General features: G+C 34.6%; 1 protein-coding gene across 4 annotated transcripts; it reads left to right on the top strand.

The window, feature by feature from the left end:
• The first annotated feature begins 20,687 nt into the window (after positions 1-20,687).
• Positions 20,688-64,455, top strand: TMEM168 (transmembrane protein 168). 4 transcript variants are annotated; one of them, XM_031938834.1, is made up of 6 exons: positions 21,158-21,600; positions 25,130-25,282; positions 29,575-30,825; positions 52,439-52,581; positions 57,166-57,440; positions 62,608-64,455. In XM_031938834.1, the coding sequence occupies exons 3-6, from the start codon at positions 29,698-29,700 to the stop codon at positions 63,153-63,155; spliced, it is 2,094 nt and encodes a 697-aa protein (XP_031794694.1). In that variant the 5' UTR covers positions 21,158-21,600; positions 25,130-25,282; positions 29,575-29,697; the 3' UTR covers positions 63,156-64,455. The 4 variants fall into 4 exon arrangements, with proteins under 4 accessions (XP_003771565.1, XP_031794694.1, XP_031794695.1 ...); XM_031938835.1 differs by lacking the exon at positions 25,130-25,282 and adding an exon at positions 23,638-23,750; XM_003771517.4 differs by lacking the exons at positions 21,158-21,600; positions 25,130-25,282 and adding an exon at positions 20,688-21,092.
• The last annotated feature ends 2,630 nt before the right edge of the window (positions 64,456-67,085 follow it).

Raw genomic sequence — 67,085 nt, 5'->3', positions numbered from 1 at the left:
TTTTCCGTTCAATTTTGGCTGATGAACCAGTATTGCCTGTGCTTTATGGATATTAGTAATAATACTCATTGTGGTTTCTTTTCTTCTGCTGTTCATAAAAAGTTTAACTAGAATTTGGTAAGGATGAGGAATGTGTGGCATAGTATCACATCCATGCAAGAGTGTCATACATTGTGTCCTTTTATAGATTTTGATAATTATTTTTTACTCCAAAGTTTAACGTTTGGGGGAGAAACTTTGTAAATGAATTCCATTAACCTAATTACGCAGTTAGTATTTTCATACATCTCATATTGATTTGTACATAAATATTCTAGTAATTACTTGTGGGTGACTCTTAGTTTACTATATACAGAATTTTTAAATTAGGCAGCAATATGCTGCTCCCCACTGACCCAAAGCAACTATGTTAACATTTGAACTTGTTTAAAAAAAAAAAAAAAAAAAAAGCTGTGATTTATGAATCATCTTTGTTATGGTCTTCACCTTTTTGTTTAAGTGGTAAAATTCAGTTCTGGGGTTTTAAAGAAAAATATAAAATACTCCATCTGATAATATCACAAAAATTGTTTTTGATAGTCTAGTGTTCTTATTTGTCTGTATTCTAAAAGAGGAGCTTATTGTCTTGGACTTAGATGGCAGTATACTTAAACCTTCTCTTAAAATCCTTTCCCTTCTCCCATCCTTTCCTTCCCCCCCCAAAAAAATAGATGAAGGGAAAAAATTATCTAGGTGAAGACAAGCTAGTTTTAACAACTGGAATATTTAGGCCATCTTATCTTATTTTCATCAGCCAGAAACTGTCTCATAACCTATCATTTTTAAGAGTGCCACTGTGTGGATTTTTTTTCAAGTGGTTATTACATTTTAAAAATACCTCATACTGAGGTTTTGCACTGAAATATCAAAATTTCAGATTTCATGGTTGCTTTAAAGAAAAAGACTGCATTTTCTATAAATTCATCCTAAGATTCATAAACTGCACTTCTATATACTCTGATATGAATTGTTTTGTGCTTATTGTGACTTGCTGTAGTTAAGGTTGAATGTCAAATTTTATTTAGAAATACAAATATCCTTTTAAGAGGTAAGCAGTTGATTGTTTACACCTATTATTTCAAATTAGATTTTACTTGCTAAATTACTGAAAATTAGATTTTTTTAAAAAAAACTTAAAATGTTATTTCTCTAAAATGTATGTTGTTGAAATTGGTAGAATATCATTTGGAATAATTCACTTTTTCTAGGTAACATAATATTACTCAAATTAAGACTGACTTTTCTTTCTAGTGAAGCTCTGCAGTCATCTCTTGTAACCAAAAGGAGTGCTGAATTTAGGATAATTGCAAAACTACATTGTGGTCAGAGTGCCTACACTGCCATACTCATTTTCTTTGATTTCACTCAGTTCAGTTACAAGAGCAAAGAAAACAAAATAACATGTTTTAAAGCGCTTTGAAAGTAAACAAAATATCTTAGGAGAAAGGAATGTTATGTTAGCATGGCTTTAGAGTCAGCAGTTATGTTACAGCTAAAATGTTGGTGCTATACATTCTTGAAATTGTTTACATATGTTGCTGATTTTGCTTATGCTCCAAAGTGTGCATGGTGTATTTTAATTAGTACTTTCAAGTTGTCTACAACCTTATTACCATCTAGTGTAAATGTGTTTGAATTCATGAATATCATTTGTTACTCTGAATTTACCATTTATTCAGAGATGGCACAGAATTCAAACTAATACGTGTTCCACAAAAGCCATTTAAGTGTTTTAAGTGTTGAAATTAATCCATTCCTATGGCTTGGTGGTCAGGATATATGTAATGTTATATAGGAGCCTTTGAAAAAATGTAATAGTTTTATTATATAGGTACTTTCAGAATGACTTCATGTGGGTATGAAAATTCAGAGGGATAGTCATGCCTTCTAGGCATTGTTGAATACAGGATTGTCCGAGTATTTGAGTTTTAAAAGCAACTGATGATCTTTTTGTTAAATTCTTCAGGATCATGACTAGATCAGGTGTTATTATATCATGGTTGCCAAGGAGTGGGAGAGTAGCACACCAGATAATGTATGTCTGAGTTGATGTTGTCCTTTTTTTCACTTTTTTGTGAACAAAAGCACATTTATTAAAAAAAAAAAATTAATATTCCCAGCTCCCTGTCTGTTACTTATAAACTGATAGCTTTGCAGACTTTTACTTAAGATGTTTCAGTAAATAATATCATGGTCAGCTGGTGATTGTGGTGTAATTTGGTACTTAAATACCACCTAAAGGTATAACTAGTAGAAAATTCAGTGTTTTCAACTGTAAGAAGTGGTAGTATCTTCTTCATCCCTTTCATTTTACATATGAAGATTCAGTGGACCGCAGAATTTAAATGATTTTTCTCTTTTTCCCCTCCCCCCATGTTAATTATAATTATGGCAAGAATCTGATTTCACTGTGTGAGTATTCCTTGGAATAAAGTTTAATAGGAAAATTGAGTGTTGGAGATGTACATCTCTATAAATGGACCTTTATAAATTATCTAGGATGAAAAATTCATCACATACTAGCCAATCTATTCAGAAGTTAAATCCAAATTTAGATTAGTCCATAGACAAAACTCATAGAAGCATTATAGACCAAGCATCTAATCCATCATGTCATAAAAAGATTAGTTAAAGAAACTGATGGTAATTAGTTCATGGGAACATGATCATTGACTTAACTACTGAAAGGTACTATATGGAAGAATGATTAGATTTAATCCAAGTAGAACCAGGTCTAACACAGACAGATTTGAGCTGAATAGAAGAAAATACTTTAATAATATTAAGGATCTCCAAAAATGGATCTAACTGCTTCAAGAGGTCAAAATTGAGACTAGATTAACTTCCTTTTGGAAAGGACAAACCTGATTCTGATGTTTAGTTATTTGCTTCAGAGCCATTCTTGCTTACTTCAAAGCTTGGACTAGAACAAGTTTCTTTTTTCTTTCTTAATAGCTTTTTATTTTATGCAAAGATAGTTTTCAACATTCATCTTTACAAAACCTTCTTGGAACAGATTTCTTAACCTTTTTTGTGCCATAGATATCTTTTATAAATTGGTAGATAGATGTAATGGGCTGAGGTTTGAGTTGATGCACTGAGGTCCCAAGTACGTGAGGCTAAATAGTAATTGGGCTATACTCTATTAATATACATGATTGGATAAAGAATAGGCCCCGCCCACGCTCTGTGCAAGTCCTGATGTGTTGTATAGGAAATGACCATTTGGGTGGGTGGAGGCAGAGAGAGACAGGAAGAGAAGCTGGGAGAGATTAGCCTGGGTTCCATACTCCTAGTGACTGGTCATGTGGCTGCTGGTCTAGCTAGCTTCTTGACTCGGCTACACACATTGCTATTGCCCATTCTCTTCCACCTCCGATCCTTCTTCACTGAGAATAAAAACTGACGATTTTCCCCTAACCTGAATTCCTGACTCGGGCTGATTTTAAAATACGCGATCTTCACAGATAGATCTTTGATAAGTTGGTAGAACTAATTTCTTTTCAGAAAATGTTATTTAATAATTCAGGGAAATGTTAAATTTCAGCAAAGAAGTTTGAGAAAATAATGTAAATTTTTCCCATTCTAGTCAGTGAGCCCCCTGAAATCTAAACACATACCTTTTGAGGGTTTTATGTATTCCAGTAAGAACCCCTGGACTAGAATTCTAGGATGTCATGTCTTCAATCCATTGTTCTTTCTCTATATACTGATTGTGTGCATTTGTTTTGTTTTGTTTTGTTTTGGCTTTTTTTTTCCCCCTTCCCTTAGGCAATTAGGGTTAAATGACTTAAAAGAACTAGGAAATGTGAAGTATCTGAAACCAGATTTGAACTCAAGTCATCCTGACTTCAGGGCTGGTGCTCTATCCACTGAGTCACCTAGCTGCCCCTCTGCATTTGTTTTTAATTTGTGGGGTACTAAATAGATATTACAATAAGTAATGCTGTCCCAATCCGAAGTCCCTGATACTTACTATTTGTGACCTTGGGCAAATAATCTAAAGGGCTCTGTTTCCTTTATAAAATGAGGTTTAGCTAGGATGTTCATCTCTTTGATCCTTCTAGCTCTAAAGTCATGATCCCTATGGATTACTCATTTAATTTATATATTTCTGTAACTTTGTAATTATTTTAAAACATTCACATACAATTTTTATTGTAAATGTGAAGAGTAATTAGCTAATTCCCCTGACAGTTTAATACGGTGTAAGAATAAGTCTCCTGAAAAAGAGGGACCAAAAAGCCCTTTGAGAATTCATAGTTCATTTGATACATAGAATATCATAGACAACAGATAAGTTTAAGTGACATTTAATTTAAAGTTCTTAACTCTCTTTGCACTGAAGTTCAGAGTATCAGGTTTACTCCTATCTGTGGTTTATTCTTCACTATGAAGGGATGTATATCTCTGCAATGCATTTTCCTATCAGTCTTCAACAGGTTCTTGTCTCAATAAACTTCAAAGCGGTTTGGTTTAATTTCATTAAGTTTAGAGCATAAAATGAATTAACAAACACTAACTTTTAAAATTCTTGTCTAAAAAAAATAGCTGATGCATATACTAGGTTTCCATTGCTTAAATACTTACCATTACCACAAACATTGTTTGACTTCCTTATTTTCACTTCAGTCTATTTTAATTTCTCTTTTGTCATTGCAGATATGAGTTACAAAGTCTTTTTCTTATGTTTTTTGTTAATTTTATTAATGATAGCACTATTTATAGTGATTTAGTTTTTAAAATTTTATATACTTTAGTATATAAAATACTCCTGATGCTCATTTATATTCATTACAGCTCAGTAAAATATGTAGTACAATCATTATAGATGGGGAAACTGAAACTGATTTCCTGATTATTCATTTGTCTGTCTCCTCCCCCTCTAAGAGTTTTCTAGATCTAATGAATGATTTAAATTGGAAAAGAACAAAATTGGACTTCTACAATACTGAATCCTGTAGGGAAAATCCAGGAACAATGGAAAATTCATAGACAAAATCTAATAAAAGAAGCAGTGAAATCTATGGTTTAAATGTCTATTCACATATATACAAAGTATAAATAACAAGATAGTCTTAAAAGATTATAACAAAAAAATGTGATCTCATAGCTTACTAAGTCTTGATTGGAATGGAATTTATGTCATGTATAAGAGACTAGGAGTTGCTTTATAGTAGATTAAGAGGTAAACTAATTGAGGAAGTCATGAAACAATGGGAACGCAAGGTAGAGTGCTTTTTGGTCTGGTATAAATGGAAGAAAAGACTTTTTTTTTTATTTTTTGGCTAAAGCACTTGGGGTTAAGTGACTTGCCCAAGGTCACACAGCTAGGTAATATTAAGTGTCTGAGGCTGGATTTGAACTCAGGTCTTCCTGACTTCAGGGCTGGCACTTTATCCATTGTACCATCTAGCTACCCCCCCCCCCCCGACTCTACTATTGACCACATGAAAATTAAAAAAAAAAAATTTATTTGGGCGAATGGAACAAAAGCCCGTCCTAGAGTATAGGAATAGTAAGGAACTTAAAACAAGTTAAAATAAACATCAGACTACATTCCCCACTACCTAAGCATAGATGAATTCAGAAAACCTTTCCATCTGGCATGGAGAAATGACAAGAATTTTATGAAAGACATAGACAACTTTCAGAGATTATGCCAAATTCAGAATAGCTAATTCCTTTTGAATTCTTCATTTAAAGGCATATTAGGGAAAGTAGAGTCACAGCATAATAACTGATAATTATCACCTTAAAATTGGCAACACCTACCATATCTTTCTTGATAAATACTACTTGGATTTCATGTACAATATCTCACTTTCTAGTTAAATGATCTTGGGTGAATGGGATAATGCTGATGATGGATGGGAAAGAGACATAACTGCTTGATTCCTGTTTTTTTTTTTTTTTTTTTTTTTTTTTTTTCCTGTCAGGTTACTTGACCTGGACTATAAAGGATGAAAATGTCTAATAAAGAATTGGGACCCAAGAATTGTTAGCTGCCCGGTTGCTGAAAGACCTATCAGGTCATTGAAGATCTTTGCGAGATAGTAGAGTGGGAGAGACTGTAGATAGTAGAGTGGGAGAGTAGGAGAGAATAAAGGACAAATTCCCCAATTTTCACCTAAAGAATTAATATTACAAAATAAGCTTATGAGATTGTCAAATTAATAAATATATGGTTAGTGAATAGATGGAAAAGTAAGAAATTATTACATTACAAACTGTATATCATCATCACAGATGGTCCCAAACTGATGAGACAAATGTAGATGTAGTTAATTTAGACTTTTAGCAAAACATTGACCTTCTCAAATGAAGAAATGTGAGCTAAATTGTATAAATAAAGTGAATTCAGAGCTGCTTGAATTGCTGCACACCAAAAGTAATCAACTGTGATTCAGTGTCTGTTCAGAAAGTCTGTACTGGTATAGGCTATGGACCAGTTCAAAGCTTTGTACTGTTCACTATTTCTATGAGTGACTATTATGAAAAGAGAACATATACTTTAGCGTGTGGGCTTCCATGGAATCGGGAAGACCCAGTTTCAAGTTTTCCTTTCCCTTATACTTGGCTGTTCTTTTGAATAAGTCATAGCTCTCAATGTTACAGGCAAAATTCTCTTGAGACTAAATTGCAGAGATTGCTGATCTACAATAGTAGAAGATCTTTGGAGGCTACCCACATTGATGAAATCACAGATCCTTTCAACAAATGTTTTTTTAAATGACTTAATAATCCTGCTTACTAAATTTGTAGATGACATGGCATTAAGAAAGCTAACACGCTAGATGACAGGACTTAAAGAGATAAAAACTATGAGGATGCCAATGTTTAATTTTTAAAATGGGGGTAAATATTGAAGTCATCCTTTGGTGAAAAAAGTCTTCCCAAATAGAAAATTAAGACAACATGGCTAGATAGCAATTCATATAATTGAAATCTAGGGGTTTAGAAGTTTTGCAAATTCAGTGAGTCCAATGTGATAAAGCCTGTCAAGAAGACTGGATATAAGACCAGAAAATTAACTGCAATTTTGGGCTAAGGTGAAGAGAAACAGTTTCCAAGTTTAAGGATTTGATGACCTTTTATTTTTCCCTAGTCAGACTGCATCTATTTTTTTTTTCTTTCTGGGCCCATTTTAGGGAAGAAATTGATAAGCTAGAAGAGTGCTGCGAGAAAGACGATTAGGGTGATGTAGGACCTCAAGATCATAACATATTTGGATATACTAAAGGGATTGGGGTGTAGAAAAGTATGCATTAGGAGGATTATTGTGCTAGAAGGATCAGTCTTGTGCTTGGCCTTAGAAGACAGAACTGGGTGGATTTTGCAGAGGGAGACAGTTCGCACAGAACTATATCTAAAAGTGAAATAGATTGCCTAAGGAATATTCTTTCACAAAGGTCTTCAAGAGAAAGCTGGATGACTTGTTTTATTAAAGTATGAGTTTGACTGAGGAGCCTCTGAAGTTTTTTTGAACTTAAATTCTGTGATACCAAGTTCAAAAAGGTTCTATATAATAATCAAAAATAAAAATGTCTACTAAATTTTCCTATTATAATCAGAATTTTCAAGTTAGTCCAATATTGAATGCTATGCAGTGTCTACAGATTTTCATATTTTTTTAGATTAAAAGAAAAAAATAACTTGGAAGTTCTAAACATGGGTATTGATCAATCTCCATGCATAGTTTTTAATGGCTAAGCAGCTGCAAGGCTGGCATTGATCTGTCATAATACTATGTACCATAAAAATGATTTGGGGAATCATTGCCTAGCAGGCAAAACACAGCCAAGTAGCTGCCTGCTTTCTGAGATTGCACATAAATTTTCCTTCCCAGGGAGAAAAATGGCTTTGAATGTTGGGGAGGAAGGGACACAATGTGCATGCATGTGGTTTTCCACCACATGCAATAGAACACTGGACTCAATATATGAACTTGGATTTGGGGCTGTTTTTGAATTGGGGCAAGTCATTTAACCTCTGTGAGCTTGTGTCCTCAACTTTAAAATGAACGTGATATACTACCATTACACAAATATTTCGTAAGAAAAAAAAATCAATATATGTAAGAAGTTATCTCACTTCTTTCCCCTTTCCTTCATATTTTTGCACATTGCAACCCCCTAATCAAAATAAATTCAGTGGTATCCTAAAGGCATACACCATAGGGTGTAAGAATTTCATTCTCTACAGTTCTGTTACCAGCCTACTCATAAGCAAGTCTCTGCCTCTCGGCCTCAGTTGCTTCATTATATAAAATGAGGGTGGTGGGACTCAACTAGTAAGCTTTTCTATTTTTATATTTCATATGGTCCTATGTCTCAACCTAGAGTATGAAGTCATATAATTGGAAGCTGGGAGAATGTTTTGTGGATATGCTATGAGTCAGTTATCCTATATGGGACTGCTGTCCTGAATGCAAATGAATAAAGGGAATGTGAGTACATCAGTCTTGAGTCTATAGATGCACAAGCCCTTTATATTCAAACCAGTGTCACCCTTTAGCAATTTCCACCAGTTGCTACTAAGCAAAAAGAATAAAAACATGCAACTATAGCTAGGTTCCTCAAGGTTTCCCATAAATTGCTAAGTTTCAAAATAGATTTGGTTACATCCAAAGTGTCAGAGGAAGGAAAATTCAGAGATGTGTTTTAAACATCTGAAGACTTTCAGCTCTTCCAAGAAAAACTTTTAAATTGTCTTAACTTTGTTCCATGGTTTGCTCATAAAACCTATGATTCCATTAAAAGTAAAAAATTCCTCTTGTGAAGTCTTCAGGAGTTTCTCTTATTGAGTCACTAGGAATACTTGAACTAAAATGTTATGTAAGTCCATCATAGTTGAAATTGTTACCATTAGTCTTGCCTTTGTGTTAAGATATCATAACTTTTAAATGGTACTAATAACATTAGTAAGGTTATCATTTTAGTTTTATAGTCTTTGCAAAGATCTTATGACTATGGATGGATAATGATGCTTTTAGAAACAAAATTGGTCTTCCATAAGAAGGTGTGAAATTCAAATATGAACAAATACAATAATAAATGTTGGGGTTGCATTATGTATACTGCTCGTACCACTTTGGTAGTTTTGTTTTTAATAATTTTTAAAAATCCTTCCTGGAATTATCAATTTTCTTTTGTGACCAATGGCAAATATTGGGGGGGGGGGGGGGGGACAAAGTTAGCCTCATCACTCACACCTTTTAACTGAATTGAATATCCAGTATACTGGATGTGTAGGATACTAAGCTGGGAGTTGGATCTCTATAAAGAAATGTGAATTAAGATAGTCTCTGCACTCGAGGAAATTGAAATCTTGAGGAGAAGACATAATTTAAACATTACGAATGAAATACAAGGTCCAACGTCCATAAATTTGTCCTTATAAAAAGTTATGTACTTATATAATGAAAAGAATTCTAAACTTGGAATTCAAGTCCTGGCTTTGCCACTTAAGCACCAACAAGTGCTTTTGGCTTCATAATGAAAGGAAGATGTTTCCCCATCTACCTTGTAGGTTTGTAATGAAGATCAAATGAAATAATATATGGGAAGTCACTTTGTAAATTGAAGTCACAAGTATGGGGCAGAATTATCATTCTTTTTTAAAATTTTTTTTATTTAATAACTTTTTATTGACAGAGAATTATCATTCTTAATAGGAAATTTGGAAACTTCCACTTTACAACCAAAGTGTCATAGGATTTTATCTGGCAGTTGCTTCAATAAACATTGATTACCCAATAGGAAGGAATAAAGGATATATCATTTTTATTCCTCTGTCTTTTTTCAATATCTGCTAAGCATTGTCCTAGGTGCTAGGAATACAAAGATAAAAATGAAATAATCCCTGCTCTCAAGAAGCTTACTTACATTCTTAGTTAAATCATCTTTTTATAACCTCTTCTCTATCATGTCTCAGTCTTAATTCCCAGAATTCAGAAAACAATCTTATCTCCTTTTATTCAAAGTTTCAAACATCAATTTCTAAGATTTTATTCTGGGACTATTCAGATGCTTTATCCTCTTGTTTGACTCATCCTTAGATCAAGAGTTCTTATCATGGGGTCCAGGGATGCCCAAAAGGTCTGTAAATTTCAAGGGGATTTCAGGGGGAGAAGGACTGTGAACTTGTGTTGAAAAGAAATTACAATCTCACATGAATTTTAAAACATTCGGTAAAAAAATCAATCTACAGGCTTCACCAGTTTGCCAAAGTAATCCAACTCAATACACTGCCTTAGATTCTCCTTTCCACAAATACTTTCCCAATTCCCCCTCTCTTGTGGTACTAAACCCTAGTAAATGTGTATAATAAAGGCACTCTTCCCCCATCGACACATACAAGTCATCTAACTACAGTATTTCAAAATTTTTCTATTTTCTCTCTTTAATGTTCCATTCCTATAACAACCTCTGTTCGTTCTTTTTGGCTGTGTTGTCCCTCCAACCATATTTCTACCTTTGATGGAGCTATACAAATATTGAACACAGTAGTAATCAACATGAATTACTAGTATCAATATTTTTTCACATGTGATTGATTCAGTGCATTAGGAATGGGAAGAGAAGATGGGTTATTAACTTCTCTTTCCTAGTCTTGAAAGACTAAGTTTAATATTGCCTCAGTCACGTTAGAAGTCATACGAACACTCTCATTAAGATTTGTCTTGCTGCCACCAAATAAATGATAAATTTTTATGGTGTAATAGGTATTTGTTGGTTACAACTACTCTAGAAGATTGTGTCTTCTAAAGGAAGTAACATAAAGAAGATGATCCTCATTCAGCTGAGGATAAATTCTCTGCTAAATATCATCACAAAATTAGAGATCACATCCTTATTTAGTAAACTTGAATGATCATATCCAATTTGGCTTTTTCCAATGTGGTATATTTCTGAATTCAATACCATTAGAAAGGCTAAAGTTTAATACCACTATCTTCCTAGAATTATCATCACCTTTTTCCATTATAGTATTCTTAATACACTCTTACATGTCCACATAGTTTAGAAAGAATTTTGCTTTATAATTTATGCCATTTTCCTCATTTCCATTTCCCCTCATTTCTTGGTTTAGATGGTTTCAGTCTGTTCAATTTCTAAGGAGGGTCTCTTAGCTTGCTTTTATTTTTAATGATTAATATTGTTTCAATACATTATGCTACTCTCAGTTGAATTCCAGATGATATACCTGAAAATATTTAAGCAAATACACTCATACAGAAGAATGATTATGACTGATAGTACATACAAATTTGTTCCTTAGAAGCTTTCCATTTTTTAAAAAACAGACAGCCATAATGCTTTATGTGTTAATAACAAAGTTGCCCAATAATTTTGATACAGGATTTGTTTCTGGTTAAAGTTGTCTTTGTTTACAAAGATTAGTAATTTTATTTTTCTGGAGTTTTTTTTTTTCTCTTTGGTTCTGCTTTGTTCATTCAATATCACTTAATACAAGCCTGTTATATTCATATACCATAATTTGTTTAGTTCTTCCCCAATTGTGGGGCAGCACTATTTAATTATATGTGATGTTTTTGCTATTGTAAATATTGATGATATTTTTATATAGGTAAGTCTTTTCTCATTTAATTCAACAAACATTTTTAAGTACCTGTTGTAGGCAAGGCACTATAGTAGATGCTAGGGTTAAACAGAATTTCTGCCTTCAAGGAGTTTGTCTTTTAATAGGAGATTATAAAATGTTATAGTAACACAGTAACATGTAGCATAATGCAGTAACATAATTTCAAGTGAGACAACACTAATCACTGGAGAAATTAAAAAAAAAAAAAAAAAACCAAACCCAACATCAACTTTGAGCAGGAGGTGACACTTTTGCTGAACCTTGAATAAAACTAGGGATTTTTCTACCAGGCAGAAGCAGTACATTCCAGGTGGTAGCCTGTATCATCAAAGCAAATTGTCTAGGTCAGATATCAGCTAGTGTGGCAGTTTGAAAGAAATATAGAACATGTGACTAGAACTTAATAAAAAAATGTCTGGAAACTTAGGATCTAGATTGTGCATAGGTTTAAATGCCAGAACAAGGAGCTTAGATAGTCCTAAAGGCAATAGGGAGTCTTTTAAGATTTTTTTTTAACAGGGACAAGTAGGTGGCACAGTGGATAGAGTACCAGCCTTGAAGTCAAGAGGACCTGAGTTTAAATCCGGCCTCAGACATTTAACACTTCCTAGCTGTGTGACTCTGGGCAAGTCACTTGATCCCAATTGCCTCAGCAAAGAAAAAAAAAATGATTTTTGAACAAAGGTATGATGATGTGAGACCAAAAATTTAGGAATATTAATTTGACAAACATACAGAATAGATTGGAAAGGGGAGAGATTTGGAGCAGGGAGTTGTAAAAAAAGCTGTTGCATAATCAAAGGAAGAGATAATAAGGGCTGAAATCAAGTCATACTTCAGTCTTATATTAATATGTGCTGAACTTGGTTTTAAGATAGAGAAGTTTGCTCACAAAGGTCATGTTATTAAAAGTAAAGGATAACCAATGAACAATGCACTTTTTTGGTTTCCACACAATATCAAAAGATCCAGATTATTTGAATGAAGATCCCCATTATGTTTAGTGAACTTCTTGTGGTAGATATGTGGAAAACCATGGGCAAAAGTCTCACAAAATGAAATGGCATAATTGGGATGCCAATGGCAATACTGAAGGAAGTAGTAACATCAAGATCACAAACTTATCAAATCATTAAAGTAAATTTCCACTTTGGTCCCATGTCCTACACATACACATGCATCCATACATAAATACTAGGTGCAATCCTAACATTTATGGGATGTGGATTTTAAAGATTCTCTCATGTGGGAATATTGTAAGGTTGTCTTACCAATTTTCCCCAAACCATAAAGTGTTTACCAGAGAAGTGAAATAATTGGGCTTTAAAACTTCAAATTTGGGAGGCGTTTTGAAGGAAGCAATAAGTAGCAGTTAAAAGCTTTCTTCTTGACATAGAAACTGAAAAAAGGAATTGGCCTTGCAACATTACCTTCATGGTCTGGTTCCTCTATCCTGTAAACTTTATTGATCAGTATTGAATTTCCTAGTTTCATTCAGATCTACTTATATATTCATGTGTGTTCCTACACTTATCCTTTTCTACTAGTGTGTATTCTTTTTTTCTCTCTCAATAAGCAATCATTTTCTCTCAACACCTAGGGATACATTCACATCAATTTCTACATTATATTGGTCCTGCCATGTTCATGTCCAGACGCGACTTGACTGCCATAGGAGTTCCTGTCATAGGCTGGGTGATAGAGGTCATGCTTACAGATCACTCTTCGGTGAGACATTTTTGTTGGTCTGGATGCAAAAACTGGAATGAGACTTGTATCTTGTGGCATGCTCCTCTGAGCTTTTGAATTTTACAAGATTAGAGGCTCCAATCAGTTCACCTAACCCAAAAAACACACATATAGACCAAGAGCTGAGGCCTACACAGGGCTACAAGGTCTCAAAGGGGAGAAGGCCCCAGGGATAACATGATAGGCAAATGAGTCTCCAAAAATATAGCTTAAAGAAATTGAAGCAAAGAGAACTTTAGATGTCCTCTTTGAAGTGATCAACATGAATAAAGAGAAAAATACCTGCATCACACACCCATAATAAGCTATCAGATTAAGAAGATCTGATGAAAATTGTTTTGTTGTGGGTCCTTTCCTTCTTTCCCTTCTTCTGCCCATGCCTCGTCGGTAGTGCAGGGGAATTGGGGGTAAAGACAAGTTTCCTTTCTGCCATTTTGTGGCTTTCTTGATTGGGGGACTAAAAAAGGCTGCTCCAGAAGTCCAGAGAAATTTCTATGGAGGTCTTGAGCTGAGCACTAAGAATAAATAACTGACTTGGAATAGATAAGAGGGATACAACAAAAGAATAGAAAAGAGAAGGAATTTTCTTTTTAAAGGATCTTTGTTTTCCCTGTTATCTTACTTGCCCTTTAATCCAGTTTTTTATGTGTCACAAAAACTCTTTGTCAGTCTGGTGAAGTTTATATGGATCTCTTGACAGAATGATGTTTTAGATACATAAAATATATAGGACTAAAAGGAAGTCAATTATATTAGGGTAGTTGGGAAAATATTTCTTAAAAAATAATTTGACAGACCTTAGAACTCTTATATTCCTCTGGTTTATGTTACTCCTAGAGACATCTGTATCTATTTCTATAATAGCATTATCTGGAATTCACTTGCATTGATGCTTCAGAGTTTCTCTTCTTGATTTTATTAGCATGATTATACATTTTCAACAGGTGTTCCTGGGCTGAAATATCTCCTGTGGGTGAAATAACCCTGTGTGGAGTTACAGCTTATGTCGAGTGTGCAGGTCTTGCCTGCATGGAAGCAGGTGGAAAAGAATGGATGTTCTGGTTATTATGATCATTATACTGTCATTAATAACCACAGGCTGAAATCTCCTGTCACTGCAATGGTCCCCTGGTGACTGTCCTATATCCAGCTGCTCAGGTAGACTTGCCAGATGTCAGGAATTTGCCCTGACAGTTCTAATTTCAGTAAAGGCAGCTTTAGGCAGAAGCCACATAGGCAGCTGCATCTAAACCCTCTGCCTATGGATAAAGGAGGAAAGGAACTAGCATTAAGTATCTATTGTGCCAAGCACTGTGCTAAGGAGTTTTTATAAATATTTCATTTGAATAAGGAGGAATGATTTAGGATCTTTTTTACTATTTCCCATTGTGATCCTAACTAACTAGAGCTGGCTTGTGTCTTAGAACTTGGATTTGATATTCATGTTTCTGACTTTACTTCAGTGGCACAGTCAAATGCATTCTGAATACCAGCAGTATCAAACAATGGTTAATGTTAGTATAACAAAAATAACAAAATAGTAATACTAAATAGAGAGAAGTATTTAATCTAGTGATTGGGAATCAGAAAATGTTGATATAGACAAATACTCATACTCAGGAATAGTGAACTACCCAGACATATATGAGTCTTTATGCTATTAATGTTGTCATCACTTCCTGCTTCATTTACCCAATGGAGGATGCCATGCAGTTATGAGTTCTGTACCTACAGAACCCACCACATTTTCTGTGCCCCAATTTCAGGGTTCATAGTATCATAGACCTAGAAATAGAAGGATCCCTGACAAGCTTTAGTCCAATTCCCTTATATGAGGAAACTGAGGTCCAGAGAAATTAAAGAATAATTTAAGTAAGCCGCAAATGTAAAATTTAAAATAGATCCTCCAGAACCAGCGTTGTTTTTACTGTACTGCAATGTTTCAGCACACTTGCTCCTATGTTCTCTGAATTTCTACTCTTTATTTTGGTGAGGAAATTGGGGCTAAGTGACTTGCTCAGTCACACAATTAGGATGTTTTAAGTGTCTGAGGCTGGATTTGAATGTAGGTCTTCTTGACTGGAAGGCCAGTGCTCTTCCCACTGTACCACTTAGCAGCCCCCTGAATTTCTGCTCTAACCTCAAAACATGAAACAAGCTCTAACAAGGAAGCTGGAGTAGGAGACTTCTTGTCCCCAAGGGATTTTCTGTTGGGTTTCAGAAACTGTAGTACTGTGAAAGTAGGGTATCGCTAAGGTTTTGTTGTTTCAGTCTTGTCCAACTTTTCGTGATCCCATTTTGGGGTAAAGATACTAAAGTGGTTTGCCATTTCTTTCTATTTTAAAAATGAGAAAACTGAAACAAAAAGAACTAAGTGACTTGCCTAGGGTCACATGGCTAGTAAATGCCTAAGGTCAGATATGAACTAGTGAAACTGTGTCTTACCCATTCTAGGCCTGGAACTCCATCCTCTGTGCCATCTAGCTTCCCCCTCATTCCTAATTACTAATTCCAAAATAAGATGCTAAATTGGAGAGCCCTTTGCATATAATTTTCCTCTTGTCCATTTAATGTCAATTCACATGAATATTATTTTTTGCTGCATCCTTGAAAGCTCCCCATCATGTCAAGTTGACTTTGAAGTCTACTTGTTCCCAGGCTTTACATTTTATATATATATATATATATATATATATATATATATATATTTTATGTACTTTCACCAGAGGCTGAGGAAGGTCTACTGGCATAAATTAGAAAAGAAAGGAATGACAAGTCTAACAAGAAAACAATAGAAAAACTAATATATCAACAGGAGGATTAGTTTGGGACCATCAGCTAATGAGAATGATGATGCAGAGACTAAATGAACACAATTCATTTCAATATTTATTGCCTACTTTGTTTAGAGCCCCCTTAGACACTGAAGAAGAGCGTAAGCTTATTGAAGACAGGGAATATTTTTTATTTTGAAATAAATTTTATTGCTGCCTTTTGTTTTTATATCAAAACATAGGATTATAATAGTCCCCCTACCATGGAACCCTCCCTTGTAACCAAAAAAAAAAAAAATTTTTTTTTATTAAGGCTTTTTGTTTTTCAAAATATATGCATGGAAAATTCTTTAACATTGCCCTTACAAAACCTTGTGTTCCAATTTTCCCTCCCTTTCCCCAGTCCTCCCCCCCCCCCCCCCCCCCATGGCAAGTAGTCCAATATATGTTAAACATGGTAGAAATATGTTAAATCCAATATATGCACACATTTATGCAATTATTGTGCTGCACAAGAAAAATCAAATCAAACCAGTAAAAAAAAAAGGAAAAGGCAAAATGAAATGCAAGCAAGCAACAACAAAAAGAGAGAAAATGCTAGTAACAAAAAAATTTAAAGCAAAAACAAGTATCATGGTGAAGTGGAAAGAAGGCTGGATTTGGAGTTAGAGCATCTGGGTCCAAATCATGACCATATACCATGTACAATTATATGACCATAGTCAGTTGCTCAGTTGTTTAAAACAAATGGGTTAAACTGGATGACATCTAAGATCTCTTCTAGGTCTAAATATATGATCTTCTGAACTGATGTAATGATCCTGTCTGACTTCCTGCCGCTGTAATCTTTCACTTTTTTTTTTGGGGGGGGGGTGAGGAGGGAGGTATATTTCTTTAACTGTTTATTGGGAACAAGATTGATCATTACAGTTACTGGCAGCTTGGCTCCCATTCAGTACTCTTCATTTTCACTATTGATGATGATTTTTCTTACTAACTTCTGCACAAAAGGCCAATCTTCTCACATTCCTCTGAATTCCTCATATTTATAGAATTTCTTGCTGAACTATTTGGCTTTTATCTTTGTATTCCTAGAAACCTGTGTGAGTCTTTGCACATTGCTGGAGCTTAATAAAATGCACTTGAACGAAGTAATTTAAATGAGGCATTGTTCTCACAATTTAGCATTAGTGCTAGACTTTTAAATAGGAAAATCTAATATCCCATATTTAAAGCTCTATTCAGAATAGTGCTAGGCTCATGAGACTGTAGATTAAGAGCTGAAAAGATCATCTCTTATACACCCCTTCCATATTACAGAGAGGTGAAACCTTATTTAAAATCATATGAAAAATAGAAGAGCTGAAATTTGAACCCAGGTTCTCAGACTACAAATATGAACCTCTTTCTCCTGAACCACATAGCTTATGGGAAAGGTGAATACCTTTGATTTAAGTAATGATTTAAGTAAACTACTTTATTTTCCACTCAAATAAACTTTTAACTCCACTCCAATTACCTATTTTCACCATCTTCTCTTCTTACGTTCCCAAAGAGCCATATGTGAGCAAGTGTGCCCTATGACTTTTACTGGCTGGATATATATTTTTCATTGTTTATATTTAATGATGTAACTAGGAATTTCTTGGTCAAGAATTTGATTTCTAAATTATTCTAGACTCAGAACCAGAGATAGGATGATATGTTTTTTTGTTTGTTTGTTTTGTTTTTGTTTTTTTAATCAGTAACTTTATTTTTTTTCCTCTCTTTTTTTTTTTTTATTATAATAACTTTTTATTGACAGAACCCATGCCAGGATAATTTGATAAAGATGATATGTTGATAGGACTGGTGGCACCCTGCCTATATCCTCAGTATGGCAATTTTTAAAGAGTAGGATTTATATTATCAGAGAGGATGCATAGATTGTGTCATGAATAAAAGTATGGAGGCAAATGAACAGGAGAACAATAAATTGAAATGCCTTTGGGAAGCTCCTTGTTGACCCCAAAAGACTCCTCCATGAACCAACATCCTATATTTTGTATATAACATTCCTTGACTGATTTTGCAATTCTTAAAGCACTTTATACACATAAGCTTTATTTATCTATAAGACATATACCTCTGGATCACTGTGTTCTATTAGTTAAACCTATGGTAAACCCCAAAGGCAATGTCAAGATGTCTAACACACATGAACTGGATGCAACATGGTACAAAAGAATCTTGGACACAAGGCCTAGGACAACTGGGGTAAAAGGTACCTCACAAAGATGTTTGGCTTGAAGAAAAGAGGGCTCATCAGGAACCAAAGTGATATGACTGAAGGACAACCCAATTTTTTTTTTTAACTGGTATTCACTTAATGTCAATAAATGTAGCAAAAGTCTCAAACATATAGGGTAAACTCCTTTTGGAGGGTCTATCCTGTGTGGGCAAATGTATAGTAAGGAGTAGACATGAATAGGTTTCAATCTTCATTTTTGGAAAGAATAAAAGCATGGATGAAATTATAATCAATCAACTAATTAGTATTTGCTAAGCATCTGCCAATTATTATGTTAGTCTCTAGAAATATAAAGATTAAAAAAAACCACCATCCCTGTTCTCAAAGACCTTAATGCTATGAGGGGAGAATATAGATAGATAAATAGATATAAAGGGACTACATTAAAAATTTTATTTTTTTGTCTTGAACTCAAAATAAAATGAGCATTTTCATATGCAAAGTGGAAAAGATTATACATGAAGCTATAAGTTTATTACATAACAATTTGTTTTAAAGTATATTATTAAACCAACATGTAACTTCAAAGTTCTCTTGCTTAAGCTATCTTCTAGCCTTCCTTATTTTTTCTTCTGCGCATTTTTCCTCCTTTTCTTCTGTGCATTAATCATTTCCCAATTATTTGGATTTGTTTATATTTCTGTATTTTGTAACAGAATACTTAATGTTCTTGTGTATGTCATGGTAGATAAACTTTCAAATACTTTATGTGACTTGTGGTAATTTTAAGTATTTTTCTCTTCTTGCTGAATTTTGTTTGTGATATACAGAAATGTTGATAATATATGTTTATTTTATATACTACAACTTTGCTGAAGTTACTGTTTCACTTAATTTTTAGTTGACCTTTAGAGACCATTATATAACATGCAAAAGGTGATAGTTTTGTTTCTACTCTACCTATTCATATTCCCTCAATTTTTCCTTCAATAGTTAAAATTTTTAGCACTGTAAACAATAGGAGTAATAATGGATGTCTTACTGGAAATGACATCGTATTTGTTTTATTTTTCTCTCTTCATTGGGGAGTGGGAGAAGATTTAAGAAGTGAAAATAAAATAAAATTGAATTTTAAAAGGTGACCTTAGCTCTTCACTATTATTTGTAATGCTGGTTCTTGGCTTTATATAGTTGATATTTACCAAATTTAGGAAAGATCCTTTTATTTCTATACTTCTTAGTGTTGCTTTTGGGGGCTTCTACTGATGTAATGGCATGCATTTTAAAAAAATTTACAAATGAGCTCCATAGTCCTCACCACAAAGATAGCCTGGTCATAGTACATCATTTTAAGAAATATGGTATTATAGACTCTTTACTAATATTTTACTTAATTTTTTTGAATCAATATTCACTTGGGAAAATTTAGAATTGTATTCTTTACCTGGTTTGTTTCTCATTGGTTTAAGTACCAAGACTATTTACATATATATACATACACATATATTTGAATGTTTGACAGAATTCCTTCTTTTTCTAATTCTTGCAGTTTATTCAAGATTGGAATGAATTGTTCTTTGAATATTTGATAGGTTTCATTTTTAAATCCATCTGCTCCTAGGACTTTCTTGGAGTTTTTATGCTTTATTCAATTTTTTAATATTGGCTTATTTAAATAATCTCTTGTTCTATTCTGTATGTATTTTATATTTTTGTAAATAATTATCCATTTCATTCAATTATATATCCATTCATGTTGGTGCATAACTGAGTATAAGGTTTCTGAAAACTTTCTTCTTTTCATCAATTGTAAATTTTCTTCATTTTTGATACCAATAATTAGATTTTCCTTTCTCTTTTTATCAGGCTAGCTTACTGTTCATTAGTTTAAAAAGCAATTCCTCTCTTTTTATTAATTCAGGGTGTTTTTTTTTTTAACTTTCAAGTTTGCAAATCTCTTTATTTGATTTTCAGAATTCCTAATTTAGTGCTTGTTTGTTTTTGATTTGTTGCTTTTCTTGTTTTTTTTAATTGCATGCTCATTCACTCATCTGTTCTTTCCCCTGATGAAAGCATTGACAAATACGAATATTGCCCTTTAGCTGCATCCCAAACTCTTGGTATATCGATCAACTACACATTCATTAAGGGCCTACTAAGCACCAGGCACTGTCTCATTGCTTTGTAATTATGTTATTGGATGAGATTTTCCATTTGTTTCTATGATTTGTTCTTTGCCTCACCAGGAATAGGATATAAATTGAATACAAAGTAATTTGGGGAGGGAATCCAGAAAGGCCTCGTGCAGCAAAACATGAGGTCCAAAGCATCAAGCAAGGATTAAATTTGGATTAAGGAGACCAGCCCAGTGCTTGAGAATTAGCCTCTAAATCAGGAAGACCTCGGTTTCTCAAGTCCCACCCCTGACGCCTACAGTTTACTTTAGATAAAACCATTGCGGGAACCAGGAAACGCTCTTTTAAGAAGCGAAATTGCGGGTCCGCGCCTGACACGCCGCGGCTCTCAGAGCCCCAGACATCGCAACTCCTTACCCGGGCCTTAAGAGAAAAAAAAGACTCCTAGCTAGCTGATGAGGTTGTTCTGCCACATGAGAGACTTAGATCTGGAATTCAAGCCCTTTCCATTACAGAAGCGGCAGCACTGATTGAGCTCAGCGCAAACTCACACGGCGGGTAAGTACCGAGTGGAGGCAGGATTGGAACCCAGCTCTGGGCTCTTGCTACGGGAGTTCGCTGATGGAGCTGCTTCAAAGGGAACGATCCTTCTCCCCAGAGGTCTGAGAGGGCCTGGTTAGTCAGTGTCCGCGAGACAAGCGGTCTCCGTCGCTTGGCTGCGGGGGGCGGGAACGACCGCCTCTCGGCCCACCCGGACTTTGGGGTGCGCGCGGGGCGGGACGAAGGGGAGAAGCTCGCGAGCCCGGCCCGGGCCTAGGCGCCTCGCCTAGTTTGACCCTATCCGCGCTCCGTACCTCCCTCTGAGCCGGCGGCGGGAACATGGCCGCCGCTGCCGCCGCCGCCGCGACTGTCACCCTCTTAGTAACGGAGAAAGTTTTCCAACAATCTGGCCTCTGTTAGTCCCGGTCCGCCCGCAGGTCCCACTCGGGGCCAACCTCCTGACGTCCCCCGCACGCCGAGACGTCCGGGCCCCAGAGAGTGGAAGAGCCGGCCCCGGCAGAGCCAGGTAGGAAGAGGCGCCTCAGGAAACGGCGGGGGCCTTCTCGGGCCTGCTCCGGAACTGCAGGGGGCGCCCGACGTCTCGGGGATCTGAGGGCGGTGGGCTGCGGCCCACCCTAGGGGACGTCCGGCCCCGACGCGCCGAGGCTGCGAGGCGCTGGGGAAGAGCCCCGGGTCGGGAAGCCTCGGAGTCTCCGCTTCTGGGAAATGGACTTAACGTGGTGCCACTTGCCGAGCAAAGTGCGCGTGATTGACGCAAGTGCGCAAGTTTGAAACGCGGGACCGACCGCTGGCCCCGGGAGAAGGGGAAAACTTCTTTGGGGGTTTTCCGGTCTCGGCACGAACAGAACGCCCTTACTTCTCGCTTCCCAGCTGAGACGGCGGCGGCCCGCCCCTTCCCCACCAAAAAAAAAAAAAAAAAAAAAAAAAAAAGCTGCTCTTCCCCGTCCCCTCCCCCTCCGCGCGTCGGCCCCAGAGCCTTTGTGCTTAAGAATTTGGGAGATTACGGGGAGGGGAGAGAGAGGAGGGAGGGATTCCGCGTGGAGGACCATCATTAAAGAGGAATTGTCACAGGTCTGGGATAAAATGAAACGCCTCCCAGGAAGCTGCCCCACCTTTCCTCCTAAAGAGGAATCCACACTGAATTTCTGTCCTTTACCTCTCACTGCGCCCAGTGTTGTATTCTACTTATCTGTATGTATCTCCTCGGGCAGAGGTTCTCTAACCTTTTGGTCTCAGACCCACTATTAAAAATTATGGAGGAACCCAAATAGTTTTTGTTTAAATGGGTGAAGGATATGTATTTACCACATTAGAAACTAAAACTGGTCATTTAAAAAAAATAAATACTCATTTGTTAAAATTTAAAAAAAAAAATAGCCAAAACTCTTTACATGTTAACACAAATAACCAATTTTTATGAACAATAACTATTTTTCCAAAACAAAAAAATTCAAGTAGAATGGCGTTATTTACATATTTTACAAATGTCTTCAGTGTCTGACATAAGACAGCTGGATTCTCATAGCTGCTTCCTTCAGTCTGTTGCAATATGTTGTTTTGATTGAAGCACATGAAAAAAAAAATCCAGCTTTACACAGTAATGTAGTTGGAAAAGAGGAAAAGTGTATTTTAACAGGCAAGTAACTTCTTGGTATTAGTAGGAATATAATTTTCACCTTTTGGACCACTGAAAGGTTCTTATGAGCATGAACCATACTTTGAGAACCAGTTTTAGGGCAATGGCTTTCTTTATTATTTTTTTTTTTTCTTTGTGTCCTGGGCCTCTTGGTATTAGGGCTTCCAGGTGAAGGATGATTTGGATAGGATGGGGTGTTGCTGGTAGTCGGTGCAGATTGTGAGGGAGGAAATTGTTGCCACTTATCCCTCTAAAACCATACCTGTGGTGAGACTGTCTCTTGGGGACATTCTTCCCTAGCCCCCAGTGAAAGCCCAGGACATTCTGTCTGCAGATTGTCTCTTCTTTCCTCCTTCCTTGCATCATCTCTCCCAGCTCCCTTTCCTCAAATGAATTTATCCTAGGAACTGAGATTTCTAGTTAGAGCTCTGGCATCTAATTCAACCACACATAATCACAGAAATACAGAGTTGTAAAGGACCTTAGCAGTCCTGTAGCTTAGCATATAGGCAGAAGCAATCTCCACTCTAACATACCTGCCTCTACTTAAAGACTTCTAACCAGGAGGAACTCAACACCTCTTGAGGCAGTCAATTCTACTTTTGGACAGCTCCAATTGTTATTTATGATACAAGCCTAAGTTTGCATCTTGGCAATTCCTTTCTTTTTTGTTTACTTTTTTCTTCCAAGCACAGGTTTTATTCAGAAATCTGAGGGACTGAACATTGACCACTATAGACTTAGGAAGAAAGATTTGAAATTTACTGCCACCTAGTTTATATCTATCCATCTATCTGTCTGTCTGTTTATCTATCTATATCTGAGACACAATGAGCAGCATTCATCATAGCCATTTAATTATGTTTGTAATAGCTTCCTCACATTCCCCTTTCTTTCATGCTGAAGCCCTAGGAAACTTGGCTTGCTACTGGAGACACTGCTTCCCTGAGCACCTTGTCTAAGTACTGGCAGCTCTATCCTTGATGACCACTGAAAATTTCGGCCCATAAGAGGAAGAAGTAAGCATACTCTTTGCTCTTAACGGATGTTTCCATCTTGTCTCTTTGCAACCATCACTTAGTAGTCTTTCCTCTTTTGAGCATCAAATACTCTTTTCCCCTTTTCCAACTACATTACTGTGTGAGCATAAAATCTATATAATCTAGATAGGATCTTTGCTTATCTACAAACTAATAGGTCATTCTCTCGCCTGCCTAATAGAATTCAGCATATTATTCACTTTTTAATCTAATTTTTATTTATTTTACTTTTTTTCAATTAATATGCATTTAGTTTTCTCCCTCCCACGTAACCCCCAGAAAAACAAAGGAATCAAGAACTAGAGATAGTTCCCACGTTTCTCATATCCAAAAACATCTATTTAAATCTACAGCTCAAAGCTATTCCCTCTCTCTCAGGAAGCAGATTCTTAGGAAGGAGTTAGGTTGCATGTTTCATTTCATCTCTCTTTTCAGTTTCCCACCATTTCTTCTTTTGCCCCATGGGGTGAAATAGAACAAATCTGATCCTTTTTCTATATAACAGCCTTTCAGATACTTGAAGACAGCTGTAAGGTCTGAAACTTGTTTTTCACAGGCTAAGTAAACATGCCCAGTTCCTCAAAAAGTGCCATGTGACATAAGCTCAAGACCCATAACCACTCTGGTTATCCTCTTCTGGGTACTTTCCAGCTTATTATCTTTCTTAAACTGGTGCTCAAGACTACAAAATGAAGTTTGATGAGGGCAGAGTATGAAGTACAGTGGTACTTTTTCCCTCCCACCTTCTGGACTCTTAATGCCAAAACTACATTAGCTTTTTTTGGGTGTCATATCACAGTGCTGTTTCTAAACCTTTAAATCTTTTTCATAATTGGTTTCTAACCATTTTTTCCTCCCTCTTATCCATATGTAGTTGAACCTTTTTTAACCTAAATGTAAGGCTTTACATTGATTTCTATTGATTATCATCTTATTAGATTCATTTTGTGCTTGACTTCTCAAGAGCCTTTTGGATTTTCTCTCTTTCATCTAGTAGCTATCCCTTAGCCTTGCTGTCATCTGCAGATTTGATGAGCGTACTATGCTTTTATCCACATTATTGACAAAAATGTTAAATGTTGAGTATTTATATGAATGAATGAGTAAACATAGATGCAATTTTTTTCTTTATTTAGTACATTTATTATGAATTCAAGGTGGGTATTCTCTCCAGTAGTATAATTGTGAACCATAAATACTTTCTCATCCTATGTTCTTATCCATGTCTTCCCATAAATTTTCCATCAGATTAAGGGGATGGAATCTATCTGACATTCAGGAGACTTCTCTTTGTATCTTATATTGTTAAGTGGGTACCAGCGCAGCATACAGGTTGTTTTCTCTGTTGTTTATTGTAGACTCATTTCACAAACATATGAAAATCTACCATGTTCCAGGCACTGTGCTAGGCACTGGGAATACAAAGACAAAAACTAATCTCTGCTGTTAAGGACCTTCTGTTCTATTGGAAGGAGTAAAAACAAAGTAAAACCAGACATATATGCCAAAAAGTAAGTACACAGTAGGATAAACAGAAAAAAAAAATTGAAGTTGGGGAAGGAGATAGCAAGGAGAAAGCTTAAACAATTGGGAGAAAAGACAGTCCTCAAGAAGGAGTGATATTTCAGCTAAACCTGGAAGAAAGCTGGGGATATTGTGAGAGGGTACTGAGAAGGGCATCCATTGTAGATGTGGTGAAATTAATAAACAGAGGTGGAACACTTATATAGAGAACAAGTGGACTTGTTTGAGTAGAATGTAGGATATGTGAAGGAGGGTACCATGCAGTAAGTTTGGAAAGGTAGTCTGGAACCAGGTTATAAAGGTCTTTAAATGACAAAAGGGTAAGTATTTGTATTTTATCTCAGAGGTATTTGAGAACCAGTGAAGATTCTTGCTTTAGGAATATGCCATCTTTATAGTTACATTAGAGAAGGGGGAAATCTGGAGATAGGGAGACCAATTAGAAAGTTCTTACAATAATCAAGTCAAAAGATGAAGGCCTGACTTACAGAATTTATGTCTAGAAGGGATTATATAGTATAGTTCTCTCATTTTCAGAGGAAAAAACTGGGATAAGATACATGACTTGCCCAAGTTGCTGAGGCAAGGTCTGAATTCAGAACCTCTGATTCTAAATCCAGCATTCTTTCTAATACACTCTATTGTGTGTAGAGGGACATTCGTAATAGATTGTAGTCTAAGCTTAATATAAATTTCTCTTGCCCTTTGCTTAGCTAGCAGTTTTTATTCTTTGGAGATTATAGTTTCTATGATTTGTAATTGGAAGAATATTACTGTCCAAAAAATGAATTTTGTTTCAGGGGAATTCTGGAATCTTTACAGGCACTATATAGTTCCCCAAATTGAATCCAATCCATTATTGACTTTCTATTCAATTTCATTTTAAATTCACTCTTCATCTGCAGTATCTATATAAGACTTATGTACCGATGAACTAAGTTCATCCAACTGTATGTAATGGGCACTCTTTAAGTACTTGTTTTTTCCTTCATGGTTTATTAAGCCAAACTTTTAAGTGATTGTGAATGTCATGTTGGTGACCCTATAATGTTCCCTAGGACTTGATGTAAATCAGCACAATATCATCTTTAAAAATAGAATCTGGAGAACATCTTATATATGGATGTGTGTATGTGTGCATTTGTGCATTTTTGTATTTTTGTTCTGGGGCTGAGATTTTGTTGATGCAAGGAACTTCCATATAGGAAACTCTCTCTTCCATATAGGAAACTCTTTCAGTGAAAACTGAAACATGCTGTTTCATACATTTTATAGTGACTTGACTGGGTTCACTCAATGGTTAAATGATTTGCCCAGGATCATACAGCCAAATATGATTGAGAGACCACTTGTGAACTTGACTTTTATTGACTCCAATGACTGCCTATTCTCCTGTACTGCCTCTTATTTGTTGCTATAAATCAGAAATAAATAGAAATAGTTCATTGTGTTTTTTTTTAATCTGTCAAAAAGACTAAAACATTAATATGTAATTAGGATATTCTTTGTAGTAATGTGATTAGAAAACCAAAGGAACACAACTTATTTTGTTATTGAAATAAATAAAATGGCGACTTGTAGATAAATATTTAGCCTCTTAAAATCTTAATTGAACACAAAAGCTAAGTAACTAAAGAATGATTATTTGAGAGACATCTGCAATTCCCTCTTGGACAAGTTTGTCATTTCCATGAATGTTTTATAGCTGGCATCCAAAGATGACAGATGAGACCAATCTAGCCTTAGCAGATTATGTCACATGGTGGGCACATTTCTCTCAGCCAAATGGCTATCTTTGGGTTGCTAATTACATGATGACCTGCTGTTTCTTTTTTTGTGTCCATCTTATGAGAGAATTTCAGATATGCTGATTCTAAATTAGGTTCTTAGAGGATTTCCTCTCTTAAACTTTTAACTAGTAGGGGTTTCTGTAGGTTTATTATTACCACAAGCCAAAAAAACTATCCTATTTATCATTAGTCTGTTCCTGTGAAACAATCTCATAGTTGTTTTTTTTTTAATTACTAACAGATGTTTAAATTATTTTTCAATCATTCATTCTAAATTTACAGTTTGAATTATAGCTTATAAGGCATGTCAGGTTATAACATTTAATTTTGTACTGGAAAAATTAATGATACTGCTGAAAATTCTTATTGTAGATAGAATTTAAAGTGTTTCATAACAGAAATGATCTGGGCAACTTGGATACATTGCCATGTAAATGGAATTTACCATTAAAATGGAAATTAATGGAAAATGCCATTAAAATGGAAAACGGGGCAGCTAGGTGGAGCAGTGGATAGAACACCAGCCCTGAAGTCAGGAGGACCTGAGTTCAAATATGGCCTCAGACTTTTAATACTTTCAGCTCTGTGACCCTGGGCAAGTCACTTAACCCCAATTGCCTCAGCAAAAAAAATAAATAAATAAAAATTTAAAAAATATAAAATAAAGTAGAAAATGCCACTAGTGATTGAAGGAGATTGTTCAGTCAGAATTGTTAATTAATTGTTAAGATAATTATGGAACAGATTTATGGAATGAGTAAACTTCATTGTGTTTTTAATTACTTAAAATCTAGTTTTAAACTTCATTATTTGTGTTTTTGTTGACTTAAAATCTAGTTTTAAGAGTCTACAATTACACAGAATTTGAGAGAACAGGAGTTGATTTTTAGGGTGATTTTAAGTAAAAACCGCTGTTAATATAAATTGTTTTAATTTAAAGAATATTCAATCTTTTTTTAAATTAGAAGTAATATTAATGTCAGGCTTTCCTCATAAACTTTGTTCTGATACCTTGCCATAAATTGCATCCTAATCTAGGGAAACTGGCATATACCATTCTAGGTATATAGGGAGTAGTAGATACAGAAAGATGAGTTGGATGGAGGAGGGCAATTAATTACTATCATTGATAGGAAAATTCACAGCTAATGCCCTACTAATCCTCTACATACAGAAAGAGTTTTTTTATTTAAATAAAATTGGTAAAGGTAGCAAAGTGGGGTCAGAAAAAACTGAGTTGAAATCCAACATTAGACACATAATAGCTCTGTTACCCTGGGCAAGTCATTTAATTTCTGCCACACTCATTTTTCTCATCTGTAAAATGGGGTACTGAATAGCACCTATTTCTCTGAGTTATAAGGATAAAAGAGAATAATATTTATAAAAGGCTTTTTAAACCTTAGAGCCCTGTACAAATGCTAGCTATCTATTACAGTAATAATAGTTAACCTTATTCGTTGTACTTTAATACCAAATCTCTTTTTATTGAGTACCAACATGTACCTCAGTCAGTACTCAAGGCAGTATTTTGAAATCGGTAAATAACTTGATAGAGTATAAGTCTTGGAGTCAGGAAGACTTAACGTTCAGTTTACCTCAGACATTTCCTAGCTGTGTGACCCTACTATTAGGACAGTGTACTTGTCTGTCAAATGAGGAAGGACTAGCTCCTTATCATAGAGCTGTTAGTGAGGAGCAAATGAGATAACAAAGGCAAAGTGCTTTACAAATCTTAATGCTGTGTATAAATGCTCACTATCATCAAGAATTTTGTTGGTCTGGATACACCTTCCATGCTGGTTTCAAATCCCTCTAATCCTTAGTATATGATCTTTGGCAGGAAAGATCATATGGCCAAAGAATTCATAATATTTCAGCCAACCTGCTGATGAGCTAGTCTGGCTCTCAGATGGCCTTTGAATGGACCTTACATAAAGCCTTTTTCCTCTGCTCCCTAGAATCCTTGATTTCTTTTAAAACTCAACTTAAATGAAACCTTCTACAAGGCCTTTGCTGATTCTCCTTGTCCCCCAGTACCCCTTATTTATTTTGTATATACTTAATTATAGGCCTATTTTTCTTTAGTTACAGCATAAACTCCTTCAGGGAAAGTATTGTTACATTTTTGTATTTGTATCCTTAGGGCCCAGCACAGTGACTGGCACATAGTAAATGCTGAATTAATGCTTGTTGATTTATTGACCTTGTTGAATTTGTACTTTACTATTAACAACCTTCTGGAGTTTAGTGTCACCTCCATACCCTGATGAGGCATCAAAGTAGTACTTTGCTGGAAGAGAGAACTGACATAAATTTAATATTTTTTTTATGATAAATACACATATGCTAAATTGTGTTACAGGAGAAATAGCAATTCATTTTTACTTGTGTTATATTATTTTGTACAATGTAAGTACTGCAGTGAAAATAAATTTAAAATTAATGCAAGTTCATTTTTTTCTTTTTTTTTTTTTTTTTTTTTTTAGGTCTTCAAATAAGATTTCATCTGAGGAAATGGTGAAGTAGGAGCTTGCAGATGTCCTGGATTTTCTGGATGCACTACAAACAATTTTTATAGTGTGGAGAAAGAGCTTTAATTGCCATTTTACATGTGTAGATCACTGCGCTACTGTATTAGTCATTGTCTGTATATGGCAATGACAAGACTGGAAGAAGTGAATAGAGAAGTGAATATGCACTCTTCAGTTCGATATCTTGGCTACTTAGCCAGAATCAATTTATTAGTAGCAATATGCCTAGGTCTTTATGTAAGATGGGAAAAGACAGCAGATTCCCTGATTCTGGTCATTTTTATACTTGGCCTTTTTGTTCTTGGAATTGCCAGCATTCTCTATTATTATTTTTCAATGGAAGCAGCAAGTTTAAGCCTCTCTAATCTTTGGTTTGGATTCTTGCTCGGTCTTCTTTGTTTCCTAGATAATACACCTTTTAAAAAAGATGTTAAAGAAGAAGTGACTAAGTATTTGCTTCTGACTTCCATAGTATTGAGGATATTATGTGCTTTAGTGGAGAGAATTTGTGGTTGTATCCGTCATCGACCCACTTTACTTACCACAGTTGAATTCCTTGAGCTGGTTGGATTTGCCATTGCTAGTACCACTATGCTGGTGGAAAAGTCTATGAGTGTCATCTTGCTTGTTGTAGGTTTGGCGATGCTGATTATTGACCTAAGAATGAAGTCATTCTTAGCAATTCCAAATTTAGTGATTTTTGGTGTCTTACTGTTTTTTTCTTCATTAGAAACACCTCAGAATCCAGTTGCCTTTGCATGTTTTTTTATCTGTCTAATTACTGATCCATTCCTTGACATCTATTTTAGTGGACTTTCAGTTACTGAAAGATGGAAACCCTACTTGTATCGTGGAAGAATTTGTAGAAGATTTTCTGTCATTTCCATTGGCTTGATTGAGCTTACTTTTTTTATTCTTTCAGCATTTAAGCTTGGAAATTCTTATCTCTGGTACTTTGTAATACCAGGGTTTTCCATTTTTGGAATTTTCTGGATAATTTGTCATATTATTTTTCTTATAACTCTTTGGGGGTTCCATACCAAATTAAATGACTGTCATAAAGTCTATTATACTCACAGGGCAGATAATAATAGCCTTGATAGAGTAATGGCATCTAAAGGAATGCGACATTTTTGCTTAATTTCAGAACAACTAGTTTTCTTTAGTCTTCTTGCAACAGCAATTTTGGGTGCAGTATCCTGGCAGGTAAGTAAATATTTCTACTTGTATAATTTTAACATGATATTTAATAAAATGATAGTTTCAGCAGGTTAATTTCTGTAAAATAAGTATTAATTACCCACAAAAAATTTAAAATTATGGAATTCCTGTCCTCAGTCTAATAGGAAGCTTTGACACATGCAAGAATAATACATGATAATTACATAAAAGAAATATAAACTAAATGATACTGGGGCAATTGAAGAGTGTTTCCTTTAGGAGATAATTTTTGAGTGGGGTAGGAATTCAGTAGTCAGAAAGGAGAGAGGAGAATATTGGAAAGGTATATAGAAGGGAAAGTAGAGTGTAAGTGTTCCATTTTGATTAGAATATATATACTCCATGGAAAGAAGTACTGTTAAAGTGAGGTTGAAAAGACAAGTTGGCACATTACACTGGCCTTGAATAGCAGCCTAGGGATTTTGAACTTTATTCAGTAGGTAGTAGGAAACAGTTGAAGGATTTTGCCATAGTTTCTGAGGAAATGAAGATTATTAGACTCTGATTTATCTAACTTTAGTCTGAAAATTGGATGAGCAAATCTTGGCAACATAATTCAGCATGTTTTTCAGTATACAAGTAATATTCAAGCTGCACTTGATTTTATTCCATACATTCTTCTCAGTGGCATTTTAAATACTGTAATTCTTTCTTCTTGGGCCTAGAACTTACGGCAAATGTCCTTTCATTTGATTTATTGCCACAGAAGGCATGCTTGACTTCCCTAAAGTGGAGCATTTCATTAGATTCCTATTGTGCGCTGCCTTAATCAGTCAACAAGCATTTATTGAGTACTTACTGTCTATCAGGCACTATGCTATGGGCAAAAACATTCTAATGGAAGAAGATAATATAAATTTCTATTGTATATTGCTGTACATAGTGGTGTGTCAAAAACATTTGTTGTGGTAAAATATCAAGTCAGAAAATAAGATCATTTTAGTAATATATCATAGATATTCTTAAAAGAATTATTCTTTGTGCAGATGTTTGTTTCTCAGTAAGGCTTATTAAAAATTTCCAAATGGTCAGTCTAATATTGTCCAATAGAAGCACTTAGGGATATCATTGTTATCATTAACAAAAACATTTAAATTCATTTTTAGATATGAGAGGAAACTTACTAAAAATACCTTTCTTTAGTTACAGTAGGTTTACATTTTTTTAATGAAGTTTTTTCTGTATTAAGTGAGGGAAAAGAAACAGTTTATTTATTACCTGTTATCATCTGTGAGTAAAATAAATTTTGTGTTTAAAAAAAAAAATTATAAACATATCTCCGAGATACTGTGAGTTTAGTTCCAGACCACTACATAAAGTGACCTTCGCAATCAAGAAATTCACATGAATTTTTTGGTTTCCCAGTGCATATAAAAGTTATTTTTACATTATACTGTAGTCTATTAAGTGTGCAATAGTATTACGTTTTAAACAATGCACATACCTTAATTGAAAATACCTTCCAAGCCATCAGCAAGTCATAATCTTTTTGCTGGTGGAAGGTCTTTTTGAAATTTGCTAATTGATCATGGTAATAGTTGCTAAAGGTTGAGGCGAGAATTTTACTGCATCAGTTGGCTCTTTCACTTGAACCCTTAGAGGCCATGTTTGAGTAATTAATTGACCTAATTTCAACATTGTTGTGTCTCAGGAAATAGATTAGAGGGAGAAAGATGGGGAATGGCCAGTCAGTGAAGCATTCAGAACACATACAATGTTTATCAATTAAGTTCATTGTCTTATATGAGCACAGTCTTTAGCACTGAAATATTTACAATAGTAATATAAAAGATCACTGATCCAATGATCTCAGATCACCATAACAAGTATAATAATAATAAAAAGCTTGAAAAACTGGGAATTACCAAAATGTGACACAGAGACATGATACGTGCTGTTGGAAAAATGGTGCCAATAGACTTGCTTAGTGCAGTGTTTCCACAAACTTTTAATTTGTTAAAAAAAAAAAAAAATACAACATCTGCAAAGCACAATGAGACAAAGTGCAATAAAATGAGGTGTGCCTGTATTACACAAATTAGAATGTGCTGTTTACCTTAGGAGAGGTTTGGACTGGAAGAATTTCTAATTGGGGAATTGGTTCCAAGCCTAAGGGGAGAGGGGAGATAATGTTTGCAATGCATAGAAGCAGGAGAGGACTAGACAAGATGATAGTAGTAAATAGTTCAGTTTGGCTGACTGTATATAATCTGTGAAGAGGAGTTAAAGCTGAATTATGTGCCAAGTTGAATGCCAGCAATAAAAAGTTTGTATTTTATCCTATAAGCAATGGGGAAGTCTCTGAAAATTTTTGAACATAGAAACCACATAATAAGGCCTATGCATTAAGAAAATTATTTTTGGCCGAAGTGTTTAGAATTTATTTAAGAGAGGAAAGAGTGGAAGTAAAACAAATAGAATATTTTAGGAGTGCAGGTGAGAAAGGTCATGAACACCTGAATTAGGGTGGTAAGTGTGGAAAAAGAAGCAATGGGGGTGGGGTGGGGGGTGGAATAGGACAGCTGTTGTAAGAAAGTTGATAGTTTATTTAAGTAGGTATCTTAGAGAAATTAGGAAGAGGATCAAAGAGAAAAAACAACTTTAGTTTGAGATATAAACAGGACATTCATGTGAAGATGTTCAGCTAATAGCTGGAAAATTGGGACTTGGAGATAAGGAGAAAAGTTAATGTGGAAATAAATTTCAAATTCATTCACATAGAGATCTTTGAAGCCAAAGAGGTAGTTGAGATTATTTTCTAAAAAGTCCCCAAAGAGAGAACTTTAGGGGATACTTATACCTACTTTGTGGGATGAAGGAGAAAAAAGGTACTAGAGAAGAAAACTAAGGAGCCCTTTAAGAGAAGCAGAAAGCAGTGTCATTGATATCAAGGGAGGAAAGAGTATCAAGAATTTTCAAGGGAGAGGATGTGGTAATAATGCTGTCAACTATTGTCAACCAGCAAGATATGCTTAATTACTTAAACACAGGGAAAATTAGTGACATGTAAAGATCCATGAAGGTGATTCCTTTTTTCCCTAAAGGACTTCAGTTCTAAGCTCATATTGACTAGCTTTACTCCTGGGAAAGTCTGACCTCTAAAAGAGGGCATCAGGTTACTGTTGAACTTTTTGGCTTCTCACATTTATATCCCAGAGTAGAACTCTAGAAAAAGACGCTAAAGCACACCTTAAGGAGAGTTTATTTTCTTGGCTTCCTTCCCTAAAAAGGATTTATAGAATTTATATAAAAAATAGATTATGTATAAGACAGTATTTTATCTCCGCCACAAAGAAATGTTTACAACACAAAACACTCATAAGCACACATTGACAGGTACTTACAACATGAAACAGTAACCCATCATACCTCTTATACTTGGTGTATAAATATCAACCTAAAGAGGTTGATATTTAAAACATGAAACACTTTACGGGACTGCTGAATATTTATTTCACTTTAACTTCACATCTTAAATTTGGTGTAACCAAAACTAAACTCTTTATCTTTCTCCTCTGCCCTTCATAATTTTCCTAGTACTTTTCAGGGCATCACCATTCTCCTGGTCACTCATAGTCGTGCACATGCCCCTGCACATGCACCCATGTGTGGGGCTGCCCATTCTGTCAGTCCAGTCTTCAGAAGAGCTCCTGTTTCTGTCCTCTTCTCTCATGACCTGTCACCCTCCAGGTACAGGCTCTCACTGCTTCATGCCAATTGTTGCCATAGCCCGCTAGCAGCTCCCCTGCCTCCAGTCTCTGCTCACTCCACTCCATCTTCCATCCAGCTTACCAGGGGAATCTTCCTAAAGCATAAGTCTAACCCTGTTAGTGCCACCGCCAGCCCCTTTCAGTAAACCCCAGGGGCTCCCTTTGGTCTCCAGGACCAAATGTGAAATCTTCTGTTTGGTTCTTAGTGTTTGGTCCCATCCCATCTTTCCATACTCGCCACATACTCCATGCTGTCCAGTGATACAGTGTCTTGGCTGTTTCTCACACAGGACACCTCATCTCTTGACTCTATGTATTTTCATTGAGTATCATTCTTACCCCTCCTTATCTCTCCAAGTTTCAGACTTTCTATAAGAAGCTCTTCCCAGTTTTCCTTAATTTTAGTGCCTTCCTTGTAAGATTATTGACACTTTTTGGAGGTAGCTATCTGTGTGTGTATCTTGCTTGTACATGGTTGTTTATATATTGTCTGCCCCATTAGATTGTAAGTTCCTTGAGAGTAGAACTGTTTTTTTTTTTTCCTGCCTTTGTATGTATTCAGTCCAATGTTGTTAGGCAAATCACAGGTCCATAATTTTTATAGCAGCCTTCTCCCCTCCTTCCCTCCCTTCCTCCCCCCCCCCCCAGCCCTGAGGCAATTGGGGTTAAGTGACTTACCCAGGGTCACACAGCTAGGAAGTGTTAAGTGTCTTAGGACAGATTTGAACTCAGGTCCTCCTGACTTCAGGGCTGGGGCTCTGTCCACTGCACCACCTAGCTGCCCCACGGTCCATGATTTTTGATGTCAGGGCATGGCTTGGCATTTCATCATAGTATCTTCATGGACATGGCTAGTTTTTACTCTAAGAAATCTCTTCTGCTGGGAACTTTGAACTGAGACTCAGGAGCTTCCAACTGATGTGGTTGATGATAGCACCTGTACTCAAAAAAAAAAAAAAAAAAAGACAAAACAGAATCCAGTGTCACCTCATAGGTCCTTTTTCCCTACCATGAGCTTCAGAGGGAGAATGTGAAGAGTCCTGATGCTTGAGGGAGGTGGGAAATAGAGTATCTTGCAAAAGCAGTTACTCTACTTTAGGGGTTGTAGCGACTCTTAGCTTACTCAACAACTGTTCACCAGCCTCCTTAAGATCACATTTTTCACCTTCAGTTGAGCAGGGCTGGAACTTGTCACTCTTCCCCAAACCAGGCAGTCCTGAAAGCACCCTAAACAAAATTGTCAGTACCTGCTTACTCCACTTCCCAAATCTCACTGGTGTGTGGGAGGAGCTATATTGACAAAAACTAGAGTATTTAATATTCCAGGCAAAAATTGATGTCAAAAGTAATTTTTTATCTTAATTTAATTGATGTGGGAAATTTAGAGTTTGGAAACTCTCCATTCACTTGGATTGTCAGTTTACACACTTTGAGCATTTCTGAATTTGGTGAGATATGGAGTCTCTCACCAAGATCACATAAACATCACATGTCACAGTTTCAACCAAGAACTTTACTTCATGGGAGCAACTCCACTTCTGAAGTTAAGTCAAAGCAACAAGCATTTATGAAGCACCTATCTTGTGCCAGACCCTGTGCTAAGAGCTGGAGAGTCTCAGAAAAACAAAAACAGCCCCTGCTCTCAAGGTGCTTATATGTGTGAAGCAAAATTGCAAACAACTATGTTCAGACAAGATATATGCAGCATAAATTGGAATTAATCTCAAAAGGAAGTCACCAAGTATTAAAGGAGATCAGGAAAGGCAGTAAGTAGGGTTTTAACTGAAATGGAGTATGCAAAACCTAGCCAGCTATTAGGAAATTCTGTTTTAGAAAAAGGACTATTTGACAGGTAACCTGATGGCACATCATTCACACAACCTGTTTCTGGTGAGATTTTCTTATTGGCAGATTAAACATCAACTTTTTACACAAGCATTTGTAAAAACAAAAAAGAAATAATGCTAATTAAATTAATGTTTATATTTATGTAATACTTATAAATATGTACATTGTAAAATCTAACTATAACATTTTATATGATTGTAAGAATTTTTATGAAGGAATACCCTTTTAAAAATTGTGGTACTAAAGTGGAAGAAATCATTTACTTAGACTAGAATCCATTAAAAACTACTATAGCTGCCTATTGCTATATACTGCCTCCTAAAAAGACAATTCAAACTTTGTAATTATAATGACCGATCCTGTCTGTCTCTGAGATTAGTAGAAGAAATATTTTTCCTATCTTGGAGAGGTGGAGGATTCTGTATAAAATGTGTATGTTGTCAGAGTGTTGTTGGTTTTGCTTTACTGGTTTTCCCCTTTCTTTCAAAGGGAGGCTCCTACTGGCGTTGGTGGTGGGGACATGGTTGGAAATGATCTATTGAAATTGATCCATAAAAAGGTTTAAATAAAAAAATAAAAGACAATTCAGAGTCACTAGGAAGAAAAGAGAAAAATGCAATAATTGAAGCTGAGTCACTTGGAACAATTAGTGTTTGGTGGGAGTAGTGTGAAGGAAGTTATTAGTACCTTTCTAAAAGCAGCTGACTATGAGATAGAATAAAAGGGGCAAGAAGTTGTGAAAAGATTCTGGGACAGCTGGTAGGTGGGAGAACGATAAATATATATTTGGAGAATTGGTATGGTAGCAGTTAAGTTAATGACAGTATAATCTAGGAGCTTTTTCTTTTAACTCTTGCTTCACTTAGGCTATTTTATAGCTTGTAAGTAGAAAATAGGAACAATTTTGCGTCAAATTAGCAAAATTTTTTAACCTTAAAAAAATGAGTATATTGAAAGATCTGTTCCTACTTCATTCTGTTACCCATACCTAAAGTAAGCCTATTCATTTCATAGATACATTACTTAATCAAAACAGGAGTAAGCATAGTGTAAAAACCAATTTTTTTTGGTTATAAACTTGAACACCAGATAAAATGAGCATTTCTGTATACAAAGCAGAATAGAAAAGGAACATTATATATGAAACTATCTTCTATGTAGTTTTTTCCTTTTAAGTATAAAATAAGTGTAATACAAGCATGGCATTTTAAGAGGACATGAAAAGTCTTCATAGAATTTGCTCTTAAAATGCTTATGGATGAGGAAAACATCTCAAGTGTTAAAAAAAAAAAAAAAAGCAAAGAAAGAGCCTGTTTTAGGAAGATAACTGTTAATCCTGATATATTGTAACTAATTTTTTTATAAATTGGCAATCCAAATTAATTTAATCTTCTCAACTAATGTCAAGACATTTCTCTTAATGTGGACAAAGGAAATCTTCATTAATTCTTGTTTTATTTTGAAGATGTGTTTGATGAGAGTATTATCCAAGTGTTGCTGAGAAACCCATCTAGTAATTCTTAACACATTGGATTTTATTTTATTGATTATTTTTAACTAGACTTCTGATTTCATCAGGGTAGGGAACTTCCTGTTACCAGTGTAGATCTAGCTGTACCTGCTGTGCTTCTTTCAATGTTGGAGTTACCTGGTGTCCTGAGAGGGGCAAGTAAGGTTTCACAATTAGTATGTATCATAGGAGGAATAGGAAGAAAGATCTTTCTGAGTCTAAGTCCAGCTTTCTATTATATGTCTTATATTTGCTCTTTTCCATCAGTAAATAATCAGTAAGTTAAACAATAAGTACAATTATTCTTTGTAGTGCTTGTTGATACCTGTTGTTTATACATTTTCCATTTGTCTTATGAATAACATAGCTCCATTTTATGTACTACAACCAGATTCTGATTGTTGCAAACAGGACAATTTTATTCCCAGAAATTAATATTATACCATACTTTTGAATTGCTTAAGTTTTCATAGCACTTGGTATTTTAGAGCTGTGTATTTAGGCTAGATCTTTGAAAACTGTAAAATCAAGTCAAGTCAATAGGCATTTACCTACTTCCTACTCTCCCTTCCTATATTTCTAGTTTTCTTATACTCCTCCACATACTCTAGTCACTGACTGTCATTATTCAGACACAATACTATGTCTCCTGACTCCAAGCATTTATTCTAGCTGCTTCCCCCATATATGGAATGTTTTTTCTCCTTATCTCTGCCATCTCATTTCCCTGGCTTTCTTAAAATCTCAACTGAAATTCTACCTTCTAAAAAAGCATTTCCTGGGCCCCCTTAGATTGTGGGCTCCTTGAGAGCAGGAACTAATTTTTTTTTGGGGGGGTGGCATTTCAAACAGTGCTTGGCACATAGTAGGCACTTAATAAATGTAAGTTGATTGAGTGACAGTGTGCTAGTAAAGGGAATAAAAATCAAGTCCTCTTCTCTCCACCTCCCATTCTCATCATACACACACAACAATAACAGCAACAAAATTGTGAGCTACTATTTTAAACTTCTACTATTGTTACTTCTCTTCTAATTACTCTACGCATGAGGCAGTTTGTTATAGGAGAGAACACTGTTTCTAATCATGTGTTATACCACTTATCAGTTTTGTGATTTTGGAAAAGTTACTTATTTGGATCTCAGCTTTCTTATTCATAAAATAAGAGAATAGACATTAAAAAGTCTTTATACTCTATAATTCCTATGTCCAGCCCAGTGAGTCTAAGTGGTAGCAGACTTTATTTTGTTAATCCTATTTCAATATTTGACACTCAGTATGTTGTAGCTAAACAAGACATTAAAATTGACCAAATAGAAATCTACCTACCATACTAAGAAAATTAGGAGACTCAAGACAAAAAGGAAAAGATGTTCTTTAAAATCCGAGAATTTTTAGATACTTTTAAAATAACCATTTCAAAAGACAAAGCAGTTCAGGGAATAGTAACTTATTCTAGCTGTGTGCCCCATGTCAATATTGAATTATTAATTAAGGTGACTAATATACTTGAGCAATATTGACTTACTATAATATCAGGATCTTTAGACTCTTTGGACGGTATTGAATTATTCTGTTAAGTTTAGGGAATACTACTTATGCTCTTCATATATCAGATTTTCAAAACTTACTCTCCACATTCTAATTTAGTCAGTCAGCAAGCATTTATTTAGCACTGTGTGTCAGAAACTGTTCTAAGTTCTGGAAAATACAAAGATTGACAAAAACCAGCCCTACTCTCAAGGAACACATAATCTAATAGGAAAAACAACCTGTAAACTATATATAATATGTATATTATATATAGTATATATAAATAAGATACACACAAGGAAGGGTGAGAAGTCTCAAAAGAAAGGCATTAAAATTCAAGACTGGGAAAGGCTTAGAAAATCTGACTTTAGCTGAGACTTGAAAGAAGCCAAGAGGAAGAGATAAAGCCGGGTCATTGTTCTGTCCATGAAGGATAAACATTGAAAATAAGGGAATCGGGAGATGGAGGGTCTTGTGTGAGAAACAGCAAAGATACCAGGGACACTGGATACTTAGAGATATTTTGAATATTGGATTGACAGGATTAGCAACAAATTGGATATAGGGGAGGGACATAAGCATGAACCATTGGGAGAATAGTGATGCCCTGAAAAGTACTATGTAAATTAGGAAGGGAGGCGACTTGGCTGATGGGGGAAAGATGAGTTCATTTTTAACAGTGATGTTAAATGTCTATGTAATCTCCAATTCTTGATGTCCAGCATATAGTTAAAGATGTGAGACTGAAGATTAAGGGAGTTTAGGAGAGAGGAACAAATGAGAGATTCGTCTTCAGAGAAATGATGATTGAATGTATAGGAGTTGAGATCACTAAATGAAATACTATAAAGAGAGAAGAGGGCCCAGGAAGGAGCCTTCTGGGATACTTAGTATTTGTGGCATAATTAAGGATGAATATCCATAGAGGAGACAAAGAGAAGAGATTAGACAACTTGGATAAGTCACTGTCATGAAAATCTAGAGGGAAAAAGGTAATTAGTAATGTCAAAGGTTGTAGAAAGTTCAGGAATGATAAGGATTGAGAAAAACAAGTTAGATCTGGCTGTTAATAGATCTTTAGTAATTTTGAAGAAAAGTGAGACTCTATAGAGTTGAGAATGAGAGAAAAGGAAATGGAGGCTTTTGTAGGCAGCTTTCTCAAAGACATTAACTACAAATGGGGGATTTAGAGGAACAGTGGGACTGGATGGATCAACTCAAGGTTTTTTGAATATGAGGGAGACATGAAGCAGCCAGAAGAAAATGAAGATTAATGAGAGAATAGAGAAGATGAAGGGAAAATCTGCTGGAAAAGATGGAAAGAATGGAAGTTCTCAACTGAATATAGGAAAAGGAGTAACCATGAAAGATGTGAGGAGAGATAAAAGTTCAGAAAAATTTTGGTGGGGAGTGAGATATAATGAATCAGATAGGAGATTGCCTTGTCGCAGTGAAGGCCCACTGGAATTCATAAGCTTTAAAATGAAATGTTTATGGAATATCTAAGTCTATATCTATGGGTAGTCCTATCACCACAGATTACTTTCCTCCCCACTCCTTGGTCACCATTTTTAAGTTATTAATTTCTAAAATTCTTCTTGGAATTCCAGTTTTGAAGCATGTTATACGCCTGTCTGAAAGCATATATGTATTGGGCATTTATTTCGCTGCATATGCCAATATTTAGCATATGGGGCATGGAACTGCTAAAACAGTATGAATTCATAAGCTTTAAAATGAAATGTTTATGCAATATCTAAGTCTATATCTATGGGTAGTCCTATCACCACAGATTACTTTCCTCCCCACTCCTTGGTCACCTATTTTTAAGTTATTAATTTCTAAAATTCTTCTTGGAATTTCACTTTTAAAGCATGTTATACGCCTGTCTGAAAGCATATATGTATTGGGCATTTATTTCACTGCATATGCCAATATTTAGCATATGGGGCATGGAACTGCTAAAACAGTATAGATGAAATAACTTAATTAACTAAAAGATCCTACTATGGCTGGACATTTGGTAGATTGTCCATGCCTTTGGAATTTTAGTCTCTGGTGTATTTATATATGCTTGCCAACAGCATGAGGCACTAAGATCCATCTGTTTGTTCCATCTTTGCCAAAGTGTTGGTTTTCAGATTCTATTATTAGCTTTAACTTGGTAGTTGAATATGTAAATACTCCCGAAGGTTCAGTGGGAATGTCATATAAATGCTTGTTGATGATGATGTAAACTGCTCTTCTCTTAATTGTGGCCCTGAGTAACTGCCTATGGCAGAAGGTTCTGGCATACCAAGTCTTGCTTGTCCCTCCTGTTTTCTTGTTCTCTATTCTTTCCTGTGGCTGTTGTGAGAGAATTATCTGTGATTGTAAACCCAGAAAGCTAATACCTAAAATTGATCCTATACTTAATTGATCTCTGAGTGGTTTTGAAGCAGGTTGTGGTCCCTTTAAGAAACTGTGTTTCCTATTGATCTGTGATTCCTTTCAGATTTCCAGCCCTTCCTGGCTGAGGCACATCCTCCCCAGACAAGTTGTCTTTCCAGGATGCCGGAGCCTTTGATTCAATTACAGATCCTGGTTAAAAAGCATCCCTTTGAATTCCAATAGGAGATCCGGGCTTGTCCCAGCTCCCACTGGTTCTGATCTGCTCTGACTGTCCCAGCCCCCACTAAGACACTCAATATAAAAGAGCCAAACTAAAATCCTCTCTGCAGAGGTTCCAAACATGCCAGCTATGTTATGCTTGCTATGCCAAGGAGCCTCTATCCACTGGAATACTCTTTTCCACTGCCACCCTCTCTTTACCTTCATTTATTTCCCTAATCAAAATTTATGCCTCTATGACAGGATTTCTAACCTTCCCTATAATAAATTTCTTTTATCAATCTAGGTTTTCGTGTCTGTAAATTCCTTTACAGAGAACTCTGCGCCACCGGAAGGGAGTCCCCAAAACTCCCTGTCCATGCGCCAAATCCCAAGGGGTTGCAGGGGAGCCAAACCTCTCCATTTGGTTCCCTGAACCTTGAACCTGCCACTAGATCTTTAACTCCCTGACCCCTAGAAAGCCTAATCTCATTTTGGTTCCCTAAATCTAGACCTTATCAGTTTGATGCTGTGGTCTTGAGCCTTCTTGAGCCAATTACTTGAACCACCCTGAAGAAACCAGATTACTTCCAATACTCGCCTCACTTACCTAGAGAGAGCAAAGAAGAACAGTCTAGAATCTCCAAGTAGAGTTTATTCCTTTTTTCTTGTAATTGTTTTATTTATTTTCAGTTCCAAATTTTCTCCCATTCCTTCTTCCTCTACTTCCTATTGAGAAGGCTAGAAATACGAAACATATTAAAAATATGAAATCACATGAAACAAATTTCTGCATCTGCTATATTCTGGGAGGAAAAAAGGAGGGGAAAAAAGTGTATTTCAATCTGCTCTGAAGCTCTCAGTTTTCATTTTGGAAATGGATAGCATTTTTATCATGAGTCCTTTGGAATTGTGGTGGGTCATTCTATTGGTAAGAGTTACTAAATTATCTTTATGATGTTTCTGTTGTTGTTAAAAACTGCTCTTGGTTTTGCTCAGTTCACTCTGCATCAGTTAATGTAAGTCTTCTCAAGTCTTTCTGAGATCATTTTTATAATAGCATTTCATCACTTTCATACCATAACTTGTTCAGTCATTCCCCAGACTATTTACTATTTAGGAGTAGTATGAAGAAATGTAAAACTTTTTACATATTTAACTTCGTCTAAAAAGCCAAACAGACAAAGGGCTTGATGGTCAGCCCTTTATTTTCCAGTTCCTTACCCCCACATCAATTGCTTCTATAAATATTATACATGTAAGTTTCCTCTGTCCCCTTTCTTTTTAAGTCTCATTGGGATATATATCTTCTAGGATTATTGCTTGATCAAGTACGCACAGTTTTAATTGCTTTGGAGGTGGTGTTCCACATTGCTTTTCAGAATGATTAGATGAATTCATAGATCCATCACCAGTACATCACCAGTATATCTATTTTCCCATATTCCTTCCATGGTTTGTTGTTTTTCTTTTCTTTTGTCTTAGCCAGTTAGATGGATGTGAATTGCTACATACAGTTTCTCTAATTATTACTTCTCAGTCCCCTACATATTAAGAAAGATGACTACTATCAGAGAAAATTGCTGCAAAAATTTCCCCTTCCTAGTTTCCTGGTTTTCTTCTCATTTTAGCTACAAAAATTACAAAGCTTTTCAGATTTATTATCAGTTATCCATTTTACCTTCTACAAACCTTTCCATCTCTTGTTGATGAGGTATAAATATGGGGTACCTAAATGAAATTAGGGTTTAATTGAGGTCTATAGTGGCAGGTTCGGGATACAGGTAGTCAAATAGAGCTCCCCTGCAACCCCATTGAATTCGGCGCAAGGATACTGAGCTAAATGAGGTCTAGTGGCGGCATGAGTCCCCAATAAAAGCATTTATTGGTCCGAAAAGCTAGATTGATAAAAGAGGTTTATTATGGGGTTTGAAAGTAAGATTTAAAATATAGTTAAGGAAATAGGCTAAGGTAGAGATAAGAAAGGCACTGGAAATAGGGTTCTGATGGACAGAGGGTCCTGACATGCCAGGCATAAGGTTGGCTGAGGGTCCAGGGCTGAGACAGGGCCAGATCTTCTATTGGAATTCAAAGGGACCAGGATTTGTGAATCAAAAGGTCTTGATTGATAATTACATCAACTAGGAGGGGTTGGGAATCAGAAAGAAAGGAATTTTAAAGGGACCACACCTGCATCAGTCCCCCCTCAAGCAGTTGAAACTTAAATTCATTTAAGAAAAAAAGACAAGCCAACAATACTAGATGATGACCAGTTCTGATGGATCAGGCCATCCTCAGCAACGAGATCAACCAAATCATTTCTAATGGAGCAGTAATGAACTGAACTAGCTATACCCAGAAAAAGAACTCTGGGAGATGACTAAAAACCATTACATTGAATTCCCAATCCCTATATTTATGCACACCTGCATTTTTGATTTCCTTCACAAGCTAATTGTACAATAATTCAGAGTCTGATTCTTTTTGTACAGCAAAATAATGTTTTGGTCATGTATACTTATTGTGTATCTAAGTTATATTTTAATATATTTAACATCTACTGGTCGTCCTGCCATCTAGGGGAGGGGGAGGGGGGTAAGAGGTGAAAAATTGGAACAAGAGGTTTGGCAATTGTTAATGCTAAAGTTACCCATGTATATATCCTGTAAATAAAAGGCTATTAAATTAAAAAAAAAAAAAAAGAAAAGAAAAAAAAAAAAAGATTAACCATTCCCATTGTCTAGTCATATGAAAAATTAAAAAAAAAAGACAAGGGGCAAAATCTCTTATTGAGGCAGAGTTGAAGATTTTCTCCTTCAAGGATTTTCCAAGTTCGGTGTCCCCTCTCCATTGTTTGGTCATGGACTCTTTCCCTACCCATAGATATAGCAAGTAAGACACCCCTCTTTATGTCTGTGTCATTTGCCCATTTTGAGCTCATCATAGCATATTGTATGAGATGCTGATTTATTCCCAGTTTCTGCTAGACTTATTTGCAATTTTTGTCAAATAGTAAGTTCTTACTCCAATAGCTGAAATCTTGGGGCTTTTCAAATAATAAGATACTGTGTTCTTTGGCTTTTCTCTATTGCATACCTAATCCTTTTTATTGAGTGATCACTCTTTTTCTTATGCATTACCAAATTTTAAAAAATAGTTAGGTGTGCAATGGATAGTCCTAGGTGAAGAGTCAGGAGACTCATTTTCATGAGTTTAAACTAGCCTTAGACAGTAGATTTGAACTCCCTCGGCAAAGTCACTTCACCCTGTCCACTTCAGTTTCCCCATCTGCAAAATGAGCTGGAGAAGGGAATGGCAAACCGCTCCAGTATCTGCCAAGAAAATCCCAGATGAGGTCATGAAGAGACCAACATGACTGAAAATGAATGAAAAACAACCAAATTGTTTTGATGATTATAGCTTTGTAGTTTAAGATGTGGTATTGCTAATCCTCCCCCCACTCCATTTCCTTGATATTGTTGATCTTTTTTCCTCTCCAGATGAGTTTTGTTATTTTTTTTTTATAGCTTTATAAAGTAGTTCTTCAGTAGTTTTATTGGGGGGTGAAAATTACCTTAAGAGCAATGGGGGTTCCATTGTAACAGGTTTTTGCGAAAGAATTCACAGTCCCAATCTCCAAGCTAGGATTTTTGCAAAAATGGGTTTATTTTCATTGAGAAACTATTTCCCTCAGCAGGCTGCTTCTTTATTAGGAAGATTGCAAAGGTTTGAGAACAAAATCTTGTTTGTTTGTTTGTTTTTAAGCTTTCTGTGGTTTGGGGTTAGGGAGTGATTAGGGACTAATTTCCAAATCAATAAAGGGTAGTGATTGTTTCCCAGACCAAAGTGATTCCCTGATCTGTTGGGAAGTGGGAATTTCCTGTGGAAATTTGGTAGCTTTCTGAGAGCTGGGAGATTCAGGTGGGTGGGGATCATTTTTAGGAATTTCCCCAGGCCAGGTGGGCCACCCTCCACAAAGATCAGGGAAACAAGGGCTCCTATTACATCAGTTTGATTGACAGGGCATTGAATAAATAAACTAATGGAGATAATTTTATCATTTTTGTTATGTTGGCTTGACTTCATCAGCAATTTAGATCTGCATTTGTCCATTATTTTTTTTTTTCCTTCTTCAGTTCTCGAGTTGAAGATTATTACTTACTCTAGTTTCTTTTCATATTTCTTGATCTACAATTGGTCTGGTGTAAACATCATGATTTTAGTGGAATAACTGTGATAAGATAACTTGTTTCCCTTTCAGGTAGCCATTCTAACAGTCAAACAGGGAATACATTTGTTTTTTCAAAGTTCCTGTTCTCCTTTCAGAGGCCATGCAGACAGGATGTAATGTGTTTTATTTAGTATGACCCAATTCACTAAAATACCTATCATAATTACTGTGAGGGAAGTGCTTTGTCAACCTTAAAATACAACATAAATATGAACCATTATCATTGCCCCTACTCCTAAAAAAAAAAAAAAAAGTTATTCAGAAACAATAATAAGACTTTTTAAAAAACAATTTTTGGATGAATAAAACTTTTTAAAATGTATAAATGTCCTTAAAATTGCCTTTATTCAAGAAAAAATAAAACCCTGTACCTTATTCTTTTTTATATATTTCACATTTAATGTTAATTCGGATATTACCTTCTTGTTTATATCCCTTTCTGAACTTTGAACTTTCCTGTACTTTTTTAATATCCATTTTTAATGATTCAATGACACTTTTATTTCCTTTTACAGTATCACTATCACTGTTCTCAATTGCTTCAACTCTGCTCTTTCCTCACCTCAAATCTTTTTATAACAAATAAGTATAGTTATGCAAAACAAATCTAATCCATTGGCTATATTTGAAACTGTCTCATGCATCTCTGGTTCTTAATTTCTCTGGTAAGGAGGGAAATATGATTACTCATCAGTTTTTCATAGTCATAATTAGACAAGTGTTGATTGTGGTACTTAAGTAGCTTCTTAACTTTATTTAACTCTTCCTTTAAAATATTGTCATATCTGATTTTTCTTGTGTAGCAGGATAAATGGCAATATGTTTAGAAGAACTGCACATGTTTAATCTATTGAATTGCTTGGGGAGGGAGCAAGATAGAAAAATTTGGAACACAAGGTTTGCAAAGGTGATTGTTGAAAACTATCTTTGCATGTATTTGGAAAAATAAAATACTACTCTTAAAAATTAGAAAAAAAAATAAGATCCACAAAATAAAAAATAATTTTAACTTAAATAAAATGTCATGTAAATGGTTTTCCTGGTTTGAAGTACTTGATTCTGCATCAGTTCATGTATATACTGTTTTCTCTGAATTTATCCCTTTCACCATTTATTACTATTACCTTAATATACCATAATTTGTTCAGACATTGCTTAATTAGTGGGCATCCCCTTTGTTTCCAGCCCTTCACTATAAATATTTTAAAATATGTAAGTCTTGTCCTTGTTTCTTTAATCTTTTAAAGATATAAACCTGGTAGTAATATCACTAGGTTAAAAAGTTTACACTGTGGGAGAGTCAATAAATATTAAGCACCTAATAAGTACTAGGTGATATGCTAAGCTAGGGATAAAAAGGAAGGCGGGATGAGACAGTCCTTGCCCTTAAGGAGTTCACACTCTACATGAGGAAAGAACATGTAAAAAGAACTGAAAAGTTTGGGATGGGGGGATTACCTGGGGATAGTCATGGTGAGTTTCTGAGTTGATTTCAAATTGCAGAATCTTAGATTTCTAGAGATGAAATGGAAATATATATTCTTAGATAAGTAGATAAATAGTGCATGTACCCTTGAAAGAGCTTCTGTTCCATTTACTTTATCTTGAACAAAGATCTGAAATTCCCAAGACAAATCCGCACCTTTGTCAAAGAGATGGCCTCAGTTTTAGAACAGAAGGGTAGATCTTTGAGTTAACAAGTATTCCCCAAATAAGAAATCCAATCCTTGTCAAAGAATTGAATTTGCCCAAGAATCTCTTTGAGAGAGATAGTGGGAAGATGACCTCTTTTTAGGGTATACTTGGAAACACTCTAAAATGCTGATGTCAGGTTTATACTTTGGAATACATTTTCTTGAACTTTAGAGGGAAGATGTTAAGTTTTTAATATTTGAAACTGTTATGTGGGTGTGGGAAGGAGACTTGTTCTGGTTGTGTCCAGGCAGCAAAATTAGGAATAAATTGAAGGTGTTAAGTAGAGAACTTATAAGCAATTAGAGCTAGATGGAAGTGAAATATATTGTTTACAAGTGAGACCCAGTCACTTAATGTTTTCTTTTCTTCTTTTTTTTTTCAGAAATTTATCTTATACTTATTAACTTTTTACATTCCATTCATTACCAAACAAATCTTTCCCCAGAAAGTTATTCCTTGAATGAAAAAAATTTAAAGATTGACAAAATAAACGTTTACCAAAATAACGACTATATATGTTAATCATGTTAGAAGTACGCGCGCACACTATTCTTATCTAAAGTCCATCACATCTGCAGTAAAGAGTTCAGAAACTAGTTTTCTTAACTCTTCTCTTGGGATCACTTCCTGTGATGTTGTTTTTTCTGTTTACATTGTTGTAGTCATTGTATATGTTGTTTTCCTGATTCTGCTTACACTATTAATAGCCTTTCCATGCATTTCTGAATTCTTCATACTATCCTTTAAAAAAAAAAAAAAAAAAACATTTGATGCACACAACATTCAATCATAATCATGAAGAAATTTGATTGTCTTCAATCCTTGGACAGCTACTTTGTTTAGAAGTCTGTTAATATAGAAAGTAGTATTTAGCTAATATACATTTTGAGTTTGCTGTAATATATGCTGTAAGTTATTTCCAGTTTTCCCAGCAGTTGTTATTGAATAAAGAGCCCTTCCTTAAGGAATTTTTGCTTTGAGATTTGTCAGCCAGTTCATGTATTTCTAATTCTTGCTTATTAGTCTATTCATTGATCTGCTTGGCTATTTTTTTTTTTTTTTTACCAGTACCAAGGAGTTTTGATGATTGCTGCTATGTAATATAATTTGAGGTGTTCAAATACTGTATTCCCTTTCATTCTTCCCCCCCCCCTTACTTCGAGATACTAGATTTTTTTGTCCCTCCAGTGACATCATTTTAGTTAGCTTTTAAAAGGTTTCACCTTTGTAGCTTAATTAGCATAACATTAAAATTTGTAAGAATTTAAAAAGTATTATTGCTAGAGGTTTTTAGACTGAGCCTGGATAGCGACTTATCAGGGATGTGATAGAGAAGATTCATCAAGTGTAAAGGAGATTGAACTAAATGAACTTTTTAAGGTCTTGTTCAGTTCTAGGATTCGTGAATTCAATTTATTTTCAAAGCCTTTTGATGATTCATTTTGTAGGCTCGAAATTAGCAATTCTTCTAGTAAATATCAGTTTGATTTATAAGATCCCTGCTAACTGCTTTGCATACTGTATAGGGATTTATGCTAGAAGGAAAAAATAGAAAGGAGAATTAAATATAATAGCCTTAAGAATTTCTAAATAAAGTACTAACATATACTGCCCATATTTAGACAAAAGGTCATTATGTACAGATGTAAGATAGCTCATTATCTACTCTTTCACTCAATGTGTGCCAGTCCTTGTAACTCAGATATGTTCTGGAGATTTATAGTGGACTGACTCAAATGAAAGGCTAATTCTAGAGAAAAAACATGCAGAGATAATTCTTCTCATCTTTATCACCCACACTTCTCTGTCTTGTCTGTGACAATCGAGTAGTTACTTAAATTAAAATAGGCATAATAAGGTCACAGATGAATTCTAGGCTAAGGCTGTGGCTCAGTGCTTTACATACCAGTAATATTCAGGCTTTCTGAAAATGAAAAAACAGATGAAATAACCTTAATCCATGTTGGCTCCTCCTAGATGTGTTTGCCATCTGTTCAACTAAGGATATGACCAACAGGTCTTTGAATATTTAGGTAGTGCCAAGCTATCCTCTCTTTGACTTGTTTGTTTTATCTTAATAGAATGTATGGTAGCATTTCTGGCCTACTAACTCAGAAATAATCTAGTAATCATTTACTGTATATCATTTACTGTTTTTTTGTCTAATTTTCCATTGTTTTTAAAACAATGTGCTTCAATATGGCAAATGATTTTTCAAAACTGGTGAACTTTTAACTCATCTCTTCTTAAGAAACCTGGGAGAAAGAAATTTTTTTTCTTTTTCTAGAGCATTGTTTTCTCACTTTGTAAAATAAATCTGATATATACTTTTTTTTCAAAAAGAAATCATACTTTAATACTGTCTTAATGTACAACATTTTTAAAAGATATTGGAAACTCTACATTTAAGGCTGTTAAAATCAGCTATTTCATTGCCAATCAAGGTAATGTACACAGTCATCTAAAACTGTGAACAATTGACTACTGAAATAATATTTTTTGTTCTGTACTGCTGTGGGATATATTCTTGTATTCGCTAGAATTAAGTGTTAAATATTACATGCTTTAATCAATGAACACTTAAATTGGAATTTTAAATTATTTAATTAGCCATCTCAATTGAGTGACCTACAGATTCAGTTCTATAGTTCATAGATATATATTATGAATGACTTCATATTTTTGAATTGTAAAAGTCTACAGTTTACCTCAATTTCATTTTATATACATGCATATGAAGCATGTATCCATCCATATATGTATACATATATGTAATATATTTTTTTTATTGCAGCTATTACATTATATAGTAGTAGCTGTGTTGTTAACCCATAAGAATTTATTAGGATTAGGAAAGTAAAAACAGTGTTACATGCATATACTTATTAAAAATGAGTACTTACATTTGTTTCAGGTATGCACATGCATATACTTTTAAAATTTTATTTTAAAAAATTTTAGATTAGGGAATATGGGGGTGGGATAGTAAGTCTTTTCTATGAAATAGAGACATCAATAGTCATAATATTTTTTGTGGAAATTAGTGACCTCAGGCACTTAACATGTCCTGACTGTGTGACCCTGGGCAAGTCACTTAACCTCAATTGCTTCAGCCCCACCCCTCCCAAAAAGAGGGTTTTTGATGGTACTTTGTAGGATCATAGACTTAGAAACAGAAGGGATTTTAAAGAAGATTTAATCTAGATCATTCATTATATGAGGCAATGAGGCCTAGGTATATTAATTGATTTCCCCAATATCACACAAGTTTCCAAATAGCAAGTAAAATGAGATTTGAAAGGAAGTTGTTTTACTATATATACACAGTACTCATTCTTTCAACTTTGCTGTCAATTCAGAGAGAGGGACAGTCCATATTCCATTGAATAATAAATTTAAGTCTTGTTAGGGACCTTTTTTTCTTTCCTCATTTTAATTAGAGCACAGAGATTTAATATCCCTTGTCCACGATCACGTGATTAAGTAAGAAGTACCAGACCAGGAACTTGAATCCAGATCCTCTTGACTTCATATTCAATGTGCTTATTGTGTTTACCTTGTAATCTCAGTTCCAAAGATAGTATTCATGAATATACAACACATAGGAAAGGGGTGGATACTTTCTATGTTTTCCCTTGAACTAGTAAAAAAAATTATGAGTAAATTTTGAAATAAAAAAGACTGCTATCCTAGATTCTTTCCCTGCTTTTCCATATCTAAGATTATTCTGATATTCAGGGTTACTATAAAGTGATTTATTTTCTAAAGTTACAGTTATGTCATCTCTCCACCCCTACTCTCCCCCTTGGATATATATACCTTAATGTGTGACTTATTCTATCTGAAAATGCATTGAAGAGTGCAGTATACATTTTCCATGCTACAGCAGCTAAAATTTTCCTCTAATGATAGGAATTATTTAGAAATTTCACAAAAATTCTTAATTTTCATAAGAGTAATGTCTTTTTAGAGAGCCTAAGTATAAATGTTTCTATCAAGTCTATAATTATCAAGATATGTGTACTATTCAAGAAATTCAAAGATTATTAGATAAACTGATAGTATGAAAAGATCTCAGAGGCTCTCTAATCTACCCTTCTCATTTTACAGATGAAATGGCTGTTTCTAGGCAGTTTGGAGGATCTGCCAGTCCTATATATACAAGATAATTTTTCCTCACACTGATTTATCAGCAAATGACTTATATCTTTGCAAAGATATTATTATAAATTTCTGGTCCAATTCTTCTCTTATAAATGAGAAAACTGAAGTCCAGTGAGCTAACTTATTCTATCTAGTGATTGACTTATTCTAGGTCACACAGCTATTAGAGTTAGAATTTAAATGGAATTAGAATTTAAATGAAGGTTCTAGGTTGAAAAGGTCTGAAAGGCTTTGGTGGTTTTTGTTTAGAGGTGTGAGATAGTTTGTTTAATTGAAATGTGAAAAACATTTGATAAATGATCTTTTTGTTTTATCTAGCCAACAAATGGAATCTTCTTGAGCATGTTTCTTATTGTTTTACCATTGGAATCCATGGCTCATGGACTCTTTCATGAACTGGGTAATTGTTTAGGAGGAACATGTGTTGGATATGCCGTTGTGATTCCAACCAACTTCTGCAGGTATGGTGATTCAGTACTATTACTACAATATTTGTAAGCACATATTAAGTTTAAATCAATTTTAGTTAATATTTTTTACAACTATAAGCATTATATTAAAAATATGAATTAAAAAATTAGAAACAGAAGGGATTTTAAAGAAAATTTAATCTAGATCATTCATTATATGAGACATTGAGGCCTAGGTATATTAATTGATTTCCCCAATATCATACAAGTTTCCAAATAGCAAGTAAAATGAGATTTGAATGGGAATTGTTTTACTATACATACACAGTTTTTTGTTTTGTTTTTTTATACATGACCAAAACGTTATTTTGCTGTACAAAAAGAATCAGACTCTGAAATATTGTACAATTAGCTTGTGAAGGAAATCAAAAATGCATGTGGGCATAAATATAGGGATTGGGGAATTCAATGTAATGGTTTTTAGTCATCTCCCAGAGTTCTTTCTCTGGGCATAGCTGGTTCAGTTCATTACTGCTCCATTGGAAATGATTTGGTTGATCTCGTTGCTGAGGATGGCCAGGTCCATCAGAACTGGTCATCATATAGTATTGTTATTGAAGTATATAATGATCTCCTGGTCCTGCTCATTTCACTCAGCATCAGTTCGTGTAAGTCTCTCCAGGCCTTTCTGAAATCATCCTGTTGGTCATTTCTTACAGAACAGTAATATTCCATAATATTCATATACCACAATTTTTTCAGCCATTCTCCAACTGATGGACATCCATTCAGTTTCCAGTTTCTAGCCACTACAAAAAGGGCTGCCACAAACATTCGTGCACATACAGGTCCCTTTCCCTTCTTTATAATCTCTTTGGGATATAAGCCCAGTAGTAACACTGCTGGATCAAAGGGTATGCACAGTTTGCTAACTTTTTGAGCATAGTTCCAAACTACTCTCCAGAATGGTTGGATTCGTTCACAACTCCACCAACAATGCATCAATGTCCCAGTTTTCAAGTCAAGACAACTGAGGTTCCTTGATTTTACAACTAGTGATTTTTCCATTGCCACTGTTTATTAAGTACATTGTTCAAAGAGTTTATGGTCTAATAGAAAAAACTGTGATAGGTATAAAAATATGAATAAAGCATTTATATGCAGAGTATAACATCAGGGAATTCTTCTAAGTGCTGGTAATACAAATGGAAAAATAAGATAATCCTTATTCTCCAGGAACTCATGTTCCAGTGAAAGAAATAGCCCAAATGGAAGGTCTCAGCTGCCGGTCAGATGGAAAAACTTCATGGTTTTTAACCACGTAGTGGCGAAGTACAGAAATGTCTCTTCTTCAACAGTCCCATTGATAAAGTCATATCATTTTTCAATAGTGAACCATTTAACAATACCAAGGACTTTGGCAACAAATTTTTTTCTGTGTTTTCAATAGCTCATGACTGAAACAATTGCAGTAGAAATTGCTAGGCTGTATTTCCCCAGGTATTGCTTCCCAGGATGTTTGAGAACACTGGACTGAAAGCATTGTTATTTTCCGAAGTTCTTAGATTCAGAGTCTTGGACTATTACAGTAGACAAAATAATATATAAGTACTTAAGAAAGGCACAGAGTGTTACAATGAGGTCCATGAGATAGAGGTCATTACTGATGGGGGTGAGCCTCCACGTACAAGAAGGCATTTGAGCTAAGCAATAACAGTTGAATGGGATTTCAATTGGTAGAGGTCATGAAGAAGTAGGAGGACATTATTAACAGTATGAGCTAAGATGAAAAAAATAGGGAAAATGTGGTGTCAGTAGAGACTGACAAATTGCCTTGTTTGACTTCAGTATACAAAATAAAGCTTGGGAAGATAGAATGGCATTTAATTGTAAAAAAAAAAAAATTTAAATGTCAGGCTAAGAAGTTTGAAGCCACTGAGCAGTGTCTAGACAAGAGGTAATAAAGAATTATGTACTATAGTAATAACATATAGAATAGAAAAGAAAGATTCAAAAGGTCACAGGATAATTTAGAGGGACCTTGTTGCTGGTTAGTTGTGCTGTCTCTTCATGACTCTGTGAACTAATTGTCCCTGGAGTTTTCTTAGCAAAAATACTGCAGTGGTTTGCTATTTCCTTCTTCAGTTTAAGTCAGAGTTAAGTCACTTGCCCAGGGTCATACAGCTAATAAGTATGTGAGATCAGATTTGAATTCTGAACTTTATGACTCCAGGCTCATCATTCTACCACTGAACCACATTCTGACCAAAGGGACGTCAGGAATCATATAATCCTGGCCCCTTGTTTTACAAGTGAGGGGTCTCTGAGGACCAGAAAGTTGAAATTACTTATCCAAATTCATTCAAATAGCAAGAGATCCCAGATAGGATTTGAGTCCAGGATATTAGACTTCAAATATATTGTTTTTTCCACCATTTTAAAGTGATGCTTAGTTTCTCAGATCAACTAAGATACAGGAAAGATAATGTACATTGGAGAAGATATGGGAAAACTGGGATACTACTATATTGTTGATGGAGTTGTGAACTGATCCAACCATTCTGGAGAGCAGTTTGGAGCTATGCCCAAAGGACTACCAAACTGTGCTCACCCTTTGATACAGCAGTGTTTCTACTTGGCCTGTATTCCAAAGAGATGTTAAAGGAGGGAAAGGGACCCACATGTGCAAAAATGTTTGTGGCAGCCCTCTTTGTAGTAGAAAACTGGAAACTGAGTGGATACCCATCATTTGGAAAATGGCTGTGTAAGTTATGATACATGAATGTTATGGAATATTATTCTAAATTAAAACATGAGGAGATACCTGGAGAGATTTACATGAACTGATGCTAAGTGAAGTGAATAGAGCCAAGAGAACATTGTACACAGCAACAAAATTATATGGTGATCAATTCTGATAGACATGGCTCTTCTTAATAGCAAGATGATTTGGGCCAATGCTAATTGGCCAGATGCAACCAGATGCATCCAGAGAGAGATCTGTGGAGACTGAGTATGGATCACAATATAGTATTTTCTTCTTTTTGTTGTTGTTGTTGTTGTTTGCATTTTGTTTTCTCTCATTTTTAACTTTTTGGTCTGATTTTTCTTATGCAGCTATAATTGTGGAAATGTGTATAGAAGAATTGCACATGTTTAACATATATTTTATTACTTGCCCTCTAGGGGAGAGGGTGAGGAGAAAGGAAAGGGAAAAAAATTGGAACACCAAGTATTGCAAGAGTTGAAAATTATCTATGCACATGTTTTGAAGATAAAAAGATTAAAAAATAAAGTGGTGTTTAGTAAATGCTAATTGCCTAATTGTAAATATTTTTTACATATGGAACTTTTTCCTCTTTGTTTTATCTCTTTAGGGTGTTGACCTACTAAGATTAACTTTTTCTTCATTGTTTCAAATTGATTTCCATAGTGACATTATTGGTTCTACCAATGGAGCATCACCGTGCTTGTTTTCCCATGGCTCTTCCAACATTTGTCATTTTCCTTTTTGTCAGTTTATAAGTATGAGGTCTAGATTCAAGTAAATTCATCATTTTTTGAGATCTTAAGTCTTTGATTTAGTCATGAAGAGTGATCTCCTAAATTGAATCTTAAGAGTTCTTAATTAAATAAATTATAGCTTATTTCACTTTTAAGGGTGCCTTACATATTATGTATCTATTAGGATAAATAAATGCCTTTTTGGTTCATTTATTGCTTACTGTGTTATGCTTTTCTTATTTGGAAAGGCTTGCAGCTTCTACATTCACTTTGAAATAAAAAAATGTAACCATTGTTTTGTATCACCTTCATTTTCAAATATATCCCTCTCTTTAATTTAAGTTTGAAGTTAATTTTCACATTTAAAATAGGTCTTTATAAAGGATTATTAAGTAGATAATTGAAGTGTTCAATAATTTTTATTTTGAGATTTTAACTTGACATTAACTTGACATCCTTTTTCTTTATTAACCCCCATTCAATTTTTAAATGAATTTTACCTTAAAATATGTAGCAAAACAATCTTTTTTTTCTAAAAAATATTATTAACAATTTCTTTTTGCCTACAATTACAAATGAGATGCTAAAGATAGCAGTGTCTCTACAGAGTGTTGTTCCAGAGACGTTTTGGTACTCATATTTTGATTTTCCCAGCGTAAAGCAGTGGCTGCCATTATTTCTTCTTTAGTTCAATAGTATCTTTTACATTGGTATTTTTAAAATACTGAATTACATTGGTAATGTAAAAGAACCTCTTGGTTGCTTGGAATTCTCTTTTCTACTCGGAAAACTTAATTTTAGGAAAGCAATAAGGAGATTTTAAAAAAATATATTTTTTTAAGAATTAACACTTTTGTATAAAGAGGTTGGCTTAAATCTAGGGTTCTTAATGTGGAACCTATGAACTTGGGCTTAACATTTTTTTTTAAATAACTACATTTCAATATAATTGATTTCCTATATATTTTATTTTGTGCATTTAAAAGTATTATTCTTAGAGGGGAATCTTAGACCTTACCATCCTGCCGAAGGGAGTCCATGATGTAAAAATGGTTATGAACATCTGGCTCATATGATCTTTAGCATCCTTCCAATTTAATTCATTCTTCTGTTTATTTGTTTTTTCTATAGTCCTGATGGTCAGCCAACACTTCTTCCTCCAGATCATGTTCAGGAGTTGAACTTGAGGTCTACTGGCATGCTTAATGCTATTCAACGTTTTTTTGCATATCACATGATTGAAACATATGGCTGTGACTATTCCACAAGTGGATTTTCTTTGGATACTCTGCATTCCAAGCTCAAAGCTTTCCTTGAACTTCGGACTACAGATGGACCCAGACATGACACTTATGTTTTATATTACAGTGGTCACACTCATGGTACAGGAGAATGGGCTCTGGCAGGTAATCCACTGTTAGACTTTTTAAATGTTGAAAATATTTTTATCAATATAGACCTGTAGGTTCCTCTTAGTTATTGTCCATACACTGAGTTCTTGGTCATATGAAATCTCTTTACTAGGGATAACTTAAATTGCTATTAGAGAAAAGTCTTCTGGATTAAAGAAGAGAATCATAGCAGTTTAAAGGGAAAGAATCTTACTATTTTAAACCCAGTGATTTGATTTTTTTTTAAATACATAGATTTTCAGCATTAATACTACAGAGTATTTTTTAAAAGCTGTCTACCTTCTACAAATAAAGCATTTCAAGGGCTTTGTGAATTGTAAGAACAGAAGTTTTTTAGTACTTCATTTTGTTATTTATTTATTTCAAAGATGGCAGTGAAAAAAGTATTCAATTTTAATTCAGAAAGGGTAGCATAGTTGAAAGAATAGTATCTTTTACAAATAAGGAATCAGGGATTCTATTCCTTTCTCTGTCACTAACTGAATAAATGAGTTAACCTTTAGGGTCCTCCATTTAGCTATCATATGAGGAGGTTGGATTTAACCTGTAATATCCCTCCCGGCTCTTAAAATGATAGAATTTTCTGATAATGTTAGGCAACTTGAAAATATAAAATAAGAAACATATTTGTGGATATATACAATCTCAAGAATTTTGAAGTTGGAAGCCACATTAATGATCATTTGGTTGAATCCCATCACATGACTTCTGAGAGTTTAGAATGTTTTCTTTGAATTATTGTCCGAGGGAGATAAATATAAAAACATTTTCTTACTTTTAAGCCTGTTGATAACATATAGTTAAGTCCAGGTATTTTTAGTCATTAAGAATGTTGATCTAGTTGCACCTATTTAAAACATCTTTTCTTAGGAACATGAGAGAGTATTCTGTTTCTAAATCATCTGTTTTCTCTATTTCAGTAAAATAACAGTATATAGTTCATCTTTAATAATAGATGTTGTTATAAAATGCTTGTAAATTAAGAAAGTTTATAGTAAGATTCAAGAGAGAAAAAAGACCAACAAGTATTTTAGATGGAGCAGCTATTATTATTATTACTAATTTATATATTATAATATATTTCATATTACATATATAATATGTTTACATATTATATATACAATTATTATTAACCTTAAATTATTGTGCTCTGAGAAGTTATTAGCAAAATGATAAAGAATACAGCTGTTGAGTGAAAAAAGAGAATAAATATGGCATCAGTAGGTTTACTGCAAATCAATATAAAATATTGGTTATTCAAGAGTGAGCTTAAAATATATTAGTATTAGTGAAAGTCTTTGAAGATGAAATTAAATGCTTTTTGAGCTAATTATTTTAGTTGCTGAAATTAGAAATTTGTGATATTTCTCTGTGATGACCGCGTTTAGCACCTAGAATATATTAAAATCAACCTGTCAGAATAAGGGAAAATCCTTGATCTTTATTCTTTATAGAGGTGAAGGGGAATGGCGACAGGAAATGAGAGCAATTGCTGCACGAATCTGGCCAGCAGTGCCTCTGGCTCTCACATTCCACCCCCCCACCCCCTCACCCCCAAATCCTCTATGGATCTCTCATTACAACACATCAAACTTGCACAGAATGGACAGGGCCATTCTTTCTTCAAGCATATATTAATAGAGTATTGTCCAATTGCTAATTAGCATCAAGTGCTTGGGAACTCAGTGCAATGACTCAAGAACTTCAGCCCATTATATTTCTCTACTTGAGAAGGGTGGTGTCTAGGAAGGAACACAATATTGAAGATTAGCTTTCATCTATTCCCTCTATATCATATGTAAATAGTTTTTTACATGTTGTCTTCCATAATAGAATTTGAGCTCTTTGAGGACACAGACAGTGTATGTTTTAGCTTTTCTTTGTACCTCCATATATAGTTCAGGTCTAGTTCTGCTTATTGATTGGATAACTAGCAGCTATAGTCTGACCAGAGAAGAAGATAGTAGGACTATCATTATATTCCAATTCACAGAAGCTATGTCTCTTAATACAGTTCAAGATCAAATTAGTTTTTCTGTCAGACTTAAACTTTTGACTCCTGACAGATGCTTAGATTTTTTTTTTTTCATTTAAACTGATTTTTAGCTTTGGCTCCCCCTTTTCCTTGTGAAGCTGATTTCTTGGACCCAAGTATAAAACTTTACATTTTCCCTTATTAAATTTCATCTTATGAAATTCAGCCCAATTTTCTAACCTCTAAGGATCTTTATATCTTATTTTGATCATCTAGAATATTACCTAACCTTCCCATCTTTATCATTTGCAAATTGATAACCATACCATTTAATATTTATCACTGAATATAATATCGTTGTTGGCTGCAAGTTTTATGTCAAAACTCATAAGAGTTTTAAGTCCAAGGCCAGATGTAATCCCTAGTCTTTCTGAATCTGAGGCTGACTCTGGATATACAGTTCTTCTCTATATATCCTTTTAAAATTTTAGGGTTTTTTAGGTGCTGAGTTATTTCTTTTTATATTTTCCCAATTTGATTCCCAACTTTCCCATCCCTGATAACAGTACCATTCTTAATTAATCTTTATTTATATTTATATAATATATATATAATCTATATATATATATATATATATATAATATATATAATCTTTATTTATAATTAATCTCCATTAATCTTTATCCAAATACTGTCAAACATGCATTTCTCCTCTGTTTCCTGGATTCTCATATGTATGTATACTTTCTTAAAAATAGTATCTTCTCTGCATTTTCTTTTCCTTATCTTGAGACATGTTCTGATGATAGTTCTCATCCCAAGTTTCTCATACTTGTTGAGATCAAAATTACCTTTTTCATTTGAATGACTTACTTGCTGGAACAAGTTTCTCAAAGAAATGAGAATTAATTGAATTAAGGAAAAACATAATTGAATTCACTTTGGCAAGGAATAGGGACCATCTCATTTGTAGGGAAAAAAGAGAGGGGATAAAGATATTGAAAAGTTTTGAAGTATGAAGAGATATGAGTTAAAGAGAATTTCTTATTAGATGGTATCAGTCTTTTAACTGAAAATGCAAGTATACATCATCTGTGATCATCTGTTGTGTTGAACTGAAAGAGAAAAATACTTGAAATAGTTGCCCTTGGGGCTGATAAAAATCAGGACATCCCAAATTGAAGCATTTCTAAGCAATAGTATTGACTCCACTTAGGGTAAGCATTAGTGGCATAATGAGATAAATCAGTATATTTTTTGACTTTCTTTTACCAGCACCTAGCTACGTGGAAGGAATAATGGAGAAATAAGGAAAAAAACTCAGACCATTGCTTTCCTGAGTTTAATATTTGACTTTTTTCTTATATACCAGTTTAAATGAAGGATAATTATGAAACCACACAGCAAACTCTGAAATTTAAATACCTTACATTAGTGATATCAAACTCAAATAGAAACAGGCCACTAAACTATATTTAAGAATCCCTGTAGATTTAGATTTAGAAAATCAGAATATTCTGATTTTAATATTTCCTAGTCTACAACTCTATTTTCTCCACAAGGACAGGATGCCTGGAATGTTCAGTATTAACATTCTCTGTATTGTATGTTTATTTTGTTAAATATTTCCCAATTTTAATCTGGTTCTTCCCTCTGCAGTGTTGTAGGCTACCCATGGATTTGACACTCCTATTTTAGATGTTCTTGGAACATTTGTGTAGTTATCTTCTATTCTTCTGAACTAGAAACATTTAAAAAATAAAAACCATTCATAGTACCTCTAGTAAAATTAAATCTTTCAGTCCTTATCCATCAAAAATCAGGACAGATAAAAATAATATATTAGTTAAATTCAATATAATTGATCTTCCTTATTAAACTGGACAAATGAAAAGCCTGCGAGAGTTTCTGGGTTATTAATAATTAGCTTATTAGAGTAGCAAATAATAAATAAATTGAGGTCAGTGGTCTCTCATAACCAAAGATCTTTCATGAAAGTCATGGAATGTTTAAATACCTTTGGAAGAGTGGTATCCCTGAGAGTAATATTTCACTCTGAGTGAAAGGTGGGTTTTTTCTTATAAGGCACTGGGAAACATATATTTGATCATGTCATCACTCTCAGATCATTCTGCCTCTACAAAAAAAGTGATTCTCCACCCAGTCCTACTTGAACAATGGTGCAGTTATGACAAAAATTGCACCTAGCTAAGTTGGTCTGGGTTGGGTGAATTGAGGGACAAGGTGAGGAATGTCCTTGTGAGACTGGGATTTTAATGGAAAAAAAGCAAAAATTAAGATATTTCGGTCCTGTATATGAAATTGGTTATTAAATCATTTTTCTCATAATAATTTTCTCATAAATAAACTTCCTTTTAAAATAAGTCATATTCAAATTTATTAAACAAGTTTCTTGACTATCTCATTAAATCTTCTTTTTATGCAAATAGGATAACTTTTGTTTTTTAACTAGTCATATCTGGTTTTTTAAATGTCTCCTATAAAAGGAGATCTTTAAGTTTTAGATTGTATATTTAATTCCAAGAATTTGGAGTTTATTAATCTGAAATGTAAATAAAATGACTAGCGCCATGATAATAATTGCAAAGGTACTGGGCTTTAATTCCAGTGTTGCCAGTAATGAATTGTGTGACCTTGTCGGAAGCAGTTTTGACACCATCCCTCTTTATTATATTCCAGAGTTAACCTGCAAATCTTGAACTGTTTTCCTTCATTTTAACATAACACATAGTAGCATTTAACTTTTCTGGATGCCTTACCATCTTCCATATGAAAATACTTATAGCATGGGAAATATGGTGAGGAATATTGTGACCTTAATGGTCATCAGAAAACCACTAAGTCAGAGGCTCCTCAGCTACTACAACTAGGACTTTATATGGCTTTAGGTGACCAAAAAGCTGTGATGGGGGAACTGGAGCCAATCAAATTCCTTTTGTGGATTTGTCACCTTTTGTAGAAATTCAAAAGGTATATCTAATCCCTGTGGAAAGAGGCGCCTGGAGGAGGTACCCAGTGTTGTGGGTAGAGGGGAAAGAAGTGTCATCAGGGAAATGCTGGCAAATATTAGCCCTATCACAGACCATTCCTAAAATCTCCACCTCAGTTTCCTTAATCCAGATATCTTCAGACATCTTACTGTTGATTTTTCACTTTTTTTTGTAGGTGGAGACACATTACGACTTGACACACTTTTGGAATGGTGGAGAGAAAAGAATGGTTCTTTCTGTTCCCGACTTATTATTGTACTAGATAGTGAGAACTCAATCCCGTGGATTAAAGAAGTGAGAAAAATTAATGATCAATATATTGCAGTGCAGGGAGCCGAGATGACCAAGGTGGTGGACCTTGAAGAAGCTGACCCTGCACAGCTTGGTGACTTTACAAGAGACTGGGTAGAATACAACTGTAATGCTAACAGCAACATCAGCTGGGCCGAAAAGGGGCGTGCTGTGAAAGCAGTATATGGTGTGTCCAAAAGATGGAGCGACTACACTTTGCATTTGCCAACAGGAAGTGATGTTGCCAAGCACTGGATGTTATACTTTCCTCGTGTTACATACCCTCTAGTCCATTTGGCAAACTGGCTTTGTGGCCTAAACCTTTTCTGGATCTGCAAAGCTTGTTTTAGGTGCTTGAAAAGGTTAAAAATGAGGTGGTTTCTTCCTGCTGTGCTGGACACAGGACAAGGCTTCAAACTTGTCAAATCATAATTAGGAACCAAAGATGGAACATGACAGAGTCTTTTACTATCAAAAATGACTAACCTGCCACTTTTTATATACTATTTTTTGTGCGTGAAAGTTTCTTGCTACTTTATAGTTGCACTGTTTTCTTAAGCAATTGCCAGTATATGCAAAGGGTTGGAAACTCTATTATTTTAAACTAAAAAGTGTGTGCTTGGTGAATAACATTTGTAACCAAATTTCTCTGTAAGTGTATAAGATCTAATGTGACTGTACAATTTGAAAAAAGGTTGCAAGTTCACATATATTGGGGAGAGGAGGGGAAGACTGCTCTGAAATAATCATCCAAGAACAAAAATGCCTTATTTTCTAGGAGGAAACTAGAGCATGTACAACAAACTTCCTTGGCTACTATTATGGGGGGAAAAAAAATGGGTGTAAAAAAATCTCTTGCTCTGAATAGTATTAAAGACTGAGTTAAGACCATTAGAAAGTCCCCATGCCTATTGTAAATAGAAAAGATCCTTCCTATAATGAATGTTTTATAGTACAAATATGCAAAGCATGCAGGCCAGTGCCTTGAGATGCCTTTGCTGTGACCATTAAGAGAGCATAGAATTCAAAATTAGTCAGATTAGCTGTAATCCATTTAGGTATGATAGGCTAAAGGCGAAATAGAAATTACTTTTGCATGCATTGTTGGTAGCACCTGAATCAAAAGACTGGACAATTTTATAGTCTTATCTCAGGGTCATTTCACATTTTCTTAAGGACAGAAAATGTTAAATGCATAAACCTTCCAAAAAAACTCAATCTCTTCTTGCAAGGAATTGTCTTAAGTCAGAATATATTAATCAAAAAAAAAAAAAAAAGGTTATTCTGGCTCATCAGTGCTCATGTTCTTCCATAAAATTTATTATTTTTCACCACATAAAAATTAATATTATTTAGTTTAGGCTGGTAAGTTTTCTATTGACACACACATGATATATTATGTTAAAATATTTAATATTAACAGTTTTGTCAAAATGTGATAACTTAAGAAATTTTTAACCACAATATTTTCTATATTTAAACAGTAGTCTGTGATCAGTGTATTCCCTGAGGGATGGTTCACTCCCTACTCTTACTCATAATTTCTCAAATTTTAAATTTCTATTTTTGAGAAAGGAATAGGATTAAATTTGGGGGTCTGTCAGCACTTCTCTATTTAAGTTACTGTAGCTTTTCAAAATTAAGCCATTTTCCCCAATTTGACAGAGAATTGAAACTTTACCTTACATCTACCTCTTTCTACATGTAAAAATTGAGGATCTAGTTACTAATAGATAAGTTGCTAAAAGATCATGGATAAGTGCATCCCATTATCCATAACACATTGTTCCAGTCTACTAAATTCTGGTATATATAACATAATAGTGAATCTGTCCAACATTTTAAGTAATGTGTGGTAACATAAAACCCATAAAATAATTTATTTTGCTAATAATTTAGTGAATCTTAAAGGCAAGAAAAACTTTATAGGCATTAAAAGCCTGTGGTGGAGCAGCTCATCAGTACAGTGGTTAGAGCAGCAACCTTGGAGGCAGGAAGATCAGAGTTCAAATCTGGTCTCAGACACTTGACACTTACTAGATGTGTGACCATGGGCAAGTCATTTAACCCTGATTGCCTGGCAAAAAAAGAAAGAAAGAAATACTATAGCTTCAAAAAAGAGTTTAATTAATAAAAACTTATTTTTTCCAAATTCATTAGCATATCTTTTTTTTTTCAAATTTCCTAGAAGCTTCACTAGCACATCACTTTTTTTTTTTTATTTAAAGATAAACATCAAGAAAAAGAATCCTGAAAAAGAAATTTGAAAAAAAAAGAAAATGTTTAGGACTACAAAGCTTTATAGTTATTTTTGATACATGTTCCCTTTTACCGATTTCTGATAGGATAAGCATTGTCTTTGGAGGGAAAATGGGGCCAAGAAAGAACTTTTGGGAAAATGGGGCTTGAGCTTTGTGTAAATGCTTAAAAATTAATGAATTTTGAGAGCTACCCCCACTAACAGAAAAATGAAAATGACCATGTTAAAGCCAGTTAGCTTGGAATTTGTGAAAGCTTTTCTGAAGTTACTGTCCTAGATGCCAATGAACTCTGCACATGATTCATTAAATGCCAGTGGCTAGATTGGGATTTTAGTTGATAAAGCATTCCATTTTTCCTATTTGGAATTTTATATGGTTTAACTATAAAGTAATGAAACTTATTTTCACAGTTGTGTGATAGAGAATATGTGGAATGGTTTTCATCAGTCTCAGTATTACTTTGGTTATACCACATATTTAGAAAGGAATTAACTTGTAATAAGAGGCATGGAATTCAATCATTTTTTCACATATGCACCCTGCCCCCCACAATGGATAATTTGGATGTATTTATTTAATAGAAAATGAATTTGGCTTCATTTGTTTCCTCAAAGTTTGTGCCTTTCTAAAACCATAAAAGTATTTCTGCAGCCAATTTTAAAAGGTATGCAATGTGAATATATGATAAATAAAAGACAGAGTGTGGGTTCTGTCCCCTATGTATAGAGTCATGAGTTACACTTCAATCATTTATGTGCAATCATTTTTTCAAAAAAAGTTGGGTTGTTTTTTTTCCCTTTAGATCAAATCCTTCCTCCTTGAATTGCTTGGATCATTGTTTAATAGCTTTAAAAATTATTTTTGTTATCTATATATATGACACTATGATAAACTATTTCCAGAGCCCATTTTTATGATCAGCATTTTCTTAAGATTATATTAGTAGCAAAAAGGAATTTTTATGCTGTGTTAGTGGGTGGATTTTTTTTTTTTTTGAGTAAAATACCTTTATTGAAATCTATTTATTAAATGGATTTTTTTGTTTGTTTGAAATGATTTTGATCTAAAATACATTTGCTGTTTTGGATACTTCTAATATATATTCTTTCATATTGAGAGTTTTATTGTTTAGAAGTGATGTTTTATATTACATTTCTTCAGGCTACCATTAACTATATCAGAAGCAAACTTTCTTGGAAAATATGCCATTGCATTGGCTAATTACATGAATGTATAATTGATTTTATTTATTAGTAAAAGCTCAACAGAATTACATTATGACCTATCAGTACTTTTAATATCCCCTCTATTTATAACCACAAGATTGTAAGCTCTACAAAATCATGAACTGTTTCACCCTCATCACCCATCACAGAGCCTTACACAAAGTGGTAGGCACTGTACACATTTATGGAACAAATGAAAATTTCTGCTCCAAAAAAATAATTTCTCAGTTGGTGCTATAAAGAGCTTTAGAGTCAGGATAGCTGAACTTTTAATGCCACCTGTACTTACCTCTCTGTGTAACTTCAAAAGCCTTACTTAACTTCTCTGAGTCTCAATTTTCTCATGGGGAAAATAGAGTTCCAGCTAAATGACCTTTAAGATCTCTTCCAGATCTGAATCCTGTATCAATTCTGGCAGTCAGAAATATTTCCCTGCTAACACTATAGGTGCCCAACATGTTCTACTTTATTAGCATTCCCAAAGTGCTGGACAGTAATAGGTCAAAGTCATGGAAATTATATTGCAGAAAATAGCCATTTTGTGGTCCTCAAATTTTATAAAATTAGAAGAAAGGACAACAATAAATCTAGTATCTATAATGAATGTTTCATAGTGTCAAACTTGTAGATGAAAAATGAGTTCAGATTAGCTTCTATAATTTTGTTTTAAAAATTTAAATGTTATGCTTGTTATTTATTTAGGACTCTTACGAAACTTTTCATCATAGCTTCTTTGAGATTAAACTTGGAATTTTGCAGTTAGTTAGGTTTCTCCCTACTAGAAAAATATAGACGTTTTAGCAATCAAAATTATTCATGAAAAGAAAAATTTTACTCAAGAACAAAGTAGAGTAACCACATATTTAGTTAGAAAG

This window comes from Sarcophilus harrisii, chromosome 5 (assembly GCF_902635505.1).
Source record: "Sarcophilus harrisii chromosome 5, mSarHar1.11, whole genome shotgun sequence".
Classification (NCBI taxonomy): Eukaryota; Metazoa; Chordata; class Mammalia; order Dasyuromorphia; family Dasyuridae; genus Sarcophilus; species Sarcophilus harrisii.
This window is presented reverse-complemented; position numbering and strand designations above follow the sequence as displayed.

Excerpts from the sequence above, each read along its gene's own strand:
- TMEM168 (XM_003771517.4), top strand. The coding sequence starts at position 29,698 with ATGTGTAGATCACTGCGCTACTGTATTAGTCATTGTCTGTATATGGCA. Across the intron at positions 30,826-52,438 it reads TGGGTGCAGTATCCTGGCAG|CCAACAAATGGAATCTTCTT; the intron begins GTAAGTAAATAT and ends TGTTTTATCTAG. Across the intron at positions 52,582-57,165 it reads ATTCCAACCAACTTCTGCAG|TCCTGATGGTCAGCCAACAC; the intron begins GTATGGTGATTC and ends TTTTTTCTATAG.